At 37.1% G+C, this 72,089-nt stretch overlaps 2 protein-coding genes across 2 annotated transcripts; one reads left to right on the forward strand and one right to left on the reverse strand.

The window, feature by feature from the left end:
• Nucleotides 1-22,508: 22,508 nt before the first annotated feature.
• On the reverse strand, nucleotides 22,509-38,449 carry LOC113056775 (troponin I, slow skeletal muscle-like). Its single transcript, XM_026223623.1, has 8 exons — nucleotides 38,340-38,449; nucleotides 34,569-34,589; nucleotides 25,475-25,502; nucleotides 25,347-25,388; nucleotides 25,130-25,261; nucleotides 24,924-25,013; nucleotides 23,297-23,479; nucleotides 22,509-22,941 (listed from the first exon to the last, which is right to left on the reverse strand). Exons 1-8 carry the CDS (start codon nucleotides 38,447-38,449, stop codon nucleotides 22,840-22,842), a joined length of 708 nt encoding a protein of 235 aa, XP_026079408.1. The 3' UTR covers nucleotides 22,509-22,839.
• LOC113061141 (alpha-N-acetylneuraminide alpha-2,8-sialyltransferase-like) lies at nucleotides 37,798-51,986 on the forward strand. The gene is made up of 5 exons (XM_026230244.1): nucleotides 37,798-38,649; nucleotides 39,570-39,714; nucleotides 43,654-43,763; nucleotides 46,956-47,048; nucleotides 47,289-51,986. The coding sequence occupies exons 1-5, from the start codon at nucleotides 38,471-38,473 to the stop codon at nucleotides 47,779-47,781; spliced, it is 1,020 nt and encodes a 339-aa protein (XP_026086029.1). The 5' UTR covers nucleotides 37,798-38,470; the 3' UTR covers nucleotides 47,782-51,986.
• The last annotated feature ends 20,103 nt before the right edge of the window (nucleotides 51,987-72,089 follow it).

Raw genomic sequence — 72,089 nt, forward strand, 5'->3', positions numbered from 1 at the left:
AAAAGTGCAGCTCTGGGACTCCTTGATCACTGTTTGGTTCATCTTCTACCATACTACAGGCATAAACTAAGATCTGCTAAGCCTGTAGTAAAAAGTGTAAAGAGATGGCCTGTTTTGATATTACTGTTTTTGAGGCTGCAACTACTGATCTGGATGAGCTAACTGACACAGTGACAGCCTAAATCACTTTCTGTGAGGACATGTACGTTCCTACTAGGATATACTTAACATTTAACAATGACAAACCTTGGTTCAGTGCAAAACTCAAACAGCTTTGACAGGCCAAAGAGGATGCCTACAGGAGTGGGAACTAAGACTTACAGTACAAACAGGCCAAATACACACTCAATAGGGAGATAAGAGTGGCAAAGTTAAATAACTCTGAAAAGCTAAAAAACATATTTCAAATAATGACTCTATATCAGTGTGGAATGGCCTGATAGCCAACAGCTACAAGACCTCACCCCCGAGCACTGAGGCCAATCAACAACTGGCTGAAGACCTAAACAAGCTTTACTGCACGTTTGAAAAGCAAAAGCCTTGTCTGACACCCCACACCCACCCAGACCGTCTCACAAGAGAGCCATCAACATCCCCGCCCCCACTGTTTCTCAGCCTGCACACAGATCTGTGAAGAGGATGTATGCATTGTCTTTAGAAATCAGGTTGTTTGTCTGAGATTCTAGCACGCAGTAGGGGCGTTTCATTGTCTGTCTGTATTTCCATACTGGATAAGCCGGCTTTTGTTTCTTTTGTTATTGCCCCCGCCCTCCAAGGGAAGCGTGGCTACTTAGTATGCAGCGCTCTGGCCGGCTGTAGCTGATATCAAAATTCAGTGAAGATGTACGTCGCAAAGATGAACGCAGACGAGCTGAACCGTGGCCGTTACACCGAAAATGTTATAAACACGCACTCACTGATTCTGAAGACAATCTGAGCGACGATGAAAGCGGCATAATAAGACAGTAATATCCCTAATCTACAACTGAGCGAAGATGATGACGAAGAAGAATGTATTGGACTGGCGTCAGACGAGTTGGACCGTAAGATATCAGAGCCTATATCGTTTCTTATGGGGTGAGTTTCCATAAACATCATTGTCGTTTTGTGTTCATTCTAAGAACACGTACACGTTATCTCATGTTTAGTCCATGTTTAGACCTTCCCATATCTACCTATTGTTATTAGCTAGCACATCGGTTATCACAGAATCCTGTTAAAAAAGTCCTAATGCTACACAATGAAATCAATTCACCAAGTTTTATGTAGAAAACCAGCAAATAACTAAAATTAGCATCAATATGTACTTTTTGTTTACATAAACATTAAAATAATAACATTAAAAATGATGGCCACATTTGAAAGATTAAAGATTTTTTATAAAAAGATAAAACTCACATATTTCAGCCTCTAAATAATTTTTATAAAAGTAAAAAAAGATCAATTACTGACATTTACAATGCACGTTCTCCTTTATTATTAATAGTATGCGGTCCGATTTTTCCCATTGTGTCCATCGTTGCTATGCAGGGGGTATGGCTTATCTAAATGAGATGTAAATGAGCCCCATTGTCACTCGCAGCAGTGAACTACAAATCTTCAGAGGCTATTTCCTGCTTTTTGAGCTTTTTTGAGTGCCTACCTTCAAATGGCCACAACTTCTCCAAATATTATCAGATTTCCATGTGTTACACATTGTTGGAAAGCTTGGAGACTACACTTTAAGAATCTGTGAATAACTCAAAATGCCCCAGAACCGACTTGTGTCCCTACTTTCCGTGATTGGTCACATATGGTGTCTCTCCAGCCTGCCTCAAAGTCTGTGCTGTCCCGCTATCATCCATCTTCAAATTGACCTTCAACCAGATCCCCCTTTACCCAAGAAACCAAAAATCATAGGACTTAATGACTATAGACCTGTTGCTTTTAACATCTGTGGTCAGGAAGTAATTTGAGACATTGGTGTTGGCCTACTTGAAGAACTTTATTGGACCCCCTGCAGTTTGCTTACCGAGGTCTGTCGATGATGCAGTCAATATCAGATTACACTAATCCTTCATTATCTACACAAACAATGGACTTATTCAAGGATCTTGTTTGTGAACTTCAGCTCCACTTTCAACACCATCATCCCGGACACCCTTAATAAACTGACCCAGCTATCTGTGTCCACTTCCACCTGTCAGTGGATCACTAGTTTCCTGACAGACGGCAGCTATTGTGGATGGGAAAACTCACATCCAACACCCACACCATCAGCACTGGAGCTACTCAGGGCTGGTTCTCTCCCCACTGCGATTCTCTCTCTTCACAAACGACTGCACCTCTAAAGACCTCTCTGTCAAGCTCCTGAAGTTTGCAAATGACATTACAGTAATCAGCCTCATCCAGGATGGCGATGAGTCTGCTTACAAGAGGTTGAGCAGCTGGCTGTTTGGTGCAATCACAACAACCTGGAGCTGAACAAACTCAAAACTGTGGATATGAACGTGGATTTCAGGAGGAACCCCTCTGCTCTTCCCCCACTCACCATCATGAACAGCACACAACCATCTCTCAAGACCTGAAGTGTAACATTCACATTGTGTCCATTGTGAAAAAGGCCCAGCAGGGCTTGTACTTCCTTTGTCAGCTGGAAAAGTTCAACCTGACACATGCACAGATGACACAGTTTTACTCAGCTATTATTGAGTCAGTCCTGTGGTATTCTCTAACTGTCTGGTTTGGGTCAGCCAGCCATTCAGATATAAGAAGACTGCAACGGACTGATAGGACAGCAGAAAGGATCATTGGTGTGCACCTGCCAAGTCTTCACGACTTTTACATCATCAAAGACCCCTCTCACCCCAGAAACTACCTGTTTGCACTTCTCCCCTATGGCAGACGCTACAGATCTCTGCTCACTAGAATATCTAAACATAGAAAAAAAATTCCACCATGCCATCTCCAGCTTAAACAGCTAACACATGAATCATTACCTGTGTTCTGTAATTCATTTCCGTAATTCATTCTAAACCTTTAATTGCCTCTTTCTCAATTATTATGTTGATAAATATGCATATCTCTTTATTTATAAAGTTCTATATAGAGTAAATAATTCACAAATCTGTACATAAATCTACTGTTCTAGATTCATACACATTATTTATCTCTAAGTCTTACTATTTAAATGCTCTTGTCAGGTATGTATGTATGCATGTCTGTATGTACCAGGAGCACCTTAAAAAAAACACAACAAATCACAAATCCCACACCTGGCACATAAAGCTAATTCTGATTCTTATTCTGATTCTGAAAACACTGCTTGCATGCAGACAGCTCGCCTACTGACTCTCAACCCTGAAAGACAATGCGGTTCAACCAGTATCACCTGCCCCATTTTGCTTGAGAACAGCATGAACATGCTGGTCCACCAGCTAGACGAGCACTATACTACCATAAACCAGCTTGGAATCCATGCTGGTTTATGCTGGATTTTTCAGCAGGGATTGACTTTCTCAGGCTCGTGCCTGCCCAGTCAAACTATGATGATTGCCTTCTGGACTTTGGTGACAGGATTGTGACATTCCTGCTGTGTTGTAATGTTTTGTATCTGAGCAAGTAATTGGTGTTTTTGTCTTTGTGTGATTGCATTACATTAGGACTGATTGCTCTGCCATCTCTTGTCTGTATTCAGTTTTGAGAACAGATTGTTCTGCGCATTTTTAAACATATAAAAAAAAAACATCACATTCTGTTCCCGAGTCCTCGCTTTCTCATTGGCCACACCTGACAACTGTGGTATGACAAATGATGTCACTGACTATAACAATATATAATTGAGAAATTGCAGTGTAGCATTTTTAATGATACATTTCTATAAATGGCAGTGCACACTACGCCAGTCGTGCCTTCCTCTGGGTTATTATTTTTGTGGGGGTTCACTTCCACAACCTCTCACCTTCCCAGCCCATGCCAAATGATTAGTTCTCCTCCACCCTAGTGTTTGGGTCTGAGTCATGCGGTTCTCATGTACAGCAGGCCAAAAGGTATTAATTTGGACGCAGCTGCCATCAGACCCAGCAGTTTCTGAAACTGCTTGACAGTGAGTGACCGGCATTCTCTCATTCCCCTGGCTGCTGTGAGGATGAAGACAGACATGCTTACATACAATAAAAAATACTTGTGCACCTTTAATTTATAATATTTATTTTTTAAATACATTAATTAAAATAAATAAAAAAGAAAGGAATGGTTGCATAAAGAAATTTATGATGGCAGATGGCATGCAACATAACAGCTTTTGCCGTTACAATTTTACAACATACAATTTTATGAATCATCTGTGGGGCAGATGTGAGAAAAAATTTTGATGAATTATGCCAGCAATTCAGTAAAATAACTTTGTACCTTTGGTGCACAATACCTATGGATACAAATAAGATCACTCTGTCATCTGTTAATTCTTTTCCCAGCATTTCATCATATAATCTCTGATTCAGTGTTTTAATGGTATAATTAGCAGCACAGAGTCCTAAGATGATGCATCAGTTTGTGTTTGAAGTGGGGTGGCTGCCTGGAGATACAAGAAAAGTACTAAGCTCCCAAATTACATGACTCCCCCAATCCTACAATCAAGGCTCAGCAGCTTGTTGTGAATCTATCCATTTTAATGAGAACCCCAGCCCACACCAGCGTTCCTCTACCACCACTAATGATGCTCCACTTCAAAGCAAACTGAGACACAGCCTCATCCTCGCTGTAGTGTCACAAAAGCTTCTGAACGTGGGTTGTGGAAGAAAAGCTGTCTTACCTAACCCTCCTCTCCAACTTAACAAGATAACAGTGCTGGGGCAAGGCGTACTGTATATATGATTGATTTGATCTTGAGTTCTTACCGGGAGCGGTAAGAAACAACCAAACAGAGCTGAGGTCCGTAACTTTTTTGTGTGTTCAAAGTATACAAAATGTATATAATAATAAGTGTTTATATTCTGACTATTTTAGATTGCTTCAGGGGTACCGCGGCGGAGTAACCCAGTAGCTTTGTGATTCTTCATAGACATAAACAGAGAGAAGTAGCTCCGGCTACAATGTCCTTCCGCAACACGCAAGCAGTTCTGTTTATTAACCACTAGAGCGTCAAAAGTTACCGACTGCAGCTTTAAAATAACAGCCATAAGCAACTGTAATTTGTAATCCCAAGTTAATTAGCTACAATTTATTTATTTATTTACTTTTATATTTTATTAAAGTTATATTTTTACCCCTACAGTAAGTGTTTTTGTTGTTGTTGTTTCATCCATAATATTTGGGAGAGGAGCACAACACAATAGTCTTTTGTTTTAGATCATCGTAAGATGGTAGATTTGTTTTTATAACTCATATCAGTATCAAACTCTTTTTTTTAATTGTATAACAATGCATAAAATGATTGTTTTGACTTATTTTACTTTTTGGAATTTTTATGAAAGGGCAATCAATCAAAGCCTTCAATTCCAATACTGTCACGGCTCGTAAGAGAGGAGGAAGCAAATGCAGGCAATCAGAAATGGTTTATTGAAAACTAGTCCAGAATGTAAGCAATGGTGATAGAAGGTCTACGGTGGCGTGAGAAGTGCTGGATGGTGAAGTCGGTGGTGAAGGTGAAGACGGTCAATGGATGAAACCAGGAACAGACCGGAACACTCACACGAAGACGACAACACAAACATAATCCAGAACACGAGAGACGGTTATCCAACTGTATGGCTGAAACATGAATGAGGATCTGACAACAGACAGAGAGATGGGTGAGTATTTATAGCTGAGTGGAGATGAGGATCAGCTGGAGCGAGACAATCAACATACAGGTGACAACAATTAACCAAACGAGCACATGGAGACTACCAGAGTACAAATACAAACACAAAACATGACACGGAGGAAACAATGGATTTCCTACCGTGACAAATACTGCTCACAAATCTGTTTTTAGAACAGTAAAAGCTTTTTTTTATTTTAGTCGCAATGTTATATTAAGTCACATATAATAATACACTTTATTGGTAGTTAAATAGTGTATTTTTATTTTGTAGCATCTGCTTAGGATGATGTACGATCGTTTGGGTTTTATGACATAGAGATCACTTTTAGCCTTTTGTCATTTGCATTTAAATTACAGATATATCCCCACCTCCTACATTTATATGGGTGCTAAATTTCAAATGGTTCCTCCCACTATCAAGGAGATGCTAAACAGTTTCACCACTCTTGTCTCTCCATCGAACTTCAAAAACATTCCCAAAGAGATGACCCGTAAATGACCCCAGGTGCCAGGTGCCAATGGCCTGGCTGACCAGCAAACTACCCCAATGCTTGCAATACACATAAAACACACGCATAAAGACATTTTCTTTATTTAGACCAGGGGTTTTCAAAGTCTAAGACAGAGGCCTCCCTTTTGACACAGGTTACCCAATGGCATCCCCCCCAACCCCCCTCCCCCAAACACACACACAAGGATAAACACACAGAACAATGTCAGACTGTTAACTCACTTTTATTATTATTTGTGTTAACATGAAAAGTGCAGTTACTTTTAGAGTAATAACAAGTATGTTAATATAACGTTTTTAAAACTAAGAATAATTAAACAAAAACAATGATGGATATTTTTAGCAATTTAAAATTGCATTAACTGTCCACACCAGTCAAAACAGTCAGATGATCTGTAACAGAGTGTGGAAAGAACTTTAAACAACGCCAACATTTAAACATCTCTACTACTGATTAATATGCTTACATAATTATATCCCTACCTTAGTGAGCGGTATGCATTTGTTTCCTTGCTGCGCAGAGAAGACTAATTCGTGGTTGCAGTGACGTCAGAAACAGACGAAGGTCATCCTCCACTTGAAGACGTGAACGATATTTGTTCTTGATGAATATCAGAACAGAAAATCCTGACTCGCACAAATACGTTGAAACGAATGGTAAATTTTTCCTCAGAGCCATTTGTGTAAGTTCAGGATATTCATTTTGAATAGAGAGCCAGAAATGTCCAATCGAAGAGTGTGTAATTATTTGCTCCAGTTCATGGTTACTAGTCAGATCAATCAAAGCCTTGCGTCACTTTCTGCTGGCTCGAATTTGAATGGATTGCGAATCCACTCGTCCTGGATTGTCTCGTTGGAAAAATAGTGTGTGAATTGCTGACACAGACCCCTTAGGTGTTCAGTGACCAAAGGCTTCTTGCATGAAGTCAGCCAGCGTAGGAAACATGTCCAAGCATCCTTTCTCCACACGAGTGGCCCATAGATCCAGCTTTCTCCGGAACGAGGACACTTGCTCAAATGCAGAAAACACAATGTCGCTGCCCTGCAATGATGTATTAAGCGTGTTGAGGCATTCAAATATGTCAGACAAATAAGCCAACCTTGCGATCCAACTCGAATCACTCATGTGCTGCTTCAGTGGTGATTGAACATTTGACAGAAAAAGTAGTACTTCCTCACTCAAATCAAAAAGTCGTGATAGAACTTTGCCCCGAGACAGCCATCGAACTTCGGTGTGCAGAAGCAGCTGTTTGTAATGTGCACCCAATTCATTGCATAAAACGTGGAAAAGACGAGCATTTAAGAGGTCGTGCTTTTATCAGGTTGACAATTTTCACAGCTTCATCGAGGACACTCCGAAGATCATTTGGCATCTTCTTGGCAGCTAAGACTTGTCTATGGATTGTGCAGTGGGTCCACACGGCTCTCGGAGCTACCTCTTTAACCCTCGTTATGAGACCACTGTGGCGGCCTGTCATTGATTTTGCCCCATCACTGCACATGCCACAGCAGCGTTCCCAGTCTATATCGTTCTTTCTCACAAATTCGTTTAATTTGTTGAAAATGTGTTCACCTGTTTTGTTGGTGGGCAAAGGACTACTAAATAGAAACTCTTCTTGAATGTCCATGTTTTTCACGTACCGCACATATGTTAACAGCTAAGCGCAGCTGGCCACATCAGTGGATTCGTCGATCTGGAGCGCGAAAAACGGGCTGTTTCTGACGGTGTCTAACACTTGCTCCTTCACATCCTGTGCCATGTCTGAAATGCGCCGACTTATTGTGTTGTCAGAGAGTGGAACAGAATCGAGCTTAGAAGCCGCTGCCTCTCCTAGCATCACGGAACACAGGTCTTTTGCTGCCGGCAGAATTAACGTATCTCCAGTCGTATGTGCTTTGCCTGCCTTGGCAATACACAATGCAACGCGATATGAAGCTTCAGTGGCCTTTCCATTTAATTTCACCCGGATCCAGTACGTATCCAGACCAGATGGTGGATCAGCACCTAGAAAGGACCTCTACTGCCCTGAAAGACAGCGGAGACCAGGACAACTAGAGCCCCAGATACAGATCCCCTGTAAAGACCTTGTCTCAGAGGAGCACCAGGACAAGACCACAGGAAACAGATGATTCTTCTGCACAATCTGACTTTGCTGCAGCCTGGAATTGAACTACTGGTTTCGTCTGGTCAGAGGAGAACTGACCCCCCAACTGAGCCTGGTTTCTCCCAAGGTTTTTTTCTCCATTCTGTCACCGATGGAGTTTCGGTTCCTTGCCGCTGTCGCCTCTGGCTTGCTTAGTTGGGGTCACTTCATCTACAGCGATATCATTGACTTGATTGCAAATTAAAACAGACACTATTTCAACTGAACAGAGATGACATAACTGAATTCAATGATGAACTGCCTTTAACTATCATTTTGCATTATTGAGACACTGTTTTCCAAATGAATGTTGTTCATTGCTTTGGCGCAATGTATTTTGTTTAAAGCACTATATAAATAAAGGTGATTGATTGATTGATTGATTTGACAAAATCTTCCACAATTTTTTTCTGACCCTGAAAGGTTTGAAGTTTTCTCTGGAAAAATTCTGGAGGTTTTCCTGCCACCTCAACATGCTTGGTTTCAAGGTGTCGCCGAAGATTTGCGGGTCTCATGCTGTCGTTAGCCAAAATATCTTGACAAACCACACATAAAGGTTGTGGTTCATCAGCTGGTCCTGTCCACGTAAATCCTAAACTCAAATACTGATCATCATATCGTCGTCTTTTGGGTTTAAGCCCTGAAGTTGAAAGCTTTGAATCGGGGGGTCTCAGAAATCGCTCCATTGTATTATTAGGCATACCTGTATTGGCGGGCTTACCAAAACATCAGCAAATTCACAGCTACGGCCTTCTGGGTGAAAAATGTTTCTCATATTTTTTACTTTTTTTTTTTTGTATCGTTTAAGTAAAAACATTCAAATATAATTAAAAAAATATCTTGACAAACCACACATAAAGGTCGTGGTTCGTCAGCTGGTCCTGTCCACGTAAATCCTAAACTCAAATACTGATCATCATATCGTCGTCTTTTGGGTTTAAGCCCTGAAGTTGAAAGCTTTGAATCGGGGGGTCTCAGAAATCGCTCCATTGTATTATTAGGCATACCTGTATTGGCGGGCTTACCAAACATCAGCAAATTCACAGCTACGGCCTTCTGGGTGAAAAATGTTTCTCATATTTTTTACTTTTTTTTTTTTGTATTGTTTAAGTAAAAACATTCAAATATAATAAAAAAATACTTATAATAATTAAACTCAATTATATTTTTAATTTATTATTTTTTTCTCCGCACCTCCCCTGACATGCTCTGGCGCCCCCCTGGGGAGGCGCGCCCCACACTTTGAAAACCCCTGATTTAGACTATAATTAATCATACCATAATTAATTAATAAACTATAATTAATAAGTAATCAGTTACAATTGTACCTGGTATATGCATGTGTTGTTTGTATGTTTCCCTTTTATGTTAGCCTAGTTACAATTCTTTATTTGTATTAATTAGTCTCTCAATGCTTATACTGAGGTATATGAGTGTATCTCTGCTTTAAGACCTTCTAGATGTTTCGTTCTTGGTATCTGCTCTTTGTTCCTCAAACAATTATGGACACTATGTGATCACAAAATGCATGATATTTGTACAATAGTTTGGGTAAAACTGCACCAATCCCCCAGACCAGTAATAAACATGCAAGTGGTCCATAAACAGAGACAAAGAAAGTTTCTCCCACTCAAAATTCATGCCTTTGATTGGGCATGCCACCCAAAAGGTAGGTGGGAATAGGAACTATCAAAAGTCATTAGACTGGGCAATTCTTAGCTCAGAAACCCTTTCTTTTTGAGATGAACACTCTTCAAGACTCCTCAAAATTCTCCTCTTGAGTTTGATTTTCCAGCGGCTGTTTCTTTCAAGTAACTTTGTCGACTCGCTGTGGACTTCCCTACCTTCAGAAGAACCAGAGGAAAATCTCCAGCTCACTCCTAAAGAACTCATCAAGAACCTACCGCATCAGGACTCTCTGTTCAGCAACAAAGCTAATTCAAGTAACCCTTTACAATAATTTAGATGCGTGTTTAGGTCTGAACCCCTTTTTGTCATGTCCGCTGTCTGAGGTCATTGAAATCTCTTATTTTTCTGTTGGACCTTTTTCCTCATTTCCCTGTTTCTGTTCATTGGAGGGAGTTTTTTCTTTTTGACTTATTGAATAAATTGGTCTCACACTGTAACCTGCATATGTGTCCAGTTGTGTTCCTGACACTTTTAAGGGTATTATTGATTCATTGATGATTTTCATTAGGTTGTGGTTAATTGATGTGAAATACTGCAATTTTTTTGCTCTTCCCTCTCATTTCCTTATTTTCCTTCTTTCTGTATATCATTTCAGTAAATTAGAATGTTGAAACCACAACGGACCTTATTTCAACCATATTTTGACGTTGAAAGTCGGTCATGAGCCAGCTGGGGTTTTTCATTTATCCAAAATAAAGCCTGATTTTATTTATTTATTTAATGAATGAAGGTCCCCCCACTGCGTCTCGTAGATGGGGAACCAGCTTATTCTGTAAAACGTATTCTGGAATGAAGGCGGAGATGATTTCAATACTTGGTGGACTGGGAAGGTTCTCTTGGGAGCACCAGGAGGTGTTCCTAGGGAAGGGGGTACTGTAACGTATCATGGGACTGTGCGTTCATCTTGCGTCTCTGTCTGATGTTGTGCGTCCGTTAACTTGTACCACTGCTGCAGTCTAATCAGAGCACCCCAGCTGCTGCTCATTTACTTGCTGCTGTCGCCTCGGGCTTGCTTAGTTGGGGTCATTTCATCTACAGCAATATCATTGACTTGATTTGCAAATAAATGTGGTTTTATTAACAAATTTCGGGAGAAGCACAATCAGATAATCATTCAGTTTGGCACAGGTGCATCTCGTTTAGCTAATCATCTTAAATAGCACACAAGCATATATATATATATATATATATATATATACATATATATATCCAGTCTTCCTACCTCCTGTCCCACGACAGTTTTTTCGGCATAGACCGTTTGTCAGCATTCGGTTCGCTCTGTCAGCATTCGGTTCGCTCTGTCCGTCATCTTACCACAGGCCCAATCTTCCTTCCGACGAAGATATCTATCCGCCGAACACCAACAAGCGTCATCGCGTCAGCTGCTCTTCTCGCCAAGCCACACGTTGTGGCCAAAAGCTTGTGCAAATCCCTGAGCTCGCCTCACCCGACAACACGATTGTTCCGCCAGGACCGGGCTCTTTTATAATGCTGAATCGCAGCCGTGCTTCAGCTCTCACCGCAGTAAGCCTCTCTCGCTTTTCCGGCCGTGGCGCAGTTTGATGCTGCCTCCACTAGCGCGAAGACCGTGCGTTGTAGTGATATGTCGTTCGTGAAAGAATCGTTTTTTCGAATGAATCATTTAGGTGTACGAATCGTTCTCAGTTTACACTCATTCATGAAGAATTTTTCAGAGTTGTCATCCACAATGAGCGAGTTTCATATCGAAAGCTCTCTTTCGTGAACAAAAGGACTAAACTGGTATACATGTCGAGTCTATTAAACAGATATGTCGTTCGTAAATGCAATGAACTGGTACATATCTTATCTTAACAAACTTGATGAGATTAAACCGGGTCAGTTAGCCATTTAGCATGTCAATATTGCAAAATGTAAAGCGCAGTTATAGGTACTGTGCACAAAAAAAAAATATTCCTCCTTAAGTCATATTGTGTACTTAAATAATAGTGGCAGATGGGGTTATCAGTGCCAGACGAGGTTATCCCTCCCGTTGCAGCAGAGCCACAGGCCCCCTTCGGTTGTTGTGACGGCCCTCCATCCGATGCATCAAATTACGCCTTGTATACAGTCGCAAGGGGGACTCTCCCTTCCGGTGCAGCAGAGCCGCATCTCCCTTCGGACGCAGCGAGAGTCCCTCCATCAGTCGCGTTTCCTTGCCTACTCCGCATCGGACGGGGCTCCCCTACCGGTGCAGCAGACCCACGGCTCCCTTGGGTCGCAGGGTGAACCCCCCCGTCTGAGTTATGTTGCATGCTCTATGGCGGACAGGGATCTCCCTCCCGGGGGAACACAGCCGCTGGCTCCCTTCGGTCGCAGCTGGAGCCCTCCATCCGATGCATCAAACCGTGCCTCGAATCTTCTTGCCTATTCTGCATCTGATGGGGCTCTCCCTTCCGGTGCAGCAGACCCACGGCTCCCTTCGGTCGCAGGGTGAACCCCCCCGTCTGAGTTATGTTGCATGCTCAAGGGCAGACAGGGTTCTCCCTCCCGGTGGAAACGAGCTGCTGGCTCCCTTCAGTCGCAGTGAGAGCCCTCCATCAATCACATACCTCATACGAAAGCAAGTTATACAATAGGCTCCTTGAGCCAATTCCCATGTCACCTGTAGAATTCTCTGTTAATAATGCAAATGCGAGGTTTTCAGTCAATTCCTGACTGGGACTATTTCTACAGGGATTTGTGAAGCAAATAAAATAAATGTTGATTTTGATGATCTGATCATTCAATGGCTGCAAGTGGAAGAAAGCTGAAAAACCGAAAAGCAAGTGAAAATGAAGAAGTGTCGCCGAACAAAGAAGAAACCTGGAATACTATGGAATTACATTTAGTTCAATAATAATGAACGTAACTTTATAAAACTGAATGTAACTTTTTCAGAAACTTATCAAACATATGCCATTAGAAAAGAAAAAAAAACATAATGAAAATGAAAAAAATTAATTTAGCAGTTTTTTGTTTGGAGTTTTGACACAAACTTCTCGTGGGGGCGGGATTAACAGTGATCTACTCTGATTGGATAGTGAGCTTTTGATGGACAGGTGCTCTCTGACCGGGAAGTACAGACGTCACTCAGTGTCGCACGCCACGCATATTGAAAGCTCTTGTGGTGATTAAATCTGGTCTCTACCGCAAAAATAATTTTTTATAGGCAAAGTGAAAGAAATTTATTTTAAGCTCATACACAGGTTCTTCCCTGTAAAGAAGTTTATACAAAAATTTTAATCTGACATTGATCTTACACGCTCTTTTTTTTCGAGTTCTGAAAAAACTGTACACTATTTTGGTCATGTCACTACACTCAGGAACTTTGGGATGACATTGGTGTGTTTGTCAAGTGTACGATTTTGCCAGACTTCTCAGTACATATGAAAAACATTATATTTGGGTATTATGACCCCACAAACGATAATATCAGTTTTGTTATTAATTTACATTTTTTCCTAAACAAATTTCACATTCACAAATGCAAATTCTCCAATTGTAAACCTGTCTTCTCTGTTTTTCTAAAAGAAATGGAAAACTATTTGAATGTAATCTCAGTATCTAATAAGAAAGAACTGTTAGAATTTGCTCCGCCTTTGATCATGTGTGATTTTGTTTAGATTTTGGCCCTCTTTTCTTTAGTTCTATTTTATTCTTTATTATTTTCTTTTTTTGTGGTTGATATTATGTTATGTATGTTTATACTTTTGTATGTTTTTGTTCTCTGCATTATTAAAAAAATAAAAAGAAAAAAAATCTCTCGCGGTGATTTGTATGCAATAGGCCATGCCTTGTATTACTAAATATGTAAATAGTATTTGACCTTCGATCATCTCAATCTGTAAAAATCAGCTCTCAGGAGACACGGAGCAGCATCATCTTCCTCCTCTGCTTGTCCTTCAAGGCAGCTTGAAGTAAGCTTGTGTTACTGAAGTAACGAATAACATCGATACAAGTTTTTCATGTTACAGTGTGCAACAGTTGTTGCGGGTAATTATTGTCATTCAATAACACAAGCTTACTTCAAGCTGCCTTGAAGGACAAGAGCTCATCTTTACAGACTGAGACGATCGAAGGTCAAATATTATTTGCATATTTAGTAATATAAATCACCACGAGAGCTTTCCAATATGCGTGCACTCTCTGGCGCCACTGACTGAGTGGCGTCTATACTTCCTGGTCAGAGATCACCTGTCCATCAAAAGCTCACTATCCAATCAGAGTAGATCACTGTTAACCCCACCCCCATGAGAAGTTTGTGTCAAAACTCCAAACGAAAAACTTTGAAGCAAAAGCAAAATCTGTGGCAATGCATTCAGAATCCATGATAAGCGAAAACAAATCTTTGAAAAACATTAACAAAAATTAAGCATATTTGAAGAGCCTGTTACATTTGTGCAACTGTGTTAATTTTTTTCATTTTCATTGTGTGTTTTTTTCTTTTGTAATGGAATATTTTTGATAGTTTCTGAAAAAGTTACATTCAGTTTTATAAAGTTTCGTTCATTTTTATTGAAGCAAATGTAATTCCATAGAATGCTGGCATAATATGAACTTCAAATGAAGAACTGTAATAAAATTAATGCGGAAACAGGAAACTTTGAATAAAAGAATAATGAAGTTGATAAAAGGATTAGATAGAATTGTTACAACAAAAAGCTCCAGCTAAAAGAAGATAAGAGTTTCAAATGTATGTTTTTGATCACACCTATAGTACCCCATATCTATAGGTGTTGACATTTGTGGTTTGAAGTTGCTATGTGCTTTGCTTATGCAGCAGTTAGAAAAAGCTATGAATTTGCAATCATCTAACTAACTGTGCTGTTTTAGCTATACAAACATGAAGGTGTGACCTGTGCAGTTAACATAGGGCAGGCCTGCAGCTATGCTTGAAAGGTGCTATAGATGGTTTTTATATGATCAGTGTGGTTGACCACCCCGGCAATGTTTCCACTCTGAACTTTTGCCATACTCTGTGTATGAAGACTTCCTCGCCTTTTTCCAACATTTCAATTTTAAACGTGGAATGTGGTAAAATAATAATCAAGGCTGAAGACAAGTGCACAATTGATTTTGTTTATTTATATAGACTTTTTTTTTTTAACCAGTTGAGCACAAACCTTGCCACCATAGACGATTTCATTGGTCAAGAAAAGAAAAGACTTCATGAATTCAACTCAGAAAAGCCATGGATGGATCTGATTGTGACAACCAGTATTTCTAGCTATAAGGATATGCTACCAACATATTAAGGGTGTAAATCAAGGTTAGAGGTTATCATTTGTTTCAGCATTGTGTAGACAATCAGCCCGGTGACTGACATGACTATTGACATCTTAAAACTGGTGTTATTTTAATGTGATATTTAATTATCATAGTAAAGGCGGATGGCAGCCTTAACTAGGAGAATTATTGTTGGCCTTTGAAAGTAGTTGTTGGTTGACTGAACTTTAAGTCATATCAAAGTAAGTCACATACTCTGGGAAAATAATAATGATTGTGAACATCAATTATTTTTTCTTTATTAGCAACAATTTATTCAGCTAGATCATATTTACACTTCTCTATGTAAAACCAGTTTCATTGTGTTTTTAGCAAATGGCCTTGGCCAGATGCCATTGCTTCAGTGTCACAGGATTTTGTTTATTTAATGAATGAAGGTCCATGGTCTTTCATAGCTGTCATAAAAACCATCTTTGCTCCCTTCCGCCTTTGAGTTCATAGTGGAGGCTGTGCACTCAAATGTTCTCCAAGGATGAGTGAGATTAGTTGCTAAGAACAAATGGTCTAAATATACAGTGCGAGCCACTTTAGATGATACCAACTTTAGATGTCAGTACCCTCTCAACTTACTACTGAAGCCTGTATCTCCCTTTCTCATTTACCATATATGTGACCCACAAAATAAAAAAGTCTTAAGTTGCTGGGGTATATTTGTAGCAATAGCCAAAAAACACTGTATGGTTCAGAATTATAGATGTTCCTTTTATGATAAAAATAGTTAGGATAACAAATTAAAATAAAATTGTGTTCCATAAAGATATTTTATACATTTCCCACTGTAAATATATCAAAACATCATATTTGATTAGTAATATGCTTTGCTAAGAACTTCATTTGGATAACTTTAAAGGTGATTTTCTCAATATATATATATTATAGATTCCAAATATTGAAATAGTTGTATCTCGACCAAATATTGTCTGATCCTAACAAACCATACATCAATGATGTATAAATTTCAATTTTGACACTATTGATTAGAGGTTTTGTAGTCCAGGGTCACATATAGACCAATAGCTATATCTTAATCCATGGATTTATATGACCAAAGTAAGCATTTCAGGATCCAAAAACAATTTAGTAGCACAAACATTTGGCAATCAGCCAATAACATGAAATTTATTTCGATGTGATAAGCAAAAGACAAACTGCTTACATCTTAATAATAAAATAAAACAAAAACATTCTCTTGTCAAAAATAATCTTTAAAATTGGTGTAAAAGTAGCACATTATAAAAACATTTTCATCAAACTAAATATATTATACTGATAAAGTTGTAGGAACATTTTGCTGTAAATAGTTTCAAAAGATTTGGTGGTGATGATGATGACTGTACATTATCAACCTTATCACAAGGCTACTCAAAAAAATTAAAATAATTTTATTGTTTAAAGTAGCAACAATCTGTGATCATGATAAAAAAATAAAAATAAAGTAAAGGCCTGAAGGACAATACAGACTAGGGCTGTGCAAAAAATCGAAATGCGATTTTCATGCGCATCTTTTTAGTAAAGGCACTCCAGCATATATCTCCAGCATGTGCATTCAGATCAGGATTGCCAGGTTTTCAAAACAAAACCTGCCCAATTACTTCTCAAAACTCGCATTTGATTTTTTGCACAGTGGTTATATCTAGAGGGATATAGAACTAGGACAGACTGTATCGTACAAGGGTACATTTGTTTGCTGAGGATCAGAGTTCAGTGGTGAGACGGGTTCAATAAATGTCCTGGAGGAGACACCAACAATCTTCTCAACTGTTCTCACTATGAGATGAGGGTCTTCCAGGGTTGCAGGCGCCATACCACACAGTGATGCATCTAGTCAGGATGCTCTTGATGGTGCATCAGTAGGAGGTTCACATGATTGGGGCCGGGGCTCTTGTTAGCTTGCGAAGGAAGTAAGGTGCTGCTGTACTTTCTTGGCCAGTGCTGTGGTGTTGTTGGTCCAGGAGAGGTCCTCTGTGATGTGCACACCCAGGAAATTGGTGCTGCTCACCCTCTCCACAGTCGCACCATTAATGGTCAGAGGTGCATGCTGAGAATGCACTCTCCTGGAGTCAACAACAATCTCCTTCATCTTCTCCACATTCAGAGAGGGATTGTTGTCATTGCACCACCCGGCCAGGTGGCTCACTTCACTCCTGTAGTTTGTCTCATATCTGTTGCTAATGAGACCCACTACAGTCGTGTCATCTGCAAACTTAATAAAGAGGTTAGATTTTTGTGACGGTGTGCATTCATGTGTCGGCAGAGTAAAGAGGAGGGGGCTTAGCACACATCCTTGGGGGACCCCAGTGTTCAGTGTGATGGTGCTGGATGTGTTACTGCCGACCCGTACTGCCTGAGGTCTTCCAGTCAAAAAGTCCAACAGCGTGTTGCACAGTGAAGTTTCTTTTCCTCATTTTGAAAAAGGATCTTAAGTTAATATTTGCTAGAATGTGTAATTAATATCTGCAAACTGAGTTTCCATTTTTGCTCAATAATGCAAAACTCACCTTTACAGTTTTGGAGCTACCATGACAATTGTTCCATATGTCATCAGCTTTACCTTGGTTGCAGGGTAATTCTATTGTATGTGTGGTTTTTGCATTCTTCTTGATAGGAGAGTGGAGATCTGATAATAAGTGGGAGAGAGAGTGGGATGGGATTGGGAAAGGTCTACAAAGCAGGACTCGAACTCGAGACACCCAAAGTGCAACTGCAGCATATGTTGGCACGCTGCCCTCGTGGCTATCGGCCCTGACACAAGGCTGTTCTGAATGGTTGCTAAGGTATTGCTGTGAGGTTGCTAGGAAGTTCAAAGTAGTTGCTAGGCAGTGGCTAGAATTTTCTGCTATTGTTTGTAAGGCACTAAAATGCAGATTATGAATGATTATTATGTGGTGATGAAGTTGTGGATTACTGGCTGAGATTAAAGGTTAAATATTTAAATAAGGCTACATTTTCTTAAATCATGGTCAGATTACTGGAGAAAATTTGTTTTGTCTGTTTGTTTGTTTGTTTTTTGTGTTATTGCTTGTTTGAATTTTGCATAAACCTTGCTGTTTACATTGACAAATATACCTGGACTTTCAGTGATCCCGTTCATCTTATAGTGTGAATGACCCATCCAGGTGACAACAGGAAAGCTCTGTCGCCCTGCACGCTTTGAGATCACAATGACTTGTTCATGTCAATGTTCATCTCTTCAGAATCAGAATCAGAATCAGAATCAGAAAGAGCATTATTGCCAAGTATGTTTGCGCATACAAGGAATTTGTTTTAGTGACATAAGCTTCCAGTACACAGAGACACCAACACACAGACAAAAAAAAAAAAAAATTTAGCCAAATAAATAAGTGTATAAACAATTGTGCTATAAATGATAATGGGATAGGATTGAAAAAGATGCAGGGATGTACTAGGATGGAGGGGTAACAAATAAATATAAGGATGTTGCAATTTTGTTTGCATAAGCATAAGTGGGGAGGTCAAGTTCAAGGTCAAGTTAGATTAGATACAGGATACAACAGGACTAAAAATACAAGATGAACAGTGCTGTACTGAAACAGCCTGTTAAACCGGTTTATTTACTGCTGTCATCATGGTAAAGGGCCCATCCCTTCTTGCTTAGTTTTTCATCTCAGATTCACACTGTTAAAAATCGCTGTAAAAAAACGGCCAAATTTCGACAGTAACATACTGTTTTTCAGTAAAACAGTGCATTCTGGGTAATATTCATCGTTTTCGAGAAGGTAGCCTGCTGCTATATATCGTAAATTAACAACGTTCAAAGTCGACACTCAGCGGCTGTGTTTCAAATCACACCCTACACCCTCATTCACTATTCCCTACATGAGTTTACTAATATAGTCCACCTAACAGAGAGAATGAAAACTAATTAGTGAATTCAGACAATGATCAACAGCTGCTGTTAACGAGTAGAATCACTGAAGAAAAAAGAAACAAGACAAACACAAGAAATACAACTGACTTCAGCCACAGCTTTAGATGAAATCAACTGAAGATTTAAACAATCAACAAACAGCTTTATCAACTTCACTCATTACTAACCAGACTGACTTTATTTCTATCAGAACAGAGATCAGAGATCAAAAAATCTTATTGAGAATTACAGAGATTTAGATGATAATGTTACTGTTTCGTCTGACGTCACCATTGTGGAGATCAGTGTTTGCTTTAGTTGGGCTCCTGACCCTTGACTTTTGTACTTCAACTTTTGTTTCATTGCTATATTTGTATCTTTATGATACATCTGTTAGAGCAATATTAAACTTCATGGTCAAGTGACTATGACGGTTTCTGTCAAGCATGATCTACTAGACTGACTTGTTGCTATAATAGTCAATTAAGAATTTGGTGTTGAAATATATGAGTGAATAACACTTTTCTTTTGTTTGTTTCTACAATTTTATAAGATTGAACGGTAATGTGATTATCTGGATATGGATTTAATGAAATTTTGAGCTTTAAATATTTTGGGCAGCAGTCCTCACAACACTGAAAGAGAGACATCAACAATCAGCATATTAATCTCAACAATGGTGACAATCAAAAGGTTTATGATGCAATGCATGCTGGGTACCAGCACAGGATAAAACTCATCCATGACTCCTAGCATGCATTGGGGCATGAATAAATTATGCCCCTGAATTGTTCACTTATTTTCTTGAATTCTTATGTGCTTATAATTTTGCATTTGTTTTAAGTTTTAGTAGCATGTGTTGTGATGTTCAGAACTGATCTGTTCATTTATTTTGTGGATTGTCACCATTGTTGTGATTCATACGCTGATTCTTGATGTTTCTGTCTAAATTTCAGCAAAGGTTTTTTTTTTTTATTATTATGAGTGAAATTTTCTTAACAGTCTTTTATAACTTATGACTCAGAAGTGTTCCTTCTTATGCTGTAGTATCAATATTCAATAAGAGAAGAGACACTGGATTAGATCAGAAATAATAGTATTTGTTCTTGTCAATATATAAACAACAATATCAGATTTTTTTTTTCTTCTGTGTACTTTTGTTTTGCTATAACAAGTTCCAAAGACGGATTGTTACAGCATGTAAAAAAAAAAAAAAAACCTTAGTTGTTGAAAAGTCATGTTCAAGAGCCCAACTAAAGTAAACACTGATCTCCATCATGGTAGTGAAAAAAACACCTAAATCTATTTAACTCTCCATAAGTTCTTCTGTAGACATCTGACAGAAATAAAGTCAGTCTGGTTAGTAATGTGAATCTGGTGAAGCTGTTTTAATAGTTGTTTAATCAGATCTTGAGAGATTTTATGTATTCTTTTATTCAGTTGATTTCATCTAAGCCTGTGGCTGAAGTCATTTGTAGATCTTGTGTTTCTCTTTCCTTCAGTGATTCTGCAGGTGTTTATACTAATGCTCAATCATCAATTAATCACCGAATTATCTCATTAACTTCACTGATTCAGTGTTACTCTAACACTCTGTAGTGTGCACACATTATAAGTGTTCATTTAAAACTGAGGATTTTCTTGTGGGGTTTAAAGGGTTAAAGATTTAAGATGAAGAAAAAACAGCATGAAACATAATTTAACAGTAATAAACTGTAATTAATTTACAGGAAACAAACTGTAGAAAAACAGTTATTTACTGGCACCCCTGCTGCCAGTAAAAAACTGTTTTTCAACTGTTTCTTGCCGTAAATTAATGGTTGCCAGCAAAAAAAGTGTTTTTCTACAGTTTGTTGCCGTTAAGTCAAGGAAAAACAGTAATATACTGTAAAATGTAAACGTCAGATTTACCAAATGAAAAAAAAGTTAATTTAACTAAAATATTTGTGAACATCCATAGAAAAAAAAACTAGGCAAAGTCATACACTGATAATGAGAGTAAATACTGAACTTGACTGTATTAATGTGTGTTTGCACAAGAGAAATCGTTTAGTTTAATGTAGTTTTGTTGTTCACCATTGTGCTGGAGAGTAGAGCCTTTGCTTCAGTCAATGATGAGCCACAATTTCTGATTTTCTGCTGCTTTATGTAGAGGCAGTAAATGTGGATTCGCTGATACAGTGATGATCTCTGCGTTAAGTACTTCAGCATATACATGTGTGCTATAGCTGACAATGAGCTGCAGTGATTTGAGTAAAAGTCATGTATTTAGTTACTTTATTACTGCACATCAAGTGTTTGCATCGTTATATTAAGAAATATTCCTTCTCAGTGGACTCAAATGAAATAAGTTCATAGTACTAACATCGTAGGAATGCTAGTTTTAAAAACTCGAACTGTTTGAAGCAGTGGGAGTGGAGTTAATTTCTATGGTAGAATTTATGGTAAAATACTGTTAAAAAATAAGAGTGGTAAATTAATGGTTAAGAGCTTTAAATTAACAGTACTTTACTAATAAATCATGTTGTAACAGCAATTAATAATTTGTCATCTTTAAAACCCATATGTTTGTTATTTATCATGACGAAATACATGTAAAAAGTGTTAAAATATTAGTTATAATTAGTATTAGTTATTAGTTATTCTATTTTGCTTGCATTTATGTGTTGCATTAATGCAGTTCAAATCTCTGAAACTAATAATTTCACACAGAACTGTTATTTATTTCTCGGTCCTTAAAATAAGTTCAGTGCATTAATGTGTTAATCATAAAAAAAAAATATTTAAAAAAAATATTTTTTTAAGGCAGTAAAATATACATGTATGTCATCATTTGTTTAGTTGCATAAATTATGTGAATACTGAAATAATAAAAAAAGAATAGAGTAATTTTCTGCTTAATAATGGAACTTTTAATGCCAATTTAAGACTTCATTATAGCACACAAAAACATAATTATATCCCAGTCAAACACATCCCGTCTGAGTTTTTTATTTATTTTTGTATTACTATTTTTATTATTTGATACATTATTAATGAAATAAAATGGCCGCATAAGTCTCAAAAACATGTAACATTAACAAGGCCTATCTTATGTCTCTGTCTACACTTTAATCTTTAATGAAGATATGTCAAATATTATTTTTAATGAAAAAATAATAATCGTTTGCATATTATTGTTCCATACAATGAAAATCAATTTTGTCTAGGGACTGTCAAGCTCCAAATATGAAAAAAAAGACACATGAAAGTATCATAACAGCAATCCATAGCTTCAGAAGACTTGAAATAAATATCATGGGATGTTCTTTTATGAAGCTTTGAATGAGAATAAGAGCATTGTCACTAATGTGGGAATCAACAAAACGATAAGTAAATAATTGAAGGATTTAAATTTGGGGTCAAATAATACTTATCAGTTACTTATGGTTTGGCTTGGAAAAACAGCCGCTCAGAAAGGTCAACAAAGAAAGAAAACACTTCACTCTCATCTCTTCCATTTTATATCTTCTCTGAAAAGACCGTCCAGAAGGTCAGGCTGGTTTTATGAAGGGCTTTACTGGCCTCCCCCAGCAGTGTCAAACATCTTCTTTCTTCCCTCCATTCCAGACATGGCTTCCACATTTTTACGCCAGTCACCTACCTCAGTCGTCAAGACCTATTAGACAGAAAGCAACAATGTATTATAGTGGCATGATTTGAGAAGTATCAACTATCAATTATGTTCACTGCCAAACTGTGGAGATGACGTAATGTTGTGACTGAGACTAAACAGAATTAAATATATACAAATATATATTAAATATATATATTAAAAGCTTGACTCAAGTATAAAATCTAGAAAAAACGGTAACACTTCAGAATATTTCATGGTTTGTTAATAGCAAGAATTGGACCTTAAAAAATGTGAGACTGAAAAACCATGTAAACAACATGACATTTACTTAATATGTAATATCTGTTTTCTTTTCTGCTAGAGTTTTGATATATGTGTTTTTTATTCTTCACTTTACCTTTTCTTGCTTGATATCCTCCTTCTTGACTGACTTCAAATTTGCACGGAGGTCCATGGAGCCTTTGTGTTTGGACCCCAGCAAGGCCCTCATCATCTCATCAGCAGACACACGCACCTTCCTCAGTGGGGGTTTCTTGAACTTCCCACCTAGATCCTGAACTTTCAACTTCAGCTCATTTATCTAAAATAAGTGGAATACAAAATTTCCATTACCCATGAGGTGCATAATACCTCAAAATAAGCTTTCCATTTGAACATCCATTCTTCTCAATGGCAGTTTCTTTTGTTAGTATATCGACCTTGAGAAGTATGCAGCCCAATGTCAGAACTCGGGTTTGATCGTGGTTCATTCTGCCATTGGGGATTGTCCATCATCAGCATCTGGTACTTGCTCTATATCTGCTTTGCTCCTCCATGTGACCTTCAGTCTCCCTTCTGTCTCCTCTTTCTTGTCAGTATTGACAATTCTGTATTCTGTATTTTCCAAAACCATAGTTCCAACACAAATTTGTAACAAATTCCAACACTTAATCTTGTTAAGAAATTCATTTAACCCAAAAAGCAAACTATGCTCCAATCAAACTGGGTGTCTTTAAAATACATATCTTGTGTAAACTCAGGCTATCTGTAATCAGAAGCACATTTAAAACTGGAATATAATTTTATTTAATTCATGTATTTCATATAATCTTTCTTGATTACAATCTGCCATCAAAATAATTTTTTGACATTTAATTATTCCAGCTGCTGTGGGAATAGGCTATAATTGAATGATCCATCACCTGCAGGATCCTCACATGTGATAGCCTAGTAGCCGTGAAAATTATTTAGGTTTACAGACGTGACGTAATGACACAGTGCCATGCTCGAATTTCCCCCAAAAGCCTACCCGAACCACTGAAATTAGAAAAAATTATTATAAATGAACCGTTGTGAATCAGGGTAAAGTAAGGTGATTTTATTTTTATTTTTTCGAAAACTGACTGGTTATACACATGCTCAAATATTGATTTTGGATATTTTTTAACCAAAAAAAAGTTTTGTACTTTAGCTTTAAGACTGTTTTTTTTTTTTTTTTTTGGTTACATAAAAACTTAGATTCGCTGAAACCAAAATATAAGACTGATTACCCTTTGGTTGACTACTAGTTCTTAAAACACTGTCTTAACATAGAGGCTTAGTTTATGCCACTGGCACCAAGTCTCCTTCCCTGCGTTAGCATTAACCTTTACGGGTTTTTTTGGCTATAGGTTGCAGGCTTGGCTTCCAATGGCTTTTGCTAAACTCGACAGGACAGTAGTGCTGAAAGGGATTTAGACACACTGGTTCAAGATGCTATAATAATTCTGGTATGTTTGATCAGGGATGGAAGAAAATCCTACTAGACAGCATTTCTTGATGGAGCCAATATCGGCTTCAGGTAAAGGTAATTTGCCCCGGTAGGACTAAAAGTAAAAAGATATGGGATGATTAAGATAAGGTTGATATAAAAACAAACATATTTGGTGCCAATACCTCAAATCCATATCATGCCTGCATTGGCTTCAACATAAAATTTTTGCTGGGAGTTTCCCAACCGGTATTGTCCATTCTAAAAATATCTTATTGGTTGGTATTATACTTACATCTTTGTTGTGCTTGTTGACTTTATCCTCATAGTCGTATCTCTCTTCATCTACTACATCAATTTTGGCATAGAGTTGCTTACACAGATTCTGAAAATGAATATTCAACATAAATACAGCTGGCCTGAGATTTGACAAATAATAAATGAAGCTAAACTGCACATTTTGTCTTCAACAAAAATGTTGTTTCTGCCTGAGCACATCACCTGTAACTCTGCCAGAGAGAGTCCAGAAAGATGTAAAGGAGGGTGTTTTTCTTTGAGGTAACAATTTTTCTCTTCTTCCCTGTCCTGTTTTTCTTTCTCCAAATCCTCCATCGCTCTGTTTAGAAGCATTATCTGTTCGAAAAAGGAAGAGGAGTTTTATGACAATTTCACAAAAAAGGAGGTAATAACATAGGTACAACAAAGTAGGTCATCCAACCTTCAAAGAAAGTTTTCGAGATGCTGAAATTTTTGACTTAGGCTGTTAAATAAAGAAAGGGAAATGAGATGTAGATGAAAAGCGATAAGAGTAAAATATTGCTTAGCATGCCTACTTTGTTGACATACTTTGTTGTCCACTTTTGGATTTCCAGGCCTTCGTATCTGGTAAATGACAATTTTAATTAAGCAGAAACATTTAAATGTGAAAATAAGTATTAGTTTGATATCTGTGTAAATACTACAAGCACTGTCTGTGTTAAAATGTAAAATAGTTTTGAAAACAACTGCTTACCGGACTGCCAGTATCAATAGTTATGAAAAGTTATGGTTAATAAAGAGAGGAAATAATCATCAGTAAGGCATTTTGATTAATCAAGCTATTCAAGTAATTAAAAAACATTCATTGATCACTAAATATTGATAGAATGCATTTTGAGTGGCTATTGAGTTTCACAAAACGTAATGCTGTATGTGTATGCCCTATGAACATCAAATGTTGAATAATCTTTTTATTTTTATAAATGGTACTTACTCGCCCATTTTGCTGTCTTGCTGAACTGGAAAAAAATAATTTCAACCAGATATTTTACATGAAACCTGAAAAAAAATGAATGCATAATTAATAATAACAACAACAAAACAGTAAATTTAACAGATTCAAATTTTAAGCTAAATCGGGTAAAGTATGTATGTCATACCTAGATTCTGTGTGGCTGATGGTCGAGGACAAGAGGCAGAACAACAGGGTGTTGAGACAAAGGGATTTTATAGTCCAGCCACCACTGGCTGTCAGATATTGTTTCCGTCACCAGGAATGCCTTGGCAGTGTTCTAAAAATGAAATATCACCAACTGCAAAGCTGTGACAATACAGTATACCTAAGAACAGGGCAATAGCTGGGGTTTGTGGGACCCCAGTGCAGGTTGTACAAATTGGCCCTGTTTGAAATTGTTTAAAGGGATAGTTCACTTTCAAATTACATTTTGGTATGTTTTAGCTTACCTCAAGGGCATCCAAGACATAGGTGTCTTTGTTTACGCAGTACTCTCCATTTTGATATGTTTAGGTCAAACCGTTTTTGTCTGTGACTCTCATAATGCAGGTCTATGGTCACCACCTCAAAGAGCATGCACAGAGAAGTCCGAATGAAACAATTCCCCATTATAAGTACACATTGATGACGTAAGACACGAAACGAGTGATTTGTGTGAGAAAACGAACAGTATTTATATGGTTTTTATGTACATCTTGTACACAACCACGTCCAAGTGATCTGAGGGTGCTCGTGCTTCCTGTTGTGTGACATTTGCGCGCGCTCTGGCTTAGTCTGCGCAAGTGCGGAAAGCGCCGGAAGTGATCTATCGTGCTTGTACGTCACTTATTGTTTGCACAGAGATTTCGGAAGTGTTACCTTTTACTGTGAAGATCTAAACATATTTAGACGTACAGGAAATCACAATGGAAGATGATTTCGATATATAAACAGACAACGTTTAATTTTATCAAGTAATGTTACTCAGAGCGATGGATTAGTCATCCACTGCAGCAGCACGTCTTTAGAGAGACAGATATCTTTTCAAAATTGGTGTTTTTTTAGTAGTATGTGTTGTGAGATGCCAACAGAAGTGGAGAGCATATGTTGTCACTGTGGGTGCTGAATTGGGCTCTTTCACAAACTTTTCTGTTTGTTTAAACTGCGATTTGTATTTGTTTGTTCAGGTGCAGAAGGAACTTCGAGGAGAACTTCATAAAGGAGACCTCGGTTCAGTATTGCTGTCTGTGAGATGGGTCTCTTTGGGTGAGAACACAGCATGCGAGTAACCAGCTACTAAGCCAAGCTTTTCCGCTTCTTGAGTTTGAATGCTTTAAACTAATAATAATAATAATTCCTTACATTTATATAGCGCTTTTTCTAGACACTCAAAGCGCTAACATAGTCACGGGGTATCTCCTCATCCACCACCAGTGTGCAGCATCCACCTGGATGATGCGACGGCAGCCATATTGCGCCAGAACGCCCACCACACACCACACACCAACTTACTGGTGGAGAGGAGACGGAGTGATGAAGCCAATCAGCAGAAATGGGGACTGTTAGAAGCCCATTATGGTCAGAGGCCAATGGGCGAATTTTGCCAGGATGCCTAGGTCACACCTCTACTCTTTTCGAAAGACATCCTGGGATTTTTTATGACCACAGAGAGTCAAGACCTCGGTTTAACGTCTCATCCGAAGGACTGTGCTTGTTGATAGTATAGTGTCCCCATCACTACACTGGGGTGCTAGGACCAGTGGTGGACAGTAACGGAGTAGCTTTACTTCGTTACTGTACTTAAGTACATTTTTCAAGTATCTGTACTTTACTTGAGTAATTTTATTTTGAGTAACTTTTACTTTTACTTCACTACATTCCGAAGCATAAAATCGTACTTTTTACTTCACTACATTTCATAAAACATATCGTTACTCCCTATAATATATCACGTGCTCCGAGACGCAAGCGGTGTCTGATTCATCATGAATGAACTGAGTCTTTTCAAAATAAACCTTTAAATCGGATCGCGAATCGCACCAAACGATTCGTTTACGAATTAGAATGATCCGATTGCAGCTGTTCTGGAGTCGACCACTCACTGATTCAAATGAACCGTTTAGTGCGAGTCTCCAGAAGTAAGAACCGGGAGCTCTTGTGAGCGCGCGTGCGTCTGATGTTGCTAAAAGTAAGTTATTAATGTCGAAATATTGGATTAATTATTGTAACTGAAAATCATATTTAGGTCAAAATTTTCAGTTGTTTGGGAACTAAATCCGTTGTAAAGAGTGATCTATTCAAGCCCACTGAAATGCTCGAGTGCAGACACATCAATTTTAGGTAAAAATAACACAGATTAAATACAATAACTCATGCACGTTCAAATTCCCCTCTGCCATAATGTTAACAGTTTTATTAAAATGTCCTACGTGATGTCTGTTTTTATATTGTTTATCAACAGTAACGTTATACATATGTATATTGTTTGGATTAACTAGACGAGTAGACAGACATGAATGTTTATTCATAACCGTACTGAAAATAAGTAAATATTGTTAGCTGATGCTAACTGTCTAGCTAACAAGCTTGTTGGTGCTAAGTTGAGGTAATTTTTATAAATAATGTCCAAATATTTTTAACCACCTATATATATATATATAAAAAAAAAATATATATATATATATATATATATATAGGGAGAGAGAGAGAGAGAGAGAGAGAGAGATTACATCCGGGTAGAAAAGAAAGGATGTGATGTTCAGAACATGGTAACTACAGTAATTATTAAAGTGGGAAGAGATGCACCCCGTTTGGCCAGGGTAGTTTTTAAACCATAGACAAGGTTTGAGAAGGAAAAAATCATTATGAAAATATAATTATATATGTTCTTCCGAACTTCAGGCCTTATTATCATGTCATATATAAAGTTACAGTACAGACCAAAAGTTTGGACACACTTTCTCATTCAAAGAGTTTTCTTCATTTTGACTTCATGACTAAGAAAGTTGTAGATTCACACTGAAGGCATCAAAACTATGAATTAACACATGTGGAATTATATATGGAATTATATTAATAACAAAAAAGCTTGAAACAACTGAAAATATGTCATATTGTAGGTTCTTCAAAGTAGCCACCTTTTGCTTTGATTACTGCTTTGCACACTCTTGGCATTCTCTTGATGAGCTTCAAGAGGTAGTCACCTGAAATGGTCTTCCAACAGTCTTGAAGGAGTTCTCCGAGAGATGCTTAGCACTTGTTGGCCCTTTTGCCTTCTGTCTGCGCTCCAGCTCACCCCTAAACCATCTCCATTGGGTTCAGGTCCGGTGACTGTGGAGGCCAGGTCATCTCTGCACCCCATCAACTCTCCTTCTTGGTCAAATAGCCCTTGATGCCTTCAGTGTGACTCTACAATCTTCATAGTCATGAAAACAAAGAAAACTATTTCAATGAGGAGGTGTGCCCAAACTTTTGGTCTGTTCTGTAACTTTGATGTTCTGTAAAACAAACTTTAAATTACTTTGTTCTTATTGGTGAAAAACAGATGGTCAACTTTGTTTTCTCTCAGGTACATCACAGTGTAAGCTTCACAGTGAACATTACTCTCATCAGCGTAGTCCATATCAACAACAAAAATTCTTGACTCCATATAGTGGTTATTTTGGAAAAAATCCCAGGTATTTTGAGCAGTAGGATTATAAAAAAATATGTGCTAATATAACATTAAATTAAGTAGCCTATAAAATTGCAAACATCTATCTTTCAGTACTTTTTTACTTAAGTACATAAAAAATTTAGTACTTTTGTACTTTCGCTTGAGTAAGATTGAAAAAGAAGTACTTTTACCTGATTTGTGTACTTCGTCCACCACTGGCTAGGACCCACACAGACCACAGGGTGAGCACCCCCTGCTGGCCTCACTAGCACCTCTTGAAAGACATCCTGGGATTTTTAATGACCACAGAGAGTCAGGACCTCGGTTTAACGTCTCATCCGAAGGACTGTGCTTGTTGATAGTATAGTGTCCCCATCACTACACTGGGGCGCTAGGACCCACACAGACCACAGGGTGAGCACCCCCTGCTGGCCTCACTAGCACCTCTTCCAGCAGCAACCTAGTTTTCTCAGGAGGTCTCCCATCCAGGTACTGACCAGGCTCAGCCCTGCTTAGCTTCAGTGGGAAACCGGTCTTGGGTTCCAGGGTGATATAGCTGCTGGCCATAAACTATTTTGGATGTTTGAACTGGCAAGTGGCACGGCTTAAAAACACATGAAAATGATGAGCTTTCATGACGAAAGGCAGCAGTGGCCTGTCAGCTGTTCTGATCGTCTTTTTAGACTGGCCTCAGCCAGATGATTGAGATCGCCAGGGGGCCCCCACTCAGCCGTCGGCCCCTATATTCGTCACCACCTTTTACCCCACTAGCAACAGCCCTGCATAAAAATATACAATGTCTTTTCTTTGGATTGATGTTGAGTTCACAAACACACATTATACACACAAAATATTGACATCAATATTTATCATTCACATGTAGGATATACCCTCTCAAAATAGTTTGTTAATGGGGCCCACAAATGGATAGCACCTCTGCACACTTGATTCGTGAACAGCAGAATAAAACAATTCTCAGGGGTGCCATAACGGGGACCCCCCAGACTGTGATTTTTTTGTAATGCGGGGAACTATCGATTTATACCAAGAGGGACAAACCTACCTATACAATCTCTCCTTTGTGGGTTTGTTTTGTTTTGTTTGTTTTTTGCATCCACCTCCCTACAAAACTTTCCCTCATAAATAAGTTACAAAACACTCTGCTCAACACACCTAACAGCATTCCCTTAACACTACAAGCAAAGCAAACAACAAACATGGAAGTTAACCTCACTGGGAGTAGAAGATGGTAGTTGTACACACGGAACACCTCAGACTCTCTCTCTGGAATGCAGTTCTGTGGGTTGTAATGAGGCTAATGACATGTGAGACATGCAGATCCATATGCAAAGATTTATTCTTAAATATGGTCAAAACAGGCAAGGGTCAGACAATGGCACACAGGTATATCAAGTGCAAGACAAGGGTAATCCAAAGTGGGTGTGGTCAATTGGCGGCTAACCATATCCAGAGTCTTGACAAGAGGGGAAATCCAAAAACATGAGCAGTAGTCCAGGCGAGATGCTAACACGGTCCGAAACAGAAAGGCAAAGGTTTAATCCAATATAAACAGGCAAGAATTAGGTAACACGGGAAAGCAGGCAAGAAAAGACTACGACTAAGAATTAGGGATTGGAAACTAGGGCAGAAATTTGCTCTGTAAGGTGCTACCACAAGAAGAGCGATATACGCAAACAATATTCGCCCGTGAGAAAGAGGAAGTCCATGGCTTAAGTAGCAATAAGCAGCATTAATCCACAAATGACTTAAGCTGTTAACTTTTTTTAATATGGCTGACACTCCCTCTGAGTTAAAATAAACCAATATCCCGGAGTAATTCATTTACTCAAACAGTACACTGACTGAACTGCTATGAAGAGAGAACTGAAGATGAACACCGAGCTGAGCCAAATAACGAACGAAAGATTGACTCATTCAAGTCAGTTCTTCATGGGATGTAGAGAAGCAACGGGAACCTTCTGGTTTGGTTTGCCAAATTTCTGACACACCTCAAAGGTTCTGCAAAACTCAGTTATTGAGGATTTGCAACCTGGCCAAATGTAGTTCTTAGTTATATGGTGAATGGATTTATTGACACCCAAGTGCCCTGCAAGTACATTTTTGTGGGGAAGCGTCAGCATCTGTGGATGATACAGTATGTAGCAGGAAGGACGATTTGATGGACTCCACGGCAGTCAGAAACATCATCATCCACTTACTTCCATTTCCTCATCAACACTCCATTATCACAGTAGTAAGCAATTCTTTTGTCGGGGCACTTTTTTAAAGTAATGAGATGAGTCTATGTTTTGTTCTGCAATTAACTGATTTTGGTCAACACCAAGAGTCTGATGTGAACTATTTATGTCAACCCATTCCTCAAACTCAGGCTTTATCAATAACTCACATTTGAGAGGTTCAGAGGACTCTTGCAAGAATGAGTCGGTAAGATTTACAATGTCTTTAAACTTTCTGGACTGTGCTTGGGCCACTACACATGCAGGAAATGTAGATAGGAATTATTGGGAAAGACTAGAAGTAACATCAGCTTTACCATCGTTCACCACTATAGATCTGGGAAAAACTTGACCACCTGCCAGGTCATTTCCGATTATGAGACCCACCCCTTCAAACAATAACTGCTCCGCACACCGAGATTAACTAATCAACGCACAAGATTAGATTTTAAGTGTACTTGATGGAGAGGTACACTATCATACCCCATCTCAATACCACTAATTACATCTGTACCGGTGTATGAAATTTGTGAGAAAGGCAGTAATTATATTAGGACAAAGGACTGCACTGAGCCTGTATCTTGCAAAATCACAACAGGCTGATGTTCAATGTCAGACAAGGAAGTGCCAGAAAGGTTGCATATATTTATCCTTAACTACTGACATCGTTTGCACCAACGCAGGCTTCTTTATTTTAGCCCCCACAGACAGTAAAAGCAGTAACATTTGTCTTGATTGCATTATTTTTCGACAAATACAGTGACGTGACAACTCTTGTATTACAGTATTTTTATTAGCAAGTGGAGCTTTTGACGAACGGACAGATGGAAACAGATTGCTTTGCGTCAAAACAAACTTGTCTGCTAATACAGCAGCATCCAACAACGAAGCTACTTTTGGCTCATTTAAATGAATGACAACACCCTCAGGAAGACATGTTTTAAAATCCTCCAGTATGATCAACTCTTTCAACTGCTCAATAGTAGTGGTCTTACTGGAGAGACACCATTTTTCAAACACTCATTTCTCTCTTGCAAACTTTCTCTCTCAAAGTCTCTCTGACTTTGTATGCACTCTAAACTTTTGGCGATAACCCTCAGGGACCAGTTCCTATGCTCTGAGAACAGCAGCTTTAAGGATTTTATAATTGTCATGTTCTTCAGCTGTGTGCCCATGAACTCCAGTAGAGGGCACCCAATTCATTACTCTTGCATTTGGTATCTGAACTCCATTTCCGATAATCCTGTGCTTAGGGGCTAATCACCACCAGATGTTCCCCTTTACCACTCCCCTATATATACTGTGTTTGGACTCTCAGTGATTGCGAAGTCTTGTTTAGCCCAGTCTGACATTTGCGAGTGCTTTCCTTGTGTTTGTTCCTGTCGTGTATTATCTTGGATTGTTTGTACCGCCTGTGATTCTCTGCCATCTGCCCCTTTGACAATTGCTCTTGTTTTTTTAATCTGTTTATGCTGATTGCTGCCTGCCCCGACCTCTGCCTGGAATATGTCTATGTATCTGGATTATATGTGTTATCTCTGATGCTAGTGATTGATCTTGACTGTTTCTGACCATGATTAATAAAAGCTGCAAATGGATCCGCTCGACTTTGACTCCATGTTACAATAATACAGTAATTGCTCAATTGGTAATGATGTGCAAACCTCTTGAGCTATACCCGTTAAACTGCATTGCAACAATAACACCCACATTTCATTTGGCCATTTAAGCTTACCTGCAACATGCTGTGTTGACATACATTTTGTTTTTCTGATGCTGCCCAGTAACAGGAACTATTTAAAATTAAGGAGATTGTAAACAAAATGTTTTCACTAACTAACAAATACTAATAACTATGTCAGTCAGGACATAATAGGTTGCTTCTTTAAAGCAAGATATGTATTCATTACAGTCTTATTCATAAATATTTGTGAGCCTGATCTCATGATGAAAATATTTCCAAGACGTAAAATACTTACGTAAAATACTACACAATTTGTCAGAGAATAGACTTTAAAATTCTCCTCTTTGTCTATAAATCCCTTCATAACAAAGCTCAAGTCTATTTATCTAAACTTCTTCATCTGTATACTCCATCTAGAAGCCTTCGATCCTGTGACCAGGCTTTGTTGGTGGTCCCTTGCGTTAGACTAAAGCGTAAAGTGTGCATTTGCGGTGGCAGGGCCACCACTCTTGAATACCCTGCCTTTAGAGATTAGACTGGCCCATTTCTTGTCTATTTTTAAGTTCTTGCTAAAAACCTTTTTATTTTCTTTAGTGTATTGACTACTGTGATACATAAAATTTTTAAATGGGTGGTTTTAAATTTGTGTCTGGTATATTTTACATGTATGTGTAATACTATTGCGCATGTGTAAAGCACTTTGGTCAGCCTGGGGGCTGTTGGAAATGCGCTATACAAATAAAAATTTTATTGAAATTGAAAATGTACATTTCATGACATATTCAATGTGAAATATCTACTGGGTGGTGCGAATAGAGTGTTACTGATTTTTGTACAATCTGTCAATGTTTATTGATGTCAAATCATACAAAATCACAAATTTGTGTAATTCTAAAATCTCACATGGTCAAGCTTATTAAAAATACTGACTTCAATGAATTGATAAAATGTAAAATGGTTTCAGATGGTCGGTTCCATTTACTGAATCATCATTGTATTACATGCAGCAGCCATTTTGATTTTCTGGTGCAACAGGAGCTACTTAAAATTAAAGAGATTGTAAGAAATCTTTTATGTTTTATTATGTAATGTCAGAACATAATCCATTATACATTGGCTCGTTTTCGTTCTCACTGATTTAATTCAAAAATAGAACAGAAGTCATAAACATAAAAATGTATCATTGATGTTTCACTAAATCACAGATTCATGCCAATTAATGCTATGTCTCAAGAAGTAAAAAAATGTTTTCATAATTAAAGTCAAAGTGACTTTGTTTTCACCTGTTAACTATCAGATAATAAGCTTGCAGAAAGGTATGTAGCACCAATCCACATGCCTGTTCTACACATTTCAAAAGTTATGCCTGAGCAGAAAGTAATCAACCTAGAAGTCAAACCCATGTAATACATAAAAGACAACAATGTCTATTCTACCAACAAGTGCATTAATGTACTTCACTGAGAAGCCATTTGTAGAGGCAACCATTAATGACACTCTTCTTCATAAGCTTTATTGATCCACAGTATCGTTACATATAGAGTGTGTATGCAAAGGGATGAAAACAATATGCGGCAGAAGGGAAATGACCTTGTTGATATGTTGCCAAAATAGTCCAGAGCAGGTGCTTCAGCTATTTATTCTTAAACATGATCCCAACACAGTTATGGGGAACTTGCTCACCCCGTTATTATAATATCCATCGCAGTGTCTGCTGCTGGCTCTATGCATCAATGACTTTCAACACCTGTCAACATAAAACCAAAATGAGGCAGATCAGGTAAGATATGAAGGATTTGGTGGTTCACTGTTTGGTAAAACAAATAATAAAATAGTACTCCTTAACATATTTGGATAGGATTTTTTTCTTTTTGTACAAAATGTTTTTTTTTTAATTCATTATTTTGATAAATAAAATATTATGAATTAATTGTATAAAATTTTTAAAAATGTAAAAAGCATTTGTGTGCAAAATCCATCCCACAAGAGATAACATACAGACACTGCATATTTACATTGTAACTCTTTCAGTGTAACTGCATTTCTGTCAACACCTTCTTTGTTTTGGTTTCTTTTAAAAGATACTGATAACTTGACTTGTATTTACTTTACCAGGAAAACAATCTTTAAAATCTTTAAAACAATGTGAGGTTTCATTTAATCTGGAATACATTTAAAATATCTGGTTTACCAGCAACTTTTAGTCATCATTTATTTGAACACAGGGGCGCTGAACTGGGGGTAAAACCAGTACTGATGACCAGGGCCCCAAAGGAAGAGAGGGCCCTTGAAAAGTCTGGAATAAAATTGGTGGCATTAGGGGTGGCATTAGGACTGGGATCTTGTGCAGCGCCCCTGTTTGAACATGAAAATGTGTATTTATGTATTATTCATGATCCCAGAATATATTAATTCAACATGTACATAATTTCCATATTTATAAAAAAAAAAAAAAAAGTTTTTTGGCCAGCGTGTAGATGTCCCAAGATTGAATCCTGAGTCCTGAAATAAAGTCAAAAACACCAATATTAAGTCTTTAAAAATATATATAAATAAATAAAAAGATTAATTGTGTATGTGAATCTGTTGATGTTTCTGCATATTATTCTATTAAATAGCACAGTTTTTCAGCCAAATACTACAAAGGACAATGTTGTATATATTATAATTTACTATTTATTTTATCAGAAGCTTTAAAAAAATTTTTTTCAGTAATTAGCTGTTTAATTAGCTGTTTTTATTTTATTCATGTTACTGTACAGTCATCCAGTCAATACTGTAAAAATCTACATAACTATACATTTAAAAAAATGTTTGGAAAAATATATTAAAGATTTTAAATAAATGTACATTTTAAATTATATAGATACAAAAACTTGAAATGAATATATTAAGTTTTTATTATGAAATAATTAAAAGCAGATAGTAAGTAATTAGCAGCTGTAAATTCATCCAACACTTATAATTCTGTCATCGTTTCTTCACTCTCATGTCATTCCAGACTTGTTGGACTTCATACTGCACCATTAAAAAATTGCAGTTTTCACCCACATTGAGATTTGGAAAAAATTCCTGTGACTATAAGCAATCTTAAAATCTTCAGTCAGGCAGCTTTAACATGATCCATCAGCCTGGTTTCAGATTCTAAATATAATATAGGCTAAACCTCTACATGCTTGAATGACATTACTCATTATGACTGATCATGTTATAGTCCAAGATCTCCTTCTGCTGGTGGAGAAGGGTGTGTACAATAATGTTTTATATTATTTGTACTATTTGCTTTTTCTGTATACCTTATTGTGTAACAGCATAGTCCTACTGTATCTCATGAGGCGATGCACTTCACTTCCATTTGTAGTGCGTAGTATGGATCAGAAGAGATATCAACCACTCATTACTGTTATTTAGTCATTCAATTTAAGTAAACTTCATATTGAGTAGTGTGCAGTATGGAGTATATACTGCTTGCAATTTGATTAATTTAGTTAAGTGCATTGCAAGATTTTATTTTTCATGTGATATTCTCATAATTGAATTGTAATTAAGGACAGGAACTTATTTGATCATTAAATTACATTAATTAAAAATAATTAAAGCTGTTATGCACCAGTACAGCCTGTGTGGATATAAAATATACCCTAAAAGGATATATATATATATATATATATATATATATATATATATATATATATATATGTGTGTGTGTGTGTGTGTGTGTGTGTGTGTGTGTGTGTGTGTGTGTGTGTGTGTGTGTATATATATATATATATATATATATATATATATATATATATATATATATATATATATATATATATATATATATATATCCCAGAACAAGAGATTAATCTGGTAATAAATTAAAATTAAATGACTCAAATACAGGCATATTAATATTTACATATTAAAAATAAAGGCTCCAAAGGGGTGTTTTTGCAGTGATGCCATTTGGTTCCCTCAAGAACATTTCAGTGAATTGTATTATTTTTATCATCTTGAAGAACATTTAAAAAATAGAAAGAAACGTTTCTGCATTTGAAAGGTTCTATGGATGTTAAAGGTTCTCCAAGGAACCGTTGATGCAAATAAAGAACAGATCTATTTTTAAGAGTGCACTATATTCACCCATATTTTAATTTAATAGGTCAATATAGCAACAGTATGAATGCAGATTTTATGGTTTCACTGAATTAACCTATAGATTTTAATTAAAGTAAAGATGTTTGAAATAATTCGCGGAAATGGGCTAAATATTAACCCGTTAATAACCTAAGTTTAACATTTAAAAATAACACCATGCAAATTGGGGGCTTCGTCTGTCAATTCTGTTACTTCTGCTCCACAAATCAAAAAACACTGATGTGTTGTGGGGGGAATCTTATTTTTATCCCGTCTTATCCTAAAACAGAAGGGGGCAGCACCATTACAAATAATGAAGGCAATGATGCGTGCTAAGGCGTTCACAAACTGAGCTTTGTCTCTCACTTATTCGGAAGATAACGTCCGAGACGACCAGGTTGAGAGGGGAGGCCTAAAAATTCATTTGCATAGCGATGGGCCGTGAAAATGGGCCGTGATGCGGTGTTAAAGGCGACATGAAGCTGCATAGCGCAGGGATCCGATTTGTTGGAGAGTTCAAGATGGTTTGAGTTAGGGGTGATGGGGCAGCAGAAATCTGGATCCAGTATAAAATCCCGTGAGATTCCTCCTACTGGGCCAGACGGAACCGATGAAGGCGATCGCATCAACCGCATCCCAGAATAAGTCGACCGTGATTGTGAGCTCATTCATCAGCAAAGAATCAGTGCAGGGAATGAGAAGGAATTTGATGCATGCATGAAAATCTAACAGTGGTTTACCACTGTTGGTCTCTTACGCACCGCGTAATGGAAAGAGCAGGATAACGGTACTTCAGAGTCTTTTTGCTCCTAATGGCAGCGGCACCGAAATAAACGGGACAGCCGTGAACACGTGTTATTGAGCTAGGCATTTGTCTGATCAGATCGGCGGAATGGTGTCTTTGAGATGTCACCGGAGCAAGTATATATGGGCCACTCTGCTGGTGTTGGCGTTGTTGTGGCTCTACATCTTCCCCGTGTACAGGATCCCCAGCGACAAGGAAATGGTGGATGAGGTTCTGCGGCAGGGACAGACGTGGAGTAGAAACCAAACCGGAGCAGATCTGTACAGGTAACGTCAACGTTATTACAATGAGTTTTGATTCATCGCGTTCAATTATTCATTCATTGTGAGCGCATCTGGGATGCGCATGGCCACAAATCTTGGATAAATTGGGACCGTGACGCGATTTGGAATTACATGTAGTCTCTCACTAACTGCAATCAAGTAAATGGAGCGGTTGCAATCAGTATCTCATCCATGTAATCAAGCCCTCGTGATTACATATGAGTATTGCAGAGTGCACACATCTCCTCTGAAAAACCGATCAAAGAGAGCGCATGCGCAGAGATGCCTCTGTCCCCGCTCTGAACTCAATAGTAAAAGCAGGTCAGGTCTTTGCGACGTCTGATTCTGATGTTGTTGTTTATTATTATTATACTATTCCTTTGACTTTGGATTGAAATTTGTTGCACAGCTATAGCAAAATATTGTTATTTTGTCAACATATCATATTTTATTATTATTACATTAGAAAAGTGTCAGTTGCACAATAGAAAAGATCTGCTGCAAAACATTAGTTGAAGAAAACAAGTCTTTATACACGTTTCCATAAATTGTCAAACCTATGTTGTTTTTGTAATCATAAATGCAATTTATTTTGATGCATTTCACTGTGGCCCCTTTCAATAATTCCTTAAATTTTCTTTACTTGGAGTTAAAAATTCTAACTTTAATTTCACAAAACCTGCCGTATTCATTCATTCATGTATTCTTTTTTATTTATTTAATAAATGCTTTTCATTTATGCTCACTTCCAGATTGGAAACTAAATTATTTAAATCTAATTGCACTGAAATCTTTTTGTTAAATAAGATACTTTGTTCTTTCAAAAATGTGTATTTGCTCCTGGACAATTAGAAATGACTATTTCAGAAGCCTTTACTTCTGCTTCCCATAATCAGTGTCAAAATATTTTCTTTCCTTGACAGGAAACTGTTGACAGAATGCTGTGACCCAAAGAGGATGTTTGCTGTTACTAAGGAAAACTCGCCAATAGGCAAAGTCTTGTGGTACGATGGGGAAATCTACCATTATCACACGGTCACCAATGACACCTACCCAATCTTTGTTCAGGTACTGTTTATCATAAGTCAATGAGCCAAAATATATGACTAGTTTTTGCTGCTACATCTTTAGCATGACTACTGTTTCTTGTAAAATGCAGTTATTTATCTGAATCCAAGTTTTGCATCAGCTTTACATTTGTAACAATATAACACTAAAATAGTCAAACTGATATTAAACAGATAATACCTCCTTGTGTTGAGTTCTTTGTGTCTTCACATTAATTTGTCATCCTAATACAATTTTTAATGCATGACAGAAGAAGAGTGTACTGTTCCAAATCGCTGTTAATTCAAGATTATATGCTCAACAGGCACACACAAATATGGTTAGCCAAAAATCGCAGCACACTTTGGTGTTTTAAATCTATCAGAACATTCTTTTTAGTTAAGTGTATTTGCAGATAAATGTCTGGAATGATAAACGTTGGAATGTGGAAGTGTTTGAAAGCAAAGCAGTTGGTCCCTTTTTTTTTCTTTCCACCCCCACTCTCCATGAAGCTCAGCGCAGCACTCCTCCTTCTAAAAATAAACAGGCAGGGGAGAGACACCCGCATGGGTCCTGATTGTCCTGTACTGGGCACCATTCTGCCTTTCCGTCGCAGTGTTCCTCCTACACTGTCTCAGAGCCCACGCTCATTATTGATGGACACACAAAGCAATATCCTACACACACTCATGCACCCCTGCCTCACACTAATGTAGTTACACTGTGATTTAGTATGTTTATTCAATGAGATCTATGGATTATGCAGCCATGTTACTATGGACACAGTGTTTTGTTTTGTTGTTATTTAGTTTTTTTAACTAAAAGGGGTCAATTAATAATTTTATAGTACATTTAGTCGTAAATGGTTCTTTTGTGACCAAAAAAAAAAAAAAAACCCATTGAAAAGATTCATTTTTACATGCACAGTCACTGTCATTCTCAGTATTATGTTTCAGTGTACGTCAGGCTTACTGAATTTTAACCATCTGCTTGTAATTTTTATCAGAACGTTATGTATCACTGATGCCAGATAGGACAGCACTGATATGATCTTACTAGAGCTTCATTCTTTTAGAGATGTTTGCATGACGTTTCACCAACTGGTGTCAAAATTATTAGTTATTTAATGCGGCTTTACCTGTAATCATAGGTGTAGAACAGTGCTTAAACTAAAAACATCTTCCAGTAGTGTTTGAGACTAGCAAACCCTGTAACAACAGATTAGAACATTTACAGGTATAAAATATAGAGTAGCACATTCCTATCCTTTAATTCAATTAGAGAGTCCTGATATATAGTATAAACACAATTGGATGCTTAACTGTTTGTTCCGGACAGGCATATTTCTTTAAGTGAATAATACTTCAGGCTTTTTAGCTATTTTGTTAGTGGGAAACTGGATATAAACAGAGTGACCAGATGTTTCACTACATTTGTTCCTGCTGTGGGAATGCCAGAACGACTGAAGAAAAGTTGAAGCATGATGATGTGCATTTCTCGTCTGTTTAATGTGTCATCATCTGCTGACCAAAAAGCCACTCCCTTAAAATTCATCTTTCAGGCATGTTTGTATATGCTCTGTACAGCTTTTTCCCCAAGTCAAAATGTCATAAGCTTAGTAGTAATATAAAGTTATAAAGTTCCTGTGGCTCAAGTGATAGAGCATTTTGGTAGTGGTGCAAGGTTGTGGGTTCAATTCCCAGGGAACACACACTGTAAAACCCGACAAGTTAACTTAACTCAAATCGTTTGAGTAAACCGATTGCCTTGACTGTAATACCCGACAAGTAAACTTAACTCAAACGGTTTGAGTAAACAGATATCATTAAGTTATGTTAACTCAAACTGTTTGAGGAAACCGATTGCCTTAAACCATTTAAGTTGAAAAAACTAACAGTTATGAGTACTCTGAACTTAATTCAGTTGAGTTCACTGAAAGAAGATATACATTGCAATTAAGTGATTAAGTGATTAATTGAGCTTTAGTGATGAACACCTGCTGTTAACAAACAGAATTACTGAAGAAAAGAGAGAAAGGAACAACAGCTGACTTCAGACACAGCCTCACTCAAACCTGACAAGTTATGTTAACTCAAACCATTTGAGGAAACCGATTGCCTTAAACTATTTAAGTTGAAAAAACTAACAGTTACGAGTACTCTGAACTTAATTCAGTTGAGTTCACTGAAAGAAGATGTACATTGCAATTAAGTGATTAAGTGATTAACTAAGTGCTGATTGTGAATTAGTGATGAACAGCTGCTGTTAACAAACAGAATCACTGAAGAAAAGAGAAACACAAGAACTACTACAACTGACTTCAGACACAGACTTAGATGAAATCAACTGAAATAAAATACATTAAATCTCTCAAGATTTGATTAAACAACCCCACAAACAGCATCACCAGCTCCACTTATTAATAACCAGACTGACTTTATTTCTGTCAGACGTCTACAGAAGATCTTATTGAGAATGAACTAAGGTTTAGATGTTGATTTATTGTTTCATTTGAAGTAACCATGTTAGAGATCAGTGTCTGCTTTAGTTGGGCTCTTGACCCTTGATATCTGTCTTAGTCTTTTCTCTGGCTGTTATAACCGTGTGTTTCTAAAACACATTTGTTGTAACTCAAAAGCCCAGAAGAAATGCCATCAGGTGTTAACCTGTACCTAGGTGTAGGTTGTTATGCTTCATATAGGTGATGATAATTATTCATAGTAAATCAAGGGTCAAGAGCCCAACTAAAGCAAACACTGATCTCTAACATGGTTACTTCAAATGAAACAATAAATCAACATCTAAACCTTAGTTCATTCTCAATAAGATCTTCTGTAGACGTCTGACAGAAATAAAGTCAGTCTGGTTATTAATAAGTGGAGCTGGTGATGCTGTTTGTGGGGTTGTTTAATCAGATCTTGAGAGATTTCATGTATTTTATTTCAGTTGATTTCATCTAAGACTGTGTCTGAAGTCAGTTGTAGTAGTTCTTGTGTTTCTCTTTTCTTCAGTGATTCTGTTTGTTAGCAGCAGCTGTTCATCACTAATTCTCAATCAGCACTTAGTTAATCACTTAATTATTTGAATGCAAAGTTTTAAAACTTACAGGGTTTAAATCAAGGTAATCTGTTTACTCAAACGGTTTGAGTTAAGTTTACTTGTCAGGTTTTACAGTGCATGTTAGGTAAAATGTTAGCCTAAATGCACTGTAATTCGCTTTGGATAAAAGTATCTGCTAAATTCATAAATTTAATTTAAATTTGTAATATGCCATGTATGATGTCTGTGTCTAAACAAATGGATATTAAAATGTTTGTTTTAGTATTTGATAAATCTCTGAAGTAGAATATATAAAGTATAGCTGCACATCTAATGACAGCATAACAGATACATTCTTTATTAACACACCAATTCTGTTGATTTTTTTTTTTTTTTTGTAGACCCAAGCCATATGTGCTAGAGATCATAATGGGATACAGAATATGGATTAAGCCCTTCTGCTCTGGACCATTAAGAAACCACCTAGAAATCACCCAAAAAACAATGCAAACACCACTCAGGGAAGCTTAGCAACAGTGTATCAACTTCCTGCCACAATACTATGAAAATCTTATAAGGAATAATATGTAATCTGCTTTGGATTTTGGCTTCTCTTGGTTTGTTGTCTGTAACTCCTGTAAAAAGAAAATGTCTGAAGATGAGTGTTTTAATTATGAATATGCAAGATGAAATTGTTGTCTGTAATGCCACTTAATAGCCAGGGGCTCTTACAAAGGTTCTTTTCATCAAATGAGTTTCACCCAATTGTTCACCGCTCTTTGAAGCGTATGAATATTGAAGTAACCTAGATTTTAATTTGTATACATCAAAAGAAACAAATGGAAATGTACTACGTGTGTGTGTGTGTGACTCTTCATTGCTTTGACACATTTGTGTAACACACAGTTTTTGTGTTGCTAGGATACACCATTGCAGTTTCCTCTGAAGAAGTGTTCAGTCGTGGGCAATGGAGGGGTCCTGAAACACAGTGGCTGTGGTAAAGAAATTGACCAAGCTGAATTTATCATGAGGTGAGAAGTAATATTTGTTTATATATATTTGTGTATATATATACATATTAGGGGTGGAATGGTACACAGATGTCACAGTTCGGTACGTACCACTGTTCCGGGTCACGGTTCGATATGATTTCGGTGGAAAACATTTTTTATTCTGAACAGTGGTACAAATAAAAAAAGATTAATCCTAGATGTGAAAATGCTAAATATTATTACATTATGTTATATATAAAATCCTCAGTACATATATACATACAAGGAATAAATTCTTGAAATATATTTGATTTAGTTCAGTGGTTTTTAACTCCAGTCCTTGCGCAACATCCTGCATATTTTGCATGTTGAGTGCACAAGCCTTTAAAGTATGCACCTTCGTCAGTCTGTAAGAGACACATTCAGAGTCAGCACACAGTCACTCTCTAGTGGGCTTTATTTTCAAGTGTCATCACATGGCTTTCGCCGTTATTCTGCTGGCAGCCAATTATCAAACAGCGCATTGCTGCGGGCACCCCCTTTTGGATTGGGGGTGAATTGCCTTCATTGTAAGGCCTCATCCACCAAACCAAGATGTCCATACCATATATATACACACACAGTGCCGTGAAAAACGTTTAGCCTGTTTTTTTTTTGTTTTTTTGTTTTTTGCATATTTGTCACACTTAAAAGATTCTTAGAAGATTAGAAGATAATGAAAGTAAATACAAACTGCAGTATTTGTAAAATTTCCCTTAAGGGAAAAAATGTGTCCAAACCCCATTAAATCATGAAAGAACTGTGATTAACCACATTATTTTAGAAAGCGGAGTTTTGAGTTCTGAAATTTCACTAGCCACACCCAGGCCTGATTACAGGCCTGATTACTGCCAGACCTCAAGTTAAAAACGGTGCACAACGTTTTGCTACGGTTTCCGGATTGAACGTCATGTTTCCTGGAAACGGTGTGCACCGGTGTACAATGGGGTTTGAGATGCGTTTTCTCTTGTTTGGTGGGTGTGTCAGAACTGCAGTCCAATCAGCAGCAACATGTATATAAAGCACGCGGTATTAAAGTGAACTCGCACAATGGCTTCAAGGAAAATAATGTACAAATATGTTCGTTGCAGCTCGGTATATGCAATAACTGAGGATATTAGAAGACATGTTTGTCGTAAGTTTTATTGTAAAAATATAGGACATAATGATGTAGTTGTTTATATTTTTAGATTCATTGCAAGTGTATGACATTTGGTATAGAAATAAACAATGGTAATTAAGTGCTTTTCCTAAAAATGAGAAAGAAAATACAGGGTATTAAAACCGTATGAACTACAAATAAAGTCAGTATGTGAGGCTAAATAGATGGCTTCGAAAATTCTTCACAAAGAAACCAAAGAATGGCCTTTTTTTTTCTTCAAAGAATGGCCTTCTCAGCTGCCATAGTTGCAACTCTTGCGTCATCAGAACAGTGTGTTCAACGCATCACCATTTCTGTTTGAAAAACGTTTTGCAACTTTTGTCGGGGCTGAACGCAGCCCTGTTGAATCAAGAAATCACTTAAATAGAACCTGTCTGACAAAGTGAAGCATGCTTAAAGAGCAACACATCATAACACAATCTAAAGAAATTGAAGAACAGATAAGAAAATTGGAAAAGATATAAGTCTTCAACTGTTCTTTTAAAAGTAATAATGGATGAAGGTAGGAAGTTCATCCCATTGTAGAGATGTAAAGGTGCCACATTTTGAAGAAATGTTTTGTGCCCTTCAATCATTGACTCTAAAATGCAGAAGGGAACTTTAAGGTGGGAGGATCCATTTCCAATTATCAAATCCAGTATCAAATCCCAAAAATGATTTTAAGTATGCAGCAAAAGGAAGAGAATGGAGTAAAATCAAGAAAAATATGGCATGGAACATCTTTGATTTATTGAAGAGTAGATGTGCTGCCAAGTTCTGGATCATCTGCAGAGGCTTATATGTGCTGACTGGAAAGCTGGCCAACAGAGCACTGCAGTAGTACAGTTTTGAAATGACAAGTATTTGTACAAAGAGCTGCACAATGTACCCAGAAAAAAATAGTCTGGTGTTCCTGTTATTTTAAAGCATTAACCTGCATGACCAGGCTTTTGTTGAGATGTGGGTAGTAAACTGGTCATCAAACACTACCACCAGGTTCCTTGTCCTGGTTGGTGTTTGTGTTGATGAATCCAATTGAACAGTGACAAGGTAGTCAACTGGTTGGTTGTGGTTTACGAGCTCTGGGGTTGCTAGGTGAGCAACCCCAACTCTAGCCAAATTGAAATGTCTTAAGGGCAAGCTGAGACTAAGGGGCCATTAGGTTGGAACGACAGGTAGAGATGCATATTAGTTCCACTATTATAGGAGAAGTCATTTGCCTGTTTGATCAAGCATAGTGAGGTTGTGAATATCAATAAAAGGAGAGGACCAAGCAATGAACCCTGAGCCACCCCAGTGCTTAGTTCAGACAACCCTCCTCTCCAGAAACCTATAAAGGATCTGCCTGTAACATAACACTGGAAACATATCAGTGTCATACCTGTGATGCACAGGTCAGAACTGTTGGACTGGAGAATCTGGTTATTTACAGTATTCAAGGCAACAAAGCAATGAGAACAGATGATCTGGAGTTCTCTCTTTTCAGGTGTATAGTTTTATTGACAGTGAGGTGGCCTCAGTGGAATGTTTGCTGTTGCAGCTAGATTGGTTGTTATTGGGTACCTTGTCCTGTCAGATAAAAAGTGCTGATTTTTAAGTTTTAGTTTTTTTAGCAGTGGGCCTTGGCAGTAGAAACACAGAAGAGGAAGAGGACAGGAGAGATTGTTAACAGCTCAGGTCAACTTGGTCTTTTAACTTGGAAATTCTCTTGTCAGGAGCTCAGAGCTTGATGGTCACAGAGAGTATCAGTGAATCAGGGGCTAGATGCTGTTGCTGGTGCTAACCCAAGAGTGTCCAATACTGCTGCTGGAGGGCCACTTTTCTTGCAGAGAATCCTGAAGACCTTGATTAGCTGGTTGCTGGCCTGTGCTAACCTGTGATAGGCAAAGTGTTAATGTGGGGCTAAATCTATCAGAAGCATCACAATAAGAACTGGTACGTGTATTAATGTATTTAGTGTAAGAAACAATGCTTTCTTTTGACATAAACTGAAAAACATGACTCCCAGCTAAACTTTTTCTGCAATCTTTCTTCATCTCCTCTACCTCTAGATGTAACCTTCCTCCTCTGTCCAAAGAGTACACCACTGATGTTGGTACCAGAACACACCTGGTGAGCGCGAATCCTAGCATTATTGAAAAGAAGTACGTGTCTTTTCCTCTTCACTTATTTATTTTTTTGTCTAAGGGGGAAGAGGGGGTTATGGATTCAAAATTGTAAATTACAGTAACAACTAGATATGCTCTTTTCTTCATGCATTGTGGCCACAGTATATTTAAACAAAACAGTTTGGTTACAGAAATCTATATATTTTACACATTTTTCACTTAAAGATCACTGCATATTGACATTAAAAAGAAATGTTTATCATTCCTCTTTATCAGCTTTCAGAACCTACTATGGTCCCGCAAATCCTTTGTAGAGAGTATGAAGGCATATGGCTCTAGCTACATCTACATACCAGCCTTCTCCATGAAACCCGGCACTGACCCCTCCCTGCGGGCATACCACGCCCTTGCAGACTCCGCCTCCAACCAGACTGTCCTGTTTGCCAACCCTGACTTCCTTAAAAATGTTGGTCGATTCTGGAGGAACCACGGCGTCCACGGCAAACGCCTGTCCACAGGGTTGTTCCTGGTGAGCCTTGCCCTTGGCTTGTGTGAAGAGGTTACCACTTATGGTTTCTGGCCATTTTCGGTGGGACTGGATGAGCAGCCAGTCAGCCACCATTATTATGACAACATTCTCCCATCCTCGAGATTTCACGCCATGCCTGAGGAATTTCTGCAACTCTGGCACTTGCATAAGAGCGGCACGCTGCGTATGCAGGTTGGCGATTGTGCAAAAGAAGGACAGGAACCTAAGAAGGAAAAATAAGTGGAAGAGTTGCCAGGGCAACTCCGTATATCCCCACAGGAACTGGATGGCCATACTGTGATTAGCATGAGAATACTGTGGGTTGTGAGGTGATGCCTCACCCCCAAAGCTGGACCTCTCTTTGGTGTCTATATGCTTGAACCTCAACTGCTACCAACACACCCCCAACCTCTTGTTGCCAAGGGACTGTTGTAAAGACTTGCATGTGTACCCATTCTCATGTATGCACTCACTGGAAGCTTGTTGTGTCTGTTTGTAGAAGTCCTGGGGTGATGAGGGACTCGGGTGTCATGTGACCCATTTAAACTGCATCCACCAGCAGTTGGACTTTTGAATCTAAGGACTATTTGTTCACTTAATATAAAGAGATTGGGGAAGGGGCTGATTCAAACAATGTCTTAAGAACTTTAAATGGGAACTCTGAGGGAAACTGAGAGCAATGCTTTGATCGTTTTTTTTTTTTTTTTTTTTGGTCTTGAACACTCTTTCTTTAGAGTTTTGAGGAAATGGAATAAGGGATAATGAGAAAATCTTACTCGTAGTGTTCCATATATACAAATCAGTGTGCAAATACAGGTTTAGCCTCGAAAAGGGAAGTTGGTAATTGAATGTACAGCCACAGAAATAAATCCGGTTTCAAAAATTTGAGACCGGTTTAAAAAGAAGGCTGCAGTTCACGTATTATTGCGAGTATAATTCTAGTTTTATTTATTTTTGACATTTACTGAAGTAGGACATTAACTGAGAACCACCTTGTCAGTCTAGATCAGTCATGAAACGAATTTCTACCATGACCAAAGTGTTTTGTCAAGCTTAGAGTGGGAAATCATGGGTTGAGAGACCACATCTAGTTGGAAGACTTCCACAAAACGGATGGAGGCCCAAATTCTGTAGAAGATTTGTTTGTGTACCAATGAAAAAAGTATGGGTTCGCTGTGACTACTGTGGCAGTATCTTTAATTATTATTTGTGTTAATTGTATGTGTTTGAATTCAGTCATTAGATATAACGAAGTGGTGCAATGATCCCACATGGTTGAAGGGACACCAATTATTCGATGAGCATTTTTTGGCCTGTTAAGGTGCTGGACACCTGGTCCGGAACATGTAAATACTCAATTATCAGTTTTGTTACAATTTCCATAAGAATCATGTTTTTTCTGAATGTATTGGCAGCCATTTTGGTAGTCTGCCCAGTAACTTGTTTCCTTGACTTATTTTTGTTGTTGTTGTAAACTGCACACAGGGAATTAGGTTTAAATTTGTTGGTGCTAGATGTAACACTTCAGCTTAGTCTTAATATGTCATCACGGTCAGACAGTTGTAATAGGTACGACTGGTAGGAGGATGCACTATTATGTTGATTTAAAGCAAGAGACCTCAGTATTTATATGGTAAGTTCACCCCAAAATGACAATTGTTGTCACCTATTCACCCCATGTCATAAAACCTTTGATACACAAGTTAAGATAATTTTAATGAAACCTGAGAGTTTTGAGATGGTTTTGAAATGGTTCATGCTTCAAAAATAAAAAAGCCATTGTAAAAGCAATCAAGCAGTTTAATCCAAGCATTTTAAAGAGGCATAAAGATTAAAGATATATATATATAAAGATTGATCAACGCACATGTGCACGTGAGTATCTCAAATATGGTAAATGGAAGCCTAACCATATTTTTGTGATGGATGATAACAAACCTCATTTGTTTTTGTTTGAGTTTTCTGAGGCATCAAAGTTTTAGTGTAATGGACTTTAAAAGGAAGGACATAAATCTCTCAGATTTGTCTTATGGATTTGGAAGGACATGAGGGTGAGTAAATGACAGAATTTTTTATTTTAAGGTGAACGATTCCTTTAATGGGAAAACAGTTGCCTTTAAATACCATTTAAAGCAGGTGTGTTAGCATTCAGGTAGCTAGCTGTAAGACAGCTTCGCAAGATTCTCCTACACTAAGGCGTCCCTCGTGGCAAAATTTAGATTGTGTTCTTGAAACTGATTGAAATGTGTTCTGACATTTTTTGTATAGTTGTTGTTGTGTATTAGTGCATTAGCGTAGGGAAGCTAGACTATGAGCTATGTAATGGTTGAATCTCACAAAATACATAACCAGGTCACATTTCACCCCAGTGAAGAAGGAAAATGACAAATCCGCACATTTCCCGTCCATGTTCTCATTATCGTAATGTGTTGGTAAAAATCAAAAACTAAAAAAAAATATATGGGTTGAATAAAATACAGTATAACAAATAATGGAGCATAAATGCTTGTGCTTAGTTCCAGAAGTATTAGTCACCATGAAAAAAAATGGGGTGAACTCTGACCCGGAGTTGTTCTTAGCAGGTTTTTTGAGACTCGCTTTGAAAGCAAAAGAAATGTGTGCTCTCATTTGAGTATTTCCAGAAATTTCCATTACCATATTTTCACACTTTAAGCCAATGAGTGCCTTTATCAGTATTAAAAAGGCTATGGACATAATTTTATCAAAGACAAGTTTTTAAACAAATCTAAGGATTATTTATTTTTTCCCCAAACTCAGACTGAAATAACCTCACAGAATTGTTTTCAACCAAGGCTGATGTGTAGACATGTGGAAAGACCTATTGATTTAATAATTTATTATGATTTATGATAAGTGAATGGATGCAAGTTTAAAAATAGCTAGCACACGGTTGTAGAAGGACCAACGTACATTACTGTAATATATTTAAATTGCTTAATTGGCAGAAAACCACTTTAGCTTAACTTTTTAACTTTAGCAGACATGAAGCATGGGGAAAGTGTTAAATGCTGGAGCTGATGATTATATTTTTCTTTGCACCCTTTTGTGCTGTTCAGTATTGTGAATGAGTGAGGTAGTTTGTAAGTAGGCATGCACGACTTTGATGTGTAATTGGTTTTTGAAACTGATTTTGAGTAAGAAACTCACAAACAATTATGTATTTTGCATTCCACCCTTTGAGCCATATGAGGGTGAATGCCCTGTTGAAACTGAACTTACCTCAACTTTACTGTTCATTGATGAAGCTCACAGGAGCTTGGATCTTAGATACATTTTACTCCACTAAACTGTAAATGTGTCCTATCATGTCAATCTTCTTGGCTCAAGCATTTGGTGTTTGTACTTGAGCATGGCACAATCTATTAACAATAAACAGGAACAGAGCTGAACGTTGTTTACGTGCCACCTGGGTTATGCCAGTATTGAAAATGTGATAAGAAAAAAGAGCCTACAGACTTTCAAACAATAAAGATGTCCTGTCAACTCATTTTCTGCAGTATGTGTGACGTCAATGAATAACAGTCTTGCCTAGATGAAGCACTCCATTCTAAATTGGACGAACATATATTTCCTGTTCAATAATTTTATTTTTTAAAGAAACAATGAAGAGAGCTGGAAATTAATATTAATAATACATTTCCACACATTTATATATATAGTTTTGGTGCCAAAAAAAAAAAAAATCTCCTCTGTATATAGTAGGAGTTACCCCAACTATGGAGTCGAATGGAAATTTTCAAATCTTGCTTATAGTCAACTGACAGTCGAATCATGTTTGGGGCGGGGCAAAATACATTACCAAGAGTCAAGTAGTCAGACATTCAACAGTCATAAATACTGACATTAACACAGGGAAAATGTGTAACATGCAGTTACTGCATAAAGAACAGTAGTTATTAATAATGTTCTGCATTTCTGTTTTCATTTCTGCGCATGCTGAATATTAACAGTAGAATGAAGCATTTAGCAGGTTTTTAATCAATGGGATTTAACTAATCATTTATCTCATAGAATACGCTTCATTATTTATACAACAGAACATTAATATTACGACTTACAGGCTATTTGCACAAAATGCCCCAAATGCAGATGAATGCATTTGCGTGGTTTTGAAATAAACTCCTTTTGTAGACTCGTTCACACAACAACGTGCAGAAACACAGAAACTAAACTCTAAAAATTCACAGTGTTTTGTTATAAGTTTTCTCATCATAATGTTATTCAGTCCCAATCATAGATATTGATATTCTGCAGTGGTGTTTGTCCTCCTACTCACACTGCGTGCTGAAGAGATTTATCTGTAATATCTGCAGATGGCAACACTGCCAGAACTTAAACTGATAGTAATCAAGTTTCACAGACATGTTATTTTTGACAGGAGACCACATTCGGTAAGGCCAATGCAAAAAAAAAAAAAAAAAAAATTTGATATAAGGACGTGACAGAGATATGTAATGGAGGCAGGGTATTTAACAATTTACAATTAACTTTATCCAAAATGAGTCTGACATCAGCACACTGAACAGTAAAGTTGAAGTTTCATTTCATCTTTAACTCAATTCAATTCCATTAAACTTTGTTCCTGTAACAGAAACAGGTCAATTTAGCTCAAAGGGAATCATTTAATAATTTAAAGGGAATTTGAACAGAATCACTGTTTCACGGCTGATCACTGAGACGCCCTGCGATTCACTTGAACAAGCCGTTTAACATCAAATCTTCGCTGGATATTAATATCCAAACTATAGTGAAAACACTATCAGCACAGTAACAAGATCGGCAGTTTAAGACATTAACTTGTAAGCACAAAACACAAGATACTTTTCTTTTCAATATAACTAAGGCTTTATTGGATAAATCTAAGACATATAAACTAATCTAACACATAAACACACGCACTCACACATTCACACAAGTTGCAGGAAGATCGAAAGTTAGGGAAAGATGAGTTTAAGAGAATGGAAATATGGAATCCCAAGTTTACAGCAATACGTTAAATTGCATAAACATGAACAAACATCAATCACGTAATTAGCCCTCGCATTGAGTTCCTCAGTGAGGTTAAAATTATAGTAGATACACCAGTAAAGGTCACAGTCTGGAGGTAAAGTTACTTGCGTCTCCTGTGAAAAAGGAGATCCCGTTGAAAGGGCTATCCCGATGTCGCTGATTGACTGAAAGTTCAGTAGTCGCTGAAGTGACGTCTTGGGAAGGCCCATGGTGGGGCGTTGGTTGAAAATGGAGTTGTGTGGCTGGTTGAAGCTGAACGCGCAGACGAGGTCGACGTTACGAAACGTAACTCAGAACACGAAACTCTCAAACGGAAAAGAAAATAAATAAAGTTTGACAAGGCTAGGTGGTGTTCCTTCTCATCGTGGCTAAGTAGCAGCAGGCGTGCAGGCTGAAGCATGCTGCAACCGTGCTCAAAGAATAGTGATAACAAACAGCATGGCTAAAAGCTAAAGCTACAAGCTAAAAGCTAAGAGCAGCCATGACTAGTAATAGGAATCCCTTTAAGTTTTTTTCTCTTCTGAGCATTCATTCATGGATTTGCACTACTGTCTTCACACACAGATAAAACTTGAGAAGTGTGACAATATACCTCTGTAAATAAATACAATATAAATTCATGTCTCGTACACTTTAATGCCCATTGAAATGTATAGTGTATGTTCTCTTGGAACTGGAATCGATCGGCGCCGGACCACAAATTTTACCACCTGTAACTCCTGAACCCCGAGGGCTGCCGCAGGGGTGGTCTCATTTGGAAGAGGGCCTCTAGAAATACACTACAATTGCATTTGAGAGGGTTCCTCGAGCTGAAGTGATCCCACAAATTTGGTGTGAATTTGTGGTGCTGTTATGGAGATATGGCCGTACAAAGTTTTAGTGGCTATCCATAGACTTGAACTTTAAAGCGTTTCATCCAGGTCGCCTGTAGTAAACAATGGAGTGCGCTCTGTTATAAAAAAAGAAAAATCACGTTGACGGCATCATTTCTGATACCAATATATCGGCAACAGGCTCATATCGGTCGATAATATCGGCAAACCGTTATTGGTCGGGCTCTAGCCAAGATGCTTCTTTGTAGGTCACGGATTATAGAAAGTGAAACTTAAATCTAGGGGTGGTTGGATTTATTCATGCACGTTAAAATATTTTCAGATTATTTACAGCAATATCATAATAGGCTGAATATTAACTTATTGGGAGAAATGCGGTAGTTCTACATGAAATCAGACATTTGAGCGCCCCCATTTAGTGAAAATGGCATGATCATAACACCTCAGCAAATATTAAACTGTGAAATTGGTAGTCGAATCAGGCTCCCAGGTCACCCCTAGTATATAGTGTGTATTTTGGGAAGCTGCAGTTTTCTCAACACTACTCAACCCAGAACATTCCCCTTTATTATCAGTACATACGTATCCATGTGGTCACAAATAAGAAATGTGTAATACCATTCAGCATATACAAATCAGTAATAAAGTGAACTTTATTACACAATATTCTTTATTCCCCAATGTTCCAGGTCTGTAACTGAGGTTTTGTCCTCTGGAATAATAATATTTTTTGTACTGGTGTGGGTGTTCAGTTAGAAGGTTTTGCAGCTACACTGTGGCTCCAGTGAGATGAACATTTATGATGGCTTTTTTCCCCCCTTTTTAAAATAGGCCAACTGCTGGTCACTGTTAAAAGATAGTGATGCAAATAAGTAGAAGTACTTTAAACACCCACATAACCATTCTATTCTGAAGTACCTTTCCATTTGCAGTTGGCAGTATTATTAGGTAGTGACACATACTTCATCAAGTTCATATACTGTAACAGTTATATATGATTGTGGTTTGATACTTTTACTTGTAATATAGCTAGCACTTTATAAATTCAATTTTGTGTGCTGCTGTTATGCTTAAGCCCTGCGGTCTGGTTTATTTTCTGACTTGGAAGATAAGAGTCTGACTATGAGCATGAGAAAAGCAATGTCTGACAAAAAAGCATCCTGTTGCGCAACTCTTTTGTGGGATCCATGCAACAGAATGCACATGCATATTTACTTATCTTGTACTTCACAAACAAAATTTTACAATTTTAGCAGCCTTCTCGTATGAAATGGCATGCATGAGAGGCAAGTAGGCCTTCTTAATTCCAATTATTGACATCTTGATCCTAAGATCCACTCCTCTCCACTAACCACCATCACCATCTCCATTGGTTATCACTGAATCAGTACAGTAATGTATGCCACCCACACATAATTTAGCATTGCAAGACACTACTGAAGAATTACTACCTGAGGAATTGATTGATTTCCCCAAATTTTCTAGTTTTCTAAATATTTATTTTAAATGGTTACTCCACCCCAAAGTGAAAATGTTGTCATTAATTACTTACCCCCATGTCGTTCCAAAACTGTAAAAGCTTTGTTCATCTTCAGAATGCAGTTTAAGATATTTTGGATGAAAACCGGGAGGCCTGTGACTGTCCTACACTGAAAAAAGTAATAAGTAAATTTACTTAATTTTTATTTGGCAAGTTTTTGCACAAGCATTTTTCAAGTAAATTTAACACATTTGGAAATTAAGTAAATCTACTTAACTAATTTAAGTAAAAAAAAATATAATAATAATAAGTACATTTTATTGAGTAAAATTTAATTAAATAATATTAAATTAATGCATTTAGCAGACACTTTTATCCAAAGCAACTTACAGTGCATTCAGGCTAACAATTTTCACCTATCATGTGTTCCCGGGGAATCAAACCCCCCAACCTTGCAGTTGCTAATGCAATGTTCTACCACTGAGCTACAGGAACACTTCAAGATTTTGTCAAAATCACTTCAAAATTTCACTCACTTACTTTTTTATTTTGGAAAAGTTTTTACACTAACAAAAAAACCAAAACAGATATTCTAGAAATTTCTAAATGTAAAATAATTTTTTTCAAAACAGTTTTATCAAATGAGGGTAAATAAGTCTCTCACTTCTATCCCTTTAAACCAGTTTACAGCAAAGACAACACGAAGGATTGGATGCACATGATAAATATTCTGCAATTAAGAAAACAGACAAAAGTGTAAAACCCGATAAGTAAACTTTACTCAAACCGTTTGAGTAAATAGATTGCCTTGATTTAAACCATGTAAGTTTTAAAACTTTGCAATTAAGTAATTAAGTGATTAACTAAGTGCTGATTGAGAATTAGTGATGAACAGCTGCTGTTAACAAACAGAATCACTGAAGAAAAGAGAAACACAAGAACTAGTACAACTGACTTCAGACACAGCCTTAGATGAAATCAACTGAAATAAAATACATGAAATCTCTCAAGATCTGATTAAACAACCCCACAAACAGCATCACCAGCTCCACTTATTAATAACCAGACTGACTTTATTTCTGTCAGACGTCTACAGAAGATCTTATTGAGAATGAACTAAGCTTTAGATGTTGATTCATTGTTTCATTTGAAGTAACCATGTTAGAGATCAGTGTTTGCTTCAGTTGGGCTCTTGACCCTTGATTTCTATCTTAGTCTTTTCTCTGGCTGTTATAACTGTGTGTTTCTAAAACACATCTGTTGTAATTCAAAAGCCCAGAAGAAATATCATCAGGTGTTAACCTGTACCTAGATGTAGGTTGTTATACTTTATATTGGTGATGATAATCATCAATTATTTATCTGTATGGGGTCTAATCTCTAATGAAGTAGATGTTGTGTAATCAGTTGAAGTGATTCTAGTAAAAGTGATATTAAGAGCCAGTGATTCTGTGATGAGCAGTTAATATAAAAATGACTTTCTAAACATTTTGTACACATACATTTTTCTTCTATGCCAGTAGTTGGTCAAACACAGACATCAATAATCAGAATATGAACCTCTACAATGGTGACGAAAAAAACATGATGCAATGCATTCTGGGTACTATTGTAGTACAGAACTCATCCATGGCTCCCAGCATGCTCTGCAGCATTTCTTTAATGGTCACCATTGTTGAGGTTCATATTCTGATTATTGATGTCTGTGTGTGACTTTTTGAAAAGTCATTTTTATATTAACTTATTATCACAGAATCACTGGCTCTTAGTGTCACTTTTACTAGAATCACTTCAACTAATTACACAACACCTGTTTCATTAGAGATTAGACACTGTACAGTTCAATAATTTATGATTCTCATCACCAATATAAAGTATAACAACCTACACCTAAGCACAGGTTAACACTTGATGGCTTTTCTTCTGGGCTTTTGAGTTATAACAAATGTGTTTTAGAAACACATGGTTATAACAGCCAGAGAAAAGACTAAGACAGAAATCAAGGGTCAAGAGCCCAACTAAAGCAAACACTGATCTCTGACATGGTTACTTCAAATGAAACAATAAATCAACATCTAAACCTTAGTTCATTCTCAATAAGATCTTCTGTAGACGTCTGACAGAAATAAAGTCAGTCTGGTTATTAATAAGTGGAGCTGGTGATGCTGTTTGTGGGGTTGTTTAATCAGATCTTGACAGATTTCATGTATTTTATTTCAGTTGATTTCATCTAAGGCTGTGTCTGAAGTCAGTTGTAGTATATCTTGTGTTTCTCTTTTCTTCAGTGATTCTGTTTGTTAGCAGCAGCTGTTCATCACTAATTCTCAATCAACACTTAGTTAATCACTTAATTACTTAAATGCAAAGGTTTAAAACTTACATGGTTTAAATCAAGGCAATCTATTTACTCGAACGGTTTGAGTAAAGTTTACTTATCGGGTTTTACAGTACTATTTCTTTTGTCTGTTTTCTTAATTGCAGAATATTTATCATGTGCATCCAGTCCTTCGTGTTGTCTTTGCTGTAAACTGGTTTAAAGGGACAGAAGTGAGAGACTTATTTACCCTCATTTGATAAAACTGTTTTGAAAAAAATTATTTTACATTTAGAAATTTCTAGAATATCTGTTTCGGGTTTTTTGTTAGTGTAAAAACTTTTCCAAAATAAAAAAGTAAGTAAGATAAATTTTCACTTATTTTTCACAAAATCTTGAAGTGTTCCTGTAGCTCAGTGGTAGAACATTGCATTAGCAAGTGCAAGGTTTGGGGTTCAATTTCCCGGGAACACATGATAGGTGAAAATTGTCAGCCTGAATACACTGTAAGTTGCTTTGGATAAAAGTGTCTGCTAAATGCATTAATTTAATATTATTTAATTAAATTTTACTCAATAAAATGTACTTATTATTATTTTATTTTTTTTACTTAACTTAGTTAAGTAGATTTACTTAATTTCCAAATGTGTTAAATTTACTTGAAAAATGCTTGTGCAAAAACTTGCCAAATAAAAATTAAGTAAATTTACTTATTACTTTTTTCAGTGTATATAGTCTACAAAGTAAATTACACTGTCAAGGTCCAGAAAAGTATGAAAAGCATAATCAGAATAGTCCAACTGCCATCAGTGGTTCAACCGTAACTTTATGAAGTGATGAGAATACTTTTTGTATGCGAAGAAAACTGAAATAATGACTTAATTCAACAGTTTGTCTCCTCCGTGTCTCTTTGCATCACTGTAGTACCATTTTGGAGAATATGAGCTGAACGCAGTCAGTGTACGCTCTTTGGTGTCAGCCGAATTGTTCTGCTCGTGGACCCATTAAGTTCTGTCTTCTTTATGTGCTTTTGGTACTACTCCTACTGAGGTTTCATCCAGGTCTAACCTTCTCAAAAACCATTAGACACGCAAGGATACATTATAGACCAGACTTTTGGAGCCAAGTCCCAGAGCCCATACAAGCTGAAAACGTACAGTTATACCAAAAATTATCATAATATCAAATATCATTGTTGATATTTTTTACTAGTGGACACTATAGTTCATTGATGTGAGGATAGCAAAATAAACTGACATATTATTAAAAAAAAAAAAAAAAAAAAAAAAAAACACAGAAACAGTGGACTACCAGTAAAATTTATATATATATATTAAAAAAAAATGTTACCAAAAATTATTCAGACACTTTGACTTGATCATCTTTTGCTTAAGTGTTTTTCTTTAATTGCTAATGCAAACTTTTTACACCACAGACTTTACAAAATTAAGCATTGCTTGGTAATTGGTTGACATAAATTGGTATTATTTGTATACTGAACAGTGCTTTAATGGATAAGATCATGAATGTTACTTTGCAGGACAAAAAAGGTCCATTGTCTATTGTCAATAATGAAGATGTATGAAGCACAGTTCACACAGAAGAAACTTTCTAACCATGTAACAATGCAAAACTCCTTATCACGTGGATTCCTAGATTTTTCCAGAAAACAAAGAAATAAATGTAAAAAATATAAACGTGAACACACATTTAATGAAACTTTCATATTATATACCATGCACACGGTGTGTTTGTTCTTTTAAGTGCAACTTTAGCAAATACTGACAAGAGAAACTACAGAGTCTGGTGCCTCCTGCTCACCAGACTATAATTTGCCCACTCCATTTGTCACATTTGAGACACTTCCTCTTGCTTGAATTTTCGTGGCAGAGGTCAAAATTCAGAGCAATTTGCACATAAAACAGACCTTCCTGAAAACTCTCCTCCGGATTCAAAATGCTTCGTAAACATGAGATTTGACAGTTATATGTGTATGTTAATGCATTAGCATAATTTCCACCTATGAATAACAGTTATGCAAATTGCGTGTCCAGGAACGCAGTGGAATATTCTGGTATACTTTCTCAGGTTTAGCTCCAGTATATTGCATAAATGCAAAAGAGACGTATAGGCCATATGCATATCAATAAATATGCAATTAACTTGTGTCCACCAAGCTATCTCCATTGAAATCTATTTGTAATTACGGAACTTGCGACCATAGTTGCTTTTGGGAAACACACCCCAGACTGTTTACACTTCCTTACTCTCCACTCTATTAAATAAATTAATAAAAAAAAATTAACTTGTAAAATATTGTATATATAAAATTTCAGCTCCTCAAAATATGTGTGTATATTATCGTATAGCCTAAATTGAGCTTAGTCATAGCCAACATTATCTTTTCTTGATTTTGTTTTAAACAAAAACAACTAAACGCTTTAAAGACATTACATAGGCTATAATATATATTGTTTTGTTTCCCTCCACAACAATTAATCTAAAGTTAACAGTATTTAGGCTATAAACGTCAAGCCAAAAACAAATTAATTTAATGGGAAACAAAGCCTTGTTTTTCTTCATATGAACTTTGGATCACGTCACAATGAATAAACTTACCCTTTCGTTTTGTTAATCTGTTAATGATTTAATTGAAATATATTGGTGTTTTTGTGCCCTGGTGTGCTGCTGCTCTTCTCTGACAATGACCTGTTTCAATGGCAAACACTTTAAGCATTAGCTTGTCTCCAGATTTTGTCATAAAATTAATCATTCGTTCTAGAAGCTGAAAGTGATCAAAGACAATTCTCCGAAGCACAATGTTACAAGAAAGAAGACTGCCCAGTTTAGCTCCAAGTATTGAGAATGCCCGCGCTCGCAACATTGACATGCAGTCAAAAACACTCTGAGAGCACAAATTATTCAGTTAGGTTTTGCTTGTTTGTGGTTGTAAATTAATAAAAATAATAAATACTTTGATTGCAAAAGTTGGTATACGTGTAGAAAGTTAATTTTTCTCTTTTTTTCTTTTTTTTTGAAAAAGTTCAATATTTATTCCTTTTGTTTTTTCTTTTAATAAAAAGACATGAATTTTGCTAGCATATATTCTTTAATAAGTTAGCAAGTCTTACAGGATAGAATTTCAACTCAAACGTGGTGGTTGTTAGCCTACATGAAATGCATTAATGCCATGATAATTCACCACATTCATTACTGACAAATCAGTAAAGTAAATAGGAGAAATGGAGACAGCAAGTGCGCAATAAAAGTTCAGGGTGCCCTTTAAAATGTGAACTGAACAGTGCTTCAATGCATAAGATCATGAATGTTACGGTGCAGGACAAAAAAAAAGGTCCATTGTCTATGTCAATAATGTAGATGTATGAACAGTTCACACAGAATATTCTTTCAAGTAACATCATGCGGAACTCCTGATCACATGAATTCCTAGATTTTTCCCATAAAAAAAAAATTATTAAATGCAAAGAATGTAAATGTGAACACACATTAACTGAAACTTTGATGTTATATACCATGCACACTGTGTGTTTGTTCTTTTGACTGCAACTTTAGAAAACACTGACAAGAGAAACTACAGAGTCTTGTGCCCCCCAGGCCTCACCAGACTATAGACAGGGTGTCTGAGTGGAAGAGACACTTCCTCTTGCTGGCCTTGTCATGGCAAAGGTCAGTTCAATATACTCCTCACTTGCCCTAGAGGTGGTGGCAGACTTTGTGCTCCACTTACCCTTTTACAAGTAGCTGGGAAGATGTCTTGACCCATTTTAGTGGTTGCTCTTTTTCTGTTCCACAATTCAGAATAAGTGGGGGGAAAGCAAATTAATTTACATTTGAATGATACAATGCCAAATACACTAACATTGTGTATAATTATATGCATTATTATTTTATAACTTCAGGTAACCACATCATGAGTACTAGTCATTTTTATAATCAGATGTTATATATAAAAAAACACCTCCCTTCAGACGTAAATAGCAATGATCTGTGAAGGGTTAGCAGGGCTCTTGATGACGAAGCAGAAATGAACTCTTGTGCTTCTCCAAAGTCTACTGGCATGTGACATCTTTCTCAGTTTCTCAGTTCACAGATCTGTACACTGAGCTAAAATTAGCCATGGGATCTCTGTATGCATGGTGGTTGGCAAAAGGTCACAACACAAATAACGCAGTTGTGTCAGCAGTCACTCCTGATTCAACCTACATACTGTACTCCAAGCCAAGTCACCCCTAAGTTATTTATAATTAAACTCTGTAAGAATCTTGAGTTTTATCAGAATCCTTCAACAGTCATCTCTCCTTCCATCCTAACATCTCTAATATCACTTAAATGACAACAGAATGCAATAATCTCTGTGTTAATCGAACACTTTGGCGTTGTTGCACAAATACATAAGTGTAGTTTTTATGAGCCATTTACTTTTCACACTACTTTCTAAGCAGAATTCTTCAGTCTGCTACATACATTTCCTTTGTTCATGCAAAGTATCATGTGGTGTAGTATATAGTGCACAGGCCTTGTGAATTTCCCTTGTGGGTTTGTGATGCATCTAACAAACATGATTCCTCGGGTCATGTTTACTGTTTTCCTAATGAGCTCTCTTATTAGTTTACCATATTGCAGAAACATTATGCCATTCAACACATACATTTCTGTTACAACTATACTTTGTGTTTATATTAAAATGACTGTGAAGTTATATATTAGCTTACCACACAATCGTATGCAGCTAGTCAACTAATTATGTTCTGTGGCGTTTGCGCTATGTTGCTAAAACTATCTTTTGGATCTAAGTGTAATTATTGCCGTATCCAAGTTCTAGGGTATTATATGCAAAAGTCTAAACATTAATCTCTTAATTTTACAGTATGTAGTGAAACTATCAAAGTAAATGCTTAAACATCTAAAATATATATATATATATATATATATATATATATATATATATATATATATATATATATATATATATATATATATATATATATACGTACATTTAAGGGGCTCTTCTTTTGGTAAAAGTTTTCAGACAGCTTTCAAAATGGCCGCCAGACAGTGTGAACACAAGGAGACCCATGTCTCCAATGGTTTGACTGACTTGAAATTACAGTATATAGTACAGTATATAGTAACAAACACATTAATTGGTTAAGACATTAAGTAAGACATTAAGTAAGGATAATTAATTATTTTTTCTTTTTATAATCAGAATTCAAAAACTTAAGTGCTTAACAGGTACGTTTACCCTATCTGTGACTGAAGATATATCAATATCCATTTTGAAATGTAAGAATGATGGCGTGACGGCGGCGCGTCCACACGCAGCGGCTTTTCTCTCTCCCATCAGAATGGTGTCTTAGTGTTTTTTTTCTTGTGATTCGCAGTGTTTTTGTACGTCTTCATCTTGTCTAACTGTCTTTAAGCACATATATCGATCAGATTACATGCTATCGAGGGGACAGTGTCCTCAACGCGGAAGGTAAATCATGCGGCTGCAGGCTTTGTGTTTACATCAATGATGCGTGGTGCCACAATGCTTTTGTGGTCTGCAAACACTGCTCTCCCCTGGTGGAGTTTATGATTATTAAGTACCGGCCATTCTATCTAATGAGGGAATATCCAGCCATACTGCTCGTTGCTATTTACATTCCTCCCAGGTCCAAAAGCACCAACAGGAGTGAGGCACTGAGCCCTGGTCCCCATCAGATGCACCTTCTACAGAGGCACCATCAAGAGCATCCTGACTTGCTGCATCACTGTGTGGTATGGCGCCTACAACGCGTCATGCCGGAAGACCCTTCTCTACACCTCTTTGCTCTACAATCATTATATCTGCACTGTTTACTTTACTGGTTTGCACTCTATCTTCCATGAGCCTTGTGCTGCTTTACTTATCTTTCTTTTTACATGACCTATTTGTATAGTTGTACTTTATACTTTATTATCTGTATTTTATGTTCTACTGTTAGTGTTACCTGTATGCACCAAGGGTCTGAGAGTAACGCGATTTTAATTCTCTGTATGTATGTACTGTACATGTGGAAGAACTGACAATAAAGAAGACTTGAATTGACTTGAAGAAGCTAGTCCTTTCATAATTTCTCCTGCTATACCCAGAACTGAATTTCAAAAGGATATTAGACTTTCTGTAAAGATAAACTACACACTAGACTCAAACTTATCTGTGGTGCCTGCCATGAAACTGGCAATATCTAGAAACCATTAACATTTGTCATTTTAGTTTACGTGCTTTTGCCACTTTTTAGGCAAATGGCTATGCCACTGATATTAACAGAAATGGTAAATTAAAGCATTAAAAAAAAAGACTTCAATCTACTTTGACATGACCATTCTTGGTCTGCTAAATGATATTACATCAAATATGGATTTTTGTGTGTGTGTGTGTGTTTAATCTCAGTGAAAGCACTGTTGCTTGCTTCAAGTTGGCCATGAAAAAGGTTAACCATTCAGATACCATTTAACAAGAAAACATATGTTTAAAACAGTGCCGAGCTGAATGATCTGCAGTAACACTACTTTTAGCCCTGGGGTTCCTGACCTTAATTTCCCAATAACATTGGCACACACTCAGAACAAGAACATTGATTTCTTACCAGAGTAGCACACTCAAAGCCTACAGCAGCAATTTCAACCACCATGACAAATGTTTAATTCAATCAATCAATCAATCAATCAATCAATCACCTTTATTTATATAGTGCTTTAAACAAAATACATTGCGCCAAAGCACTGAACAACATTCATTTGGAAAACAGTGTCTCAATAATGCAAAATGATAGTTAAAGGCAGTTCATCATTGAATTCATTGATGTCATCTCTGTTCAGTTGAAATAGTGTCTGTTTTAATTTGCAATCAAGTCAACGATATCGCTGTAGATGAAGTGACCCCAACTAAGCAAGCCAGAGGCGACAGCGGCAAGGCAAAACATTGTTACCCTTGTCCTCACTTATGAGGGCTAAAATGCCCTAAAATCAGTAATAAAAACAGAGCTGCTAGGTTTGTAATCCTCTAACCCAAAAAAAGAGTTAGCATTTTTGAGTTGTGTATTTCCATCTTTGTTTTCAGACTGATGACCTTCAGTTAATGAGTAAAATTATTTTATTATATTATATATTCATATTTTATTCTACAACATAAATTGTCATACCCAAACCCATAAAAATACATTTTAGCACTGGGCTGTCCTGAAGGAAAATTTAGGCTAAATTCACATTACAGGATTTTAAGTTTACAGGCTCAGGTCGGGCTGTGATCGGGGGAAAATCAGCGGGTGATCAGCACTCACCAATCTTATATTTGAAGTACTCAATGATGCATCACAAGTAGTGTGTCACCCCCTGTTGCAGAGCATTTATGCTGTGTCATGTAGTGTGAACACCACAACGACTTCAAGACAAACAATCTAGTCATGTAGTCTGAACAGCACAGCGATCTGCCAACATTTAAAATCCTGTAGTGTGAATTTAGCCTTAGGCTACATCTACATTAATCCAGGAACATTTGAAAATGGCGTTTTCATTCGCACTCTGTCCACATTGGCATTTTCAAGCATTTTCCAAAAAAAGTAAGAAAATTTCTCATTATTCACTGACGTGTTCAGGTCACCATCAGATGTTTGATCTAAAACTGCCAGCTGCTATTTTGCTGCAAGACAACAAATTTTAAGAATTTTGTGTGATCTTTTCAGGACCATGATAAGAAGAGTGTACAAAGTAACAAATCTTTAGCAACAGTGTGAAAGGTAAGAGCACTCATCAAGCACAATACCAGTATGAACATAAATATCTATTAGTGCAATACACGTCACATGACTAAAAATGTCTCGTTGTTTTCAAACGCCTCCATTTTCACAATATACAATAGAACACGAAAACAAATCATTCTTTTGAGCCCGTTCTCAGGAAGAAACCGGTCGAGCCGTATCACAAGTCGAACTGAATCGAACTTTAGTCCCAGGTTGATGATGCAGGACACACAGCAGAAGTAGCACATCCAACTCAAAAAGAACCAAATGAGCCGGTTCAACCAACTGTCAAAGTTTGCTGAGGATTACCGAGGACTCAACAAGAACCGAATGAGCTGTGGCACAGTTTGCCAAGGATTACAGAAGATTCTGTAGTGAGTTGATGATACTGTGCAAGCCTGACGAGCATACTGGGAATATGCTTATGATTGTTATTAATTCATATTTTAATAAAACATGCAAAAAATACCTTTGTCGAGTGATGTAGCCTAAATAAATTTTGCAATAGTTTATTGTGCATGCATATTGTATTTAAAGTTGCTTAAGCTAAATCAAGGAGTTTATAAGACTGGTTTATTCATTCTTTATATTGAAAATTTGGTAGCACTTTATTTTACAGTCCTGTTCCCCATGTACATACTATGTACTTATTATAGTAATTACAATAACTATGTAATAAATAGGTACTAACCCTGAACCTACCCCTAAACCTAACCCTTACCCCAACTTTCTTAGATAAATACACTGTAAGTACACTATAAGTACATGTAAGTACACGTACTGTAAATTAAAGTGCAACCGAAAATTTTAAGAATCTTATCCCAGTTGTAGGCTAGTCAATATTTGTCAGTCAGTTGTATCCGACAAATGATCTGCAAATCTGATGACAAATGACTGATGACTGATGACAAATGATCTGACAACAAACACCATTAATGTAAGTGAATTATATGCTATTAATACAGCAATATGCTTTCACACAAATAACTTTATTTTTTGCATTTTTCAATGTATCGACACAAATTACTTGTTTGAATTTTTCATTGATACAACATTGCACTGAGATGTTAGATAATAAATGCATAGAAACATTACTGCTTGATAATATCAGGAACCTGTCGGCTTTTCGAACCAGTTCAATAAGCCAATCTGTCCGAAAAGAACTGGAAATGAATCTGACTTTGAATCAAAAGTGTGGATGGAAGGCCAAAACGCAGAGAAAAAGATACAGTTTCAAACAAAAAATTATTAGTGTGAACAATGCCTTACATGCAGAGTTAAGCTCCAATATGATTCCTTGAAAGTTTATAATGATCCTGAAAAACATGATGAGCTGGTTCAGGTGTGTTTAATTAGGGCTAGAGCAGAAATGGGCCTGGAGGGTGACTGTTCTGCAGAGTTTATTTCCATCCCTAACTAAACACACCTGCCTATAATTTTCTTGCAATCCGAGACCTAAGTTCCAGAATCTCGATAGTACTCCACTAACCTGACACGTCTTGAAACAAGCAAGATATGATTACTTAATAATTTGGTTACTCATGTATAATCAATTTAGCATTCCCTCTCCTCTGTTAACAGGCAAAAAACTATTTAGAAATTGTATTAGTTCAGCTTGTTGCTCAAGTTCTAAAGTTAAATATAATATTCAGACAGCAGTCTAGTACGTTTCCTCCATGCATTCCTCCAGGCAAACATTATAATCGTTTCTTGTTTGCTGTCAGCATTCAGCAAATACGCATTTATATCAATTAAACAAATCTTTGAATGTCTAATAAACATTTAATTTCACAAATCATGCAGAATTACAATTCCCAATACACACAAACCTCCCAGAAAACTGATTGCCCTGTTGGTTACAGTGTTTAGGTATATTTTTTAAATATAAAGAGCCTGTCCTCCAACAAAAACGACCATATAGGTCATTTGTGCAAGCACCTTATTACAACCTATATTTACGTTTTAAAGTTAAGCGCCCTCTAGCGGGCGTAAAAATAATGACAGTATCGCATTGCGTGTGTCGTCATGAATTGACGTATAACGTCATTACCAATAAAACGCATGTTTATTTAAATGCAATGTGTGGGGTTACACCGATCTCACAGTATTTCCTACATATTTTACTACTGTATGTGGCTTATTCATTCGAATGACCACACCTAACCCCACCCCTAAACCTAACCCTCACAGAAATCATGCTAAATTATGAGTTATTGAGTATATACATTTTCGGGCACATCCATTCCTGGGATTGAACCCACGATAGCATGATTACATATCAAGGTATAACGCAATAATCTACTAACTGAGCTACATGAAACGCAAACCAGAAGGCAAATAAAAGAGTACAGTTTTATATTTATTTATTTGTGAAAAATACTTCAATACATTAATCTAAATTATGCACATTTATTTGAGTTTATTTTACACATTTATTTTTTTTGAAATTTTCAAATGATTTCTAATTTCTTAAATATTTGTTTAAAAAAATTCTATCGGCTTTATATTGACCAACGGCCACCCCGCTGTCAAAGATATCGGCATCGGCTGTCAAAAGAAAACTATTTCAGGCGACCACTAGTGTTGACCAACAACAAGCTGCAAAAACAGGTTATTCAGACATCATCTTAAGGCGTGTTTACACAGCAATAATTTACTAGAAAAATGTAAAAGGTTTCTCATGGATTTTTGCATAGACACAACAATGTCAAAATGATTACCATTCCCACAGATCTGTGAAAATTACTAAAAACTATACATTATGCATGCCAGGCCAGTAGTTGGCGATATCACTTTGTAAAAAAACACTATGCCACATGTATGCATTTCTATAGAGTGAACATGGGTAGTTGTCACCTTTATTTTTCACCTTTATTTATATAGTGCTTTAAACAAAATACATTGCGTCAAAGCACTGAACAACATTCATTTGGAAAACAGTGTCTCAATAATGCAAAATGATAGTTAAAGGCAGTTCATCATTGAATTCAGTTATGTAATCTCTGTTCAGTTTAAATAGTGTCTGTTTTTATTTGCAATCAAGTCAATGATATCGCTGTAGATGAAGTGACCCCAACTAAGCAAGCCAGAGGCGACAGCGGCAAGGAACCGAAACTCCATCGGTGACAGAATGGAGAAAAAAACCAGGCTCAGTTGGGGGGCCAGTTCTCCTCTGACCAGACGAAACCAGTAGTTCAATTCCAGGCTGCAGCAAAGTCAGATTGTGCAGAAGAATCATCTGTTTCCTGTGGTCTTGTCCTGGTGGTCTTCTGAGACCAGGTCTTTACAGGGGATCTGTATCTGGGGCTCTAGTTGTCCTGGTCTCCGCTGTCTTTCAGGGCAGTAGAGGTCCTTTCTAGGTGCTGATCCACCATCTGGTCTGGATACGTACTGGATCCGGGTGACTGCAGTGACCCTCTGATCTGGACACAGACTGGATCTGGTGGCCACGGTGACCTCTGAACAACAGAGAAACAGACAAATATTAGCGTAGATGCCATTCTTCTAATGATGTAGAAAGTAAAGTGTTATGTGAAGTGTTTCCGGTTCCGGTTTACCTAATTAATGCAGCCTAAAAATCCTTTAAGGGATTTGGATATTAAAGGCATATTAGTATGTTATGTGTATGCCAGGTTAAAGAGATGGGTCTTTAATCTAGATTTAAACTGCAAGAGTGTGTCTGCCTCCCGAACAATGTTAGGTAGGTTATTCCAGAGTTTAGGCGCCAAATAGGAAAAGGATCTGCCGCCCGCAGTTGATTTTGATATTCTAGTTGTATCATATCCTTTGTGTCAGATTGATGATTTATTGCCTAATTTATGAGTCCTGTCAACATTGATTGAAAAGGTTGTCATATGTGTACATACATGGTCAGATTCATGAGCTGATTTATGGCTATATGATCTGTCTGACACAGTGACTGCCATGTCACCGAGGTCTCGCCGAGGTACCCTTGATTGACATTATAGAGGAATGTGTAAATGAAAAGATCAAACTGATGTCAGATTTGACTTTTGATGTACGTATTACTGGATTTATGATGGTTTTATCTCTAACCTGAGGAGTGGGGGTTTCTATGTAGTTCCTTCCTGACCAGTTACTCACTTCCAGTCATGAGGTGATTGGGTTCTTCCTGGAAAAAAATGGCTGAGCAAAGGGTGTGTATTGTCACCTTGACAGAACCAATGTTTGTTGGATCTATATGTTATATGTTAATACCTAGACACCAACAGTGTGGCTACCGACTGGTCTACATCTAGCCCTAAGCAAGGATGTTGTATGGGCGTCTGGCTTCCGTGTTTGTGTTCTAGGTCTACACCTTTGGTGGATTGGTGTCTAGACACCATAACCCCAAGCTTCTCCCCTGTCTGTTTCCCTACAGTGATGTAGTCGGTGTCCGGTATAATGTTTTAATATGTTTGTTAACAGGAATGCGGTTTGTTTGGGGTTGGAAGATATCCAAACACATGTCCACCTCAAACACTAAATCCTTCAGTTCTGCTTTATCTATAGGCTAAATATTAACAGCTAAGCCATCACTGTTTTGATTGTTTGCAACAATACTGGAATGCTCTAGCAATACGAATGTACAAAATATTTTCCATGCTAATAAAGCACCTATAAATTGAAAACTGAAACATAGAATTTAACAATTCACCAAGAACATGACCCATCACACTTTCTATATGCTTTTGAAAAGGTGTTATGTTTTGGCATGTTCTTTCTACCTCATCTGTATGTGTGTATGCTAACACTTCTATAGGATCAGAACAACCTAATTTGTAGGCTGATTAGGTAAATATATGAGAAGGAGTCATAAGTTAAAAATTATTCAACATCCTAACCCTTGTCCACGGTTCATCAGGGTCAAAAGGAAATGATGAAAATAGTTGAAACATCCTTAGCTTGTACATTTCTTTCATTTTAAAAATCACAGATTCTAGTGTGTTTAATCTTTTAGCGAATAATAATAAAAAAAACATGCCTACAAAATAGTCAAACAGTCAAAGTCTGTTCTAGGTAAGAACATTAACACCAAGTGTTATAGGCAGAGTATATAATATGAAAATAGTAGTTCTGTCGAAAGAGAAAGATTCAGTCATACATTTAAAAAGTTTTCTGAAGTAAAAATGATGTGTTTGTCAAACACATCCAAAGAGTTTTCTACTCAAGTGAGAAAAGCACTTGGGTGCATAAATGACAATGCTGGTCATCAGGTTTTTTAAAAAAAAATGGAAGAAAATAGACAGTTTGCCTTGCTTTAGTGACACACAATGTGTTTAAGCTTTTAAACATGTTTAAAATTGTAGGTGTAATTATTTTACTGAGTTTAAGCAAAATGTATATTTGTTATTTTACAGTACACATCCTATCTACAGGCTAGACTAAATAACCTAGATTAAATAAATCCTTGTGGATTCTTTTTTATCCCTGTGAGGAAGCAAGCTTATAAATCATACAGAATTAAGTTTTTTGTAAGGGGTAAATTTATGTGAAAGGTTGCTGTACGGTGTTTGAAAATACAGTTTACAGTATACTTACAGTATATTTGTACAGTATAAAAGCCATTATGTCTATGGGATGTCCCATAAAACATGGAAACCCATGTGTGTGTGTGTGTGTGAGAGAGAGAGAGAGAGAGAGAGAGAGAGAAAGAGAGAGAGACCAAAGATTCAGCTAAAGTGTTGATTTGTTGATTCTTCATAAGCAGGATTCATTTAAAATGAATGTTTTGTCATGTCGCATCATTTAATGAACTTTGATTTCTTTTAAGCAATATTGTTCAGCACAATGGTCAATCATTGTTGGTTTATTGTGCTTTATAAATAAAATGTACTGAACTAAAGCATGATTCTGTGCATATAATATGAGGTGCATGTTGTAAAGCCATTAACACCAGCACACATTGCTAGAAGGAAATAGGGAGGGAGGTGGGCAAGGGTTAGGATGTTGAATAATTTTTAACTTACGACTCCTCTTCATACGTTTATCTAATCAGCCTACAAATTAGGTTGTTCTGATCCTAAAGAGGTGTTAGCATACACACATGGCCAAACACTACACCTTTTTAAAAGCATATAGAAAGTGTGATGGGCTATGTTCTTGGTGATTAATTCAATGTTTCAGTTTTACATTTTTAGGTGCTTTCACTGTAAGGAAACAGACTAGGTACCAATCCACCAAAAGTGTTGACCTAGAACACAAACACGGAAGCCAGACGCCCAGACAACATCCTTGCTTAAGGCTAGATGTAGACCAGTCGGTAGCCACACTGTTGTTGTCTGGATATTAACATATAACATATAGATCAAACAAACATTGATCCTGTCAAGGTGACAATACACACCCTTTGAGCAGCCATTTTTTTCCAGGAAGAACACAATCACCTCCTGACTGGAAGTGAGTTACTGGTCAGGAAGGAACTACATAGAAACCCCCACTGCTCAGGTTAGAGATAAAACCATCATAAATCCAGTAATACGTACATCAAAAGTCAAATCTGACATCTGTTTGATCTTTTGATTTACCCATTCCTCCATCATGTCAATCAAGAGTGACAGGACCTCGGTGACATGGCAGTCACTGTGACACACAGGTCATATAGTCATAAATCACCTCATAAATCTGACCATGTACACATATGACAACCTTTTCAATCAACGTTGACAGGACTCATAAATCAGGCCATAAATCATCAGTCTGACACAAAGGATAATATACAACTACTAACACGTAATAAAGATAGATCTGACGTCAACATTTTAGCAAATTTGCGTTTTTGTAGTTTACTCAAAGGTCCGTTGTTGTGTAAATCAACAGTCAAAATGCATATAAAGTTTTCAGTTTTAGTTGAAATTTGTGTTGCTTAAACACCCCGAGAGTTATGAAATTACAGTCATGAGCTCCTTAACATGTAATGATACTACATAGTGTTCTGGGAGATCGGTAGGGTGTTGCTAGGGTGTTCTGGCTTATTGCTAGGTATTTTTAGAGTGGTCTGAGTAGTATCTTGAACATTGGGAGGTTTTTGTTTAAATAACTAACAATAATAAACTGTATATTGCAATTATAATATTAGTAAGTTAAATATTATATAATATTAC

This window comes from Carassius auratus, chromosome 4 (assembly GCF_003368295.1).
Source record: "Carassius auratus strain Wakin chromosome 4, ASM336829v1, whole genome shotgun sequence".
Lineage (NCBI taxonomy): Eukaryota > Metazoa > Chordata > Actinopteri > Cypriniformes > Cyprinidae > Carassius > Carassius auratus.

Bases quoted from the DNA above. Each gene is read 5' to 3' on its own strand.
- LOC113061141 (XM_026230244.1), top strand. From the start codon at position 38,471: ATGGTGTCTTTGAGATGTCACCGGAGCAAGTATATATGGGCCACTCTG. The intron at 38,650-39,569 runs GTAACGTCAACG...TTTCCTTGACAG, and splicing joins ACCGGAGCAGATCTGTACAG to GAAACTGTTGACAGAATGCT. The intron at 39,715-43,653 runs GTACTGTTTATC...TTGTGTTGCTAG, and splicing joins CCTACCCAATCTTTGTTCAG to GATACACCATTGCAGTTTCC.
- LOC113056775 (XM_026223623.1), bottom strand. From the start codon at position 38,449: ATGCCTAGCTCAATAACACGTGTTCACGGCTGTCCCGTTTATTTCGGT. The intron at 34,590-38,339 runs GTGCGTAAGAGA...GAATTAAATCAG, and splicing joins CCTGCTCTTTCCATTACGCG to TGAGAACGAAAACGAGCCAA. The intron at 25,262-25,346 runs GTTGGATGACCT...TTTTTCGAACAG, and splicing joins CTCGAAAACTTTCTTTGAAG to ATAATGCTTCTAAACAGAGC.